Source organism: Meriones unguiculatus, chromosome 10 (assembly GCF_030254825.1).
Source record: "Meriones unguiculatus strain TT.TT164.6M chromosome 10, Bangor_MerUng_6.1, whole genome shotgun sequence".
Classification (NCBI taxonomy): domain Eukaryota; kingdom Metazoa; phylum Chordata; class Mammalia; order Rodentia; family Muridae; genus Meriones; species Meriones unguiculatus.
This window is the reverse complement of record NC_083358.1, coordinates 67,918,515-67,979,462: the sequence shown is the minus strand read 5'-3', so window position 1 is coordinate 67,979,462 and position 60,948 is coordinate 67,918,515. Positions and strand designations below refer to the sequence as shown.

General features: G+C 40.7%; 1 protein-coding gene across 1 annotated transcript; it reads left to right on the top strand.

The window, feature by feature from the left end:
* The first annotated feature begins 425 nt into the window (after positions 1-425).
* Positions 426-33,325, top strand: Eif4e (eukaryotic translation initiation factor 4E). The gene is made up of 7 exons (XM_021648846.2): positions 426-491; positions 19,937-20,043; positions 24,384-24,479; positions 27,285-27,348; positions 27,936-28,049; positions 30,334-30,473; positions 32,248-33,325. The coding sequence occupies exons 1-7, from the start codon at positions 474-476 to the stop codon at positions 32,360-32,362; spliced, it is 654 nt and encodes a 217-aa protein (XP_021504521.1). The 5' UTR covers positions 426-473; the 3' UTR covers positions 32,363-33,325.
* Positions 33,326-60,948: the final 27,623 nt, after the last annotated feature.

Sequence of the window (60,948 nt, the reverse complement as noted above, 5' to 3'; positions counted from 1 at the left end):
TAGGACCTCCGCTAAGCAAATGAAACCTTCTTGCGTGTGCTGAGCCTGCAGTTCCCAACCTTCTAGGAAAGATGGGAGGACCGGGCGACAAAGGGCACGGCAGGAATGCCCCGCAGTGAGGGCGGCCGCAGCTCGGTCCGCTGCACGGCAGAGGCCTAAAACCTACTCTGCTGCAAGCGCCCGCGGCGCCGGCAGCCGCGCTTCCTCGCCAGCGACCACGTGATCAGTCTTTTTTTTTTTTTTTAAGAAAAAAAAAACTTCTTCGCCTTAAGAAAAAAAAAAAAAAAGAGAGAGAGAGACTCCACTTCCCAGAAGCCTCTCGTTCCCCACGCAGCTGCAGTCTTGCGCAGGCGCCGCCAGGGCCAAACGGACACGTCCGTCACGTGGGCAGCGGCCGGCCAATCCGGTTTGAATCTCATTTTTTTCCTCTCGCCCCCCCTTCAGGAGCGGTTGTGCGATCAGATCGATCTAAGATGGCGACTGTGGAACCGGTGAGTGTTGCTTTCGGCCCCCACCCCCGAGGTCCCCGCGCTCCTGCTCCCTCTGCTCAGGGACTCCCCGCGGGACGGCGCTCCCGGCGCGCACGCCGCCTCCGGCCGCGCCCGGCCCCTGTCCCCCGGCCTGACCTTCCGCGGGCAGCCTCGGCGCCGGGAGGCTGGCGGCGGCAGCGTGGAGCGCACACGCCGTGTGGGGGCCCGGGCACCGGGGCGGTGGGGGAGGGGCGTCGCGCGGCCCCGAGGTGCGGCCGGCGGAGAGCGGCTCGGGCCGCGGTCGCGGGGATCGGCCGGGGGGCCCGGGGGCGCGGGGCGGGCTGCTAGCGGGCGGCCATGGTCGGCGGCGCTGGCGGACAGCGAGCCGGCCCGAGAGGAGCCGGAGGGAGCCCGGGGCCGCCGCGCCGCGCCTCGCCGCCGCCCGCCCGCCCGCCGCCGGGGTCCTCGTGCGGGCCGCTCTCGAGCCGGGGAGGAGGAGGGTGGGCTGGCGGAGCCGGTGGGCGCGCGGGCCCGGGCGGGGCGCGGCGCGGCCCGCGGGGAGCCGGGGAGGACGCCCCGGGCTCCGGCCGCGCACCTCGCGGGCCCGGGGGAGGGGGCTGCCGAGAAGGGGACCACATTGTCCGGGCCCCTCCACGCCGGGACTGGGCTGTCATGGAGGAGGGAAGGGGGAGGAGCGAGGCCTACAGACCGCGGCCGCGGGGCGGCCGGCCGGAGACCTGCCTTTCACGCGCGCCGGGCTTCCATTCATTCATCCATCCGTCCGTCCTCCCGGCGTAAGCGCGCACGCCTCCGACGGCTCTGTAAGTCCTCCTGCTCTTCCGCGACGTGATCGCCTGGAAGATAGCCAACCAGCCCTAAGATCGGAGGCAGAAACTTTTCAAGACGATCTTTGCTTAAATTAAGAAAAGGAAAATCGGCACGTAGGCGGCGGCGCGAGCCACGGCTCGGGTGTGGAAATCACAGGATGGCTTTTGTGGTCCAGGGGATCGAAATCTGAGCGCTTTTAATGAACCATCTCTTAGGCCCCCGAGCGTCGCTCTTTTTCCCCCTCCCACACCACACTTCTTTTCCTCTCAATGAAAGCGCTGTTTTAAAATTGAAGCAAGATGCTCACAGAGAAGCACATTGGTAGTTACCCGGTAGGCATGAGGTGGTCTTTTTTTTTTTTTTTTGGTCATGGTTTGGGTTTGCCAGCATCTGGCTCACTGGTCAAACATCCCAGGGTTTTTTTGTTGTTTTGTTTTGTTTTTTAAGGAATGTTGAATCTGTATGATAAAGTCTCAGGTGCAAAAGGCATAGGCTAGCAACCAAAAAACCTTTGGCATAGAAACATTTGCAGACCACCGTTGCCATATGTTTTTATATTTTAAAAACTCACCTATAAACTGAAGAATTTTGATTAGCTTGCAAAACGGCCTTATCCTGTCGGAATTCAAGTCAGTGTGTTTGTTGTTTGTTTTTGTCGTGATCTACTTGTTCTTTATTGGCATCGGTTTTTCTGGCAATTTCTATGTTTGCAGAACTGCCCGATAAGTTGTTAGTGAAATTAACTGACTTACCAAGAGGGGGAAGCATTTAAATTTAACTTAAATCCTTTTGACAACTTCTGGTGTCTATTTCTGATTGAATCTTACATTTTTCCCTACCAGTGCTAGAGGAAAATATTACAACAGGTAATAACGGGCAAAACTAAAAGGACTTAATCAATAAAACAGCAGTTTGTTCTATGACATTTCAGTTACATTTAAGTCTTGGATTGTGTTAAAGCTCCGATTTAGAGTCACTGGATTTTGTTCTGAGTCAGTACTTAGAGGTGCTGATATGTTTGGAGGGGGAACCAAGCGTTTTAGAATGTAGAGCTATGCAAAATGTGGCTGTACTTTGTTACTTGTAAGCTCTTACGGATGCCTTAGTGGTAGCCCAGTTGACGTGGACAGTGTGTCTAAATCTAAGGACAAGAGGAGCCTGGAAACCTAAAATGTGTGAGGGTTAAAACTGGGATTGAAACTAATGGAAGATCGTATGCAAAATGGCACTGAGGTGGTTCTTTTTCCTTTTTACTGTTAGTATACCCTTGTGTCTAAGCTAGTCATAGGTATTCTTTTTAATATTTCTATGATTTATTTTTGGAGCTGGGTGGTGGCTGCAGACACCCTTAATCCCAGCACTCAGAAGGCAGAGGCAGACCTCTGAGTTTGAGGACAGCCTGTTCTACAAAGTGAGTTCCAGGACAGCCAGGGCTACACAGAGAAACCCTGTCTCAAGCAACAAAGATTTGTTTTTGGTGTTTGATTTCGGCTCAGGGCCAGGTGCATACTAAGCTCATTCTAAATTACACTAGCATCTTTTCAAGTTTTAAGTGGCTAATTTATTCTGCTAGTATTGCAGTTGAGGTACCGTGTTGAAGCCTGTAAAAATATTATTTGATCATTGATATTTCAATTGTGAGTTTCTTTGTTTTTGTTTTTCTGGGGTGCTTAACTGTAAGTAAGCAGTAAGGCCAGTGGCCCTCAACCTGTACATTGTGCGACCTTTCTGGGGTGGAATGACTCTTTAATGGGCTGCCTAAGACCATCCAAAAATACAGATATTTACATTATGATTCATAACAGCAAAATTACATTTATGAAGTAGTGATGAAATAACTTTATGATTGGGGGTCAACACAACATGAGAAGCTGTATTAAAAGATTACAGCATTAGGAAGGTGTTTTTTTTTTTCCTCCCCAGATTTGTGGAACTTGTATAAAATCAGTCATTTCCAGTTTGAATACTACATGGTTTTAAGAATTTGAGCTTAGTTATGTAAGTAATGGCTCACAGATATAAATGGAGAAGTTCAAAAGGAAGCATTAAGGGAAGTGTATTGCTTCACAGGACCTGTGGACAAAGGCTACTCTCCTGTTAAGCTTGGAATTGTAGCAAGACAGTGTTTCTAGTGGCTCATGGTTTTTGTGTATTTTTAGATAATTGCTTTTCTCTTTAGAGAATACTTTCATTAGTTTTATAATTTCTTGTCATTTTTCTTTTTGATTTTTGTGTCGTGGCCAGCTTGGAACTTGTTTACATTAGGCTGGTTGACCTAAAACTTCTGGTGGGGGGGTTGAGTTGTTCCTGCCTTCCCAGCGTTGGGATTTACAGGTGTACACCGCCACACCTAGTCCAGATATTTCCTTTCTTTATATTTAGAAACTTGCTTTTAAAATAAGACTTAAAAATACAGAGAAGCCAGCTGTAGTGGTACACACCTGTAATCTGAGCACTGGGAAGTAGAAGCAAGAGAGTTGTGAATTTGAACACAGCCTGGCCTACATGTCAAGACCTTGTCTCAAAGCAGAATAAAATCCAACAAAAGAAGTCCATTGAGATGGCTTTGGAGCGAATGTTTCCTGAAGCTTGCTTCCAGGCTTGAGGGCCTGAGTTGGAGCCCTGGAACCCTCATCGTGCAAAGTTGTTCTCTGACCTATAGGTCCACACTAAGGCAAGCGCACACATAGAAAACTAAGTAAATAACTATGTATTTAAAAAGCTTTAAAGGGAGCTAGAGAGATGGCTTGGCAGTGAACACTGGTTGCTCTTCTAGAGGACCCTGGTTCAATTCCCAGCTCCTGCAGGGCAGCTCTTAACTGTAAGCCCAGTTCCAGGGCATCCATTGTAACAGGAATGCATGTGGTGTTAGCATGCATGCAAACACATAAAAAAATAAAGCTTTAAAACAGGAAAAGAACTAAAAGTTATAGAATGTAAGGTATTTACCAACGTGAAACTACTGATTGGTAAGAAGACATGACATTTTTTTCTTAGTGAGGAGCCCATTTTAAAATGTTGGTTTACCATTAAACCAAATTTTGTCGAGGTGTTTATTCCAAATTTCACTTCACTTTATATTCTATTTGACTTAGAGAAATTAAATATAAAAGTACAGCTTACACATCACAGTTAGATGAAATAATGTCAAATGAGTCAGGTTGGCTTAATCCGTATTGAACAGAAAGTCCTGAGCAAATAACACTTGCATGAAACACTATTTCTAGAACAGGGTGGAACTTTCACAGGGGTCACCTAAGACCATGAGGAACTGTGTTAAAGGGTCGCAGTGTTGGGAAGGCTGAGAGCCATTGTGGAAGGGTAAGAGTGAAGTTGAGCAGTGTCCAGTGTAGCAGGTGCTGTATATATTCATTTCACGTAGTTCTGTTAGATTAGTGGAGGTGTTCTTCCTAACAGATGAGGGAACCCATGGGTCAGAATGACTGACTTGAAGGCAGCCACATCCCAGGGTATGTGCTGGTAAACATCACATCACTGTGTATCTCCTGGGCATACAGGGTGACTTCAGAAAAGGAGCTTGAAGTTGACAGACTTTAAAGGATTTTGCTGAAGCTCTGAACGGAAAGTTGTGTAGACAGTGCTTACATGATCATGTTGAATCAAAGCATAGAATTCTAAGAAAATCGCTGCAGACAGCTAAGACCTCAGGGAGTGCTGTAATTGCACGTCCTGCTGTGTACTTGGAAACTATCCGATACAACACAAACACCACAGAGAGATCTGCCCTGTGTTATTCAGGGAATAATGACAAGAATCATTTATATTTCCAGAATTTTTAAAAAAGAGTTACTTATTATGTATACAATGTTCTGCCTGCACGTGTGCCTGCAGGCCAGAAGAGGGCACCAGGTCTCACTATAGATGGTTATGAGCCACCATGTGGTTTCTGGGAATTGAACCTCGATCCTCTGGGAGAGCAGCCGGCTCTTAACTTCTGAGCCCATCTCTCCAGCTCTTGGAATGGTTTTTTATCTTGAATGTCTTCTGTTTGAAGTTTATTGAATTTGTTGATAACAAAACCACAAAATGGACAGCGCATGGTATAATGGTCATGCTTTAGTACTTGTATTTCAAAGACAGCAAGTGACTGTTTCCCTTCTCATGCCTTTTGTTTGCCTCTTAGGATATTGTGCTAGTGGAAACAGTTTCAGTGAATTAAAAAAAAAAAAGTCCACAAACGCATTTACTTGTTGTGGACTAAGTAATTTTAGTGAGAGGTTTGCCAGGGTGAAGTGGTTGTTTTGGTAAAGCTTTAGCCATAATGACTATTAACATACATTAAAGCTTGTTACTGCAACATACTGTATAGAAATTAGCTGTTATAGTCTTTCTTTGCCTTTTCAGTGACAGACCTTAGTGCCTTGTCTATGTATTATTAGTATTTTCATGTGAATTCTTAAGGATCAGTAGTGGGCCACTGCAATGTTTATTTCAAGTATCACAGAAGGCAAGAGTACCTGATTTCTTAATAGAAAGGTGAAAAGTACATATTTTTCTCATAGTTTAGATTAGGATTTTTGTAGGTAGAGACTTTATAGTTTTGTGAATTTTATTCTGTCTTACCAAGGTTATGTAGTGCTAATTGAGTTAGGAGTCACACCCCAAAGCCAAGTCTCAAGCTTTATTGATATACTGTTAAGGGGGGGAAACTCCACCAAAATTCAACCAAAACTAAAATGTTTACCTCTCTACTTTTCAGCAAAACTTGTACATTAAGGATAAAGTTGATACTTAGGTCATCATTAAACATGAGTAAGTTAATATAAAATCATTCCTCTGCAGGTCTATACCATGTGGTTTAGATGATAGGGTTATGAATTATACATATAATGCATATATTAGATATAGTCAGGTACATACCATGCATATATATTTTTCTTTTGAACTTGTATAGTCTATTTTTATCATTTTGTCTTTTAAACTAATGGTATTTAGCTTTTATATTTTTTAAAAATTACTAATCCATATTCATTGTTCAAAATTCAAATAAATTCCTTTAGCATTCTGATGAACTGTGGTTATATTCTCCAGATTTTTTTTCCTCATTGCATTGCTGTGCATAGAATCCATCTCTGTATTTTTAAATGAATTGTATAAAATGCACATAGTTACAGAAAAAAATACCATTATTGCTGTATAAGATTGCTGTAAAATGTCTAGTACAGGGGAAAAGTCGGTTCTACCCATGTATTATATTGAGTGAATGTGAACCATGTTGAATACACTTGTCACAGGCTAAGTGCTGTCTTTCATGTCATTATTACTTTGGTTTTTATTTTATTTATTACTTGTGTGTGTCTGTGTGAATGTATGTTATGTGTATGTGGGAAATCGGAGGGTGGTGGAATTAGGAGTTAGATGGTTGTGATCCACCCCCTGGGTGCTGGGATTGAACCCCAGTCCTCCACAAGAGCAGCAAGTGCTCTTAACTGCTGAGACATCTCTCCAGCAAGCATCCCCACCCACTTGTTTTCTTTTTTCATGACAGTTTTCTCTTTGTAGCCCTGGCTGCCCTGAAACTCTGCCTCTGATTCCTGAGTGCTGGGATGAAAGTCCTGCCGCACCACTGCCAGGCCTGTTACTTTGACTGAGACAAGGTCTCACTGTATCTCTGACTGACACAGAACTCAGACATCTACCTGCTTGATTCACCCCTTGAGTGCTGAGATAAAGGCATGTGCTGCCCTGCCTGGCCTTTCTTCTATTATTGTGAAAAGTATCTCTTGCCTATCCCCAGACATCTTGTAGAATCTAGACATTTATTTGCTTGTGTTTCTAGTGATATTTTATTACATTTACTTACTTAGGGGAGTACGTGTGTTAAAGAGCTCATGTTAGAGGTTAGAGGACTTGGTTTTCACCACCATGTGTGTTTATGTTTTGTATTTGGCTTAATTTTGAAAGTATAATTGGAAATGTCCAAGGTTGCTTGAAATTAGTATTGTTCGCTGAGCTAATGTTTAAATTAGCAGTTAAAATTCCAGATTTCGTACAGCGTTGTAAAGTGTAATATCAAACTGAGCCAGTTAATCCATTCTTTTATGTAGAGATTTGCATGTTTACAAGCCAGTACAGTGTTTTTGTTTTTAAGATTTATTTATTTATTTATTTATTTATTATATATACAGTGTTCTGCCAGCATGCCAGCAGAGGGCACCAGATCTCATCATAGATGGTTGTGAGCCACCATGTGGTTGCTGGGAATTGAGCTCAGCTCAGCACCTCTGGAAGAGCAACCAGGGCTTTTAACCTCTGAGCCATCTCTTTCAGCCCCCAGTACAGTATTTTTAATAGATGTTAGCTAGCCATGTGCATGTGACATTTTTGCATAGTACTTATTGTGAAAGTTTTATTACATATATTTATTACATACTTATTACATATAGTTTTAAATTATTTCTGTACTGATCAACATTTAGACTATTTCTAACTATTAGTGATTTCAAACATTGCCATGATGAGTAACTTCCTATATATGAGGTTTTATGTAAAGTAGCTGTTTAATATCAAATTGAAAAGTTAAAAATAGTCAAATGGACTGTATTGGTTGTGACCTACAATTACTTAGCTCTCTCTTCTTTAGGAAGTATAACATTTAAAATGGAAATGAAGGGCCAGAGAGATAGGTTGGTGCTCAAGAGCTCTTGCTGTTTTGTAGAGAACTAGGTTTGGTTCCAAGCCTCCACATGGCAGCTCACAACCCCGTTGTGACTCATGCTAGGGGATCCAGCTTCTGGCCGCCACAGGCACCGGATACTCACGCAGTACACAGATGTGTAGGCAAAGCATTTAAGCACATTAAAAAGTGGAAATTGCATATGCGTGTTTGTGTGTATGTATATGCTTATACATAAATATGTACATATATGATTTAGAGTAATAAGCTGGAGCCTACGTACCCATAACTAAGGAAATTAACTATTTTTATTCCATTGTGATACTCTCTTCAAAGAAAAGCCTTTAATGTATTTTATTTTCATTTATGTGTATGTGTGTTGGGGGGGGGGAGTGCCAGAGGAGGCCAGAAAAAGGCACTGGATCCCCGACTTACGGGTAGTTGTGAGCCAAATGTGGTACTGGAGTGAACCCGGGTCCTCTGGAAGAGCAGCCAGTGCTCGTAACTCCTGAACCATCTCTCCAGCCTTATAGTCTTACTCTTTGCCTACCTACTATTCTGACTTGTGACCATTGTTCCCATTTTTTTTTCTTACTGGATTATTATTTTTTAATTAAAATTTTTATGCAATGTTTGATCATGTTTTCTCTACTTCTGCCTCCTCTCAGATTCTTAAAAAACTCCCACTAAAATGAAAATCAAAACAAAGATACCTAAACAAAACAAAAAATTAAAAAACAAAACAAAAATACCACTGTTTTGTGTTGGCCAACTGCTCCTGGGCAGTTGGGCGTGGGGCCTGTGCTGGAGTGTGGTTGAGGTTGTGTTTGTATGTGTGTACTTATATATCCCCAACATTCAGTTGGAGAAAGCCCATTGCCATTGGGTATCAATTGCAGATAGCTTCTTGGTTAGTGGTAGGAGCCAAAGTCCTCTTCTGCTCAGTGCTGGGACCCTGTCTAGCTTGAACCTGTATCTAGTTGCATGCTGCCACATTCTTTGTATGGAATGTCTTCACCTCTGGCTCTTACAGTCTTTCTGCCTCTTCCACATAGATCCCTGAGCCTTTAATGAAGACATCCCATTCAGGGCTCTGCAGATTGTCCATTTCTGAGTCTCTATTAATTGCCATCTACACAAGAAGAAGCTTCTCTGGTGTGGGTTAAGTAAGGTGCTGATAGCACACAGAGAACACATACCTTCCAGTACACTGATGCTAGTCAGTAGGGCTGAGGCTTTTAGCTAGACTTCTTGCAGTACCTTCAGTGTTGTTTTCAGTGATAGAGTCTTACCATCTGGTTGTGGAGTGCAACCCATAGCCTTGGCAGTAGCTTGTGGTGTTTGGGGTTGAGGTGGGGTGACTGTAGGATTCCTTTGGCCAATGGCTCATCAAGATGTCTAGTTTGGACATTGTCTTCCTATTTTATTACCCTTTCCTTTGTAGGGTTTTGAGACAGGGTTTTTCTGTATAACCCTGGCTATACAGGAATTCACTTTGTGGATCAGGCTGGCTTCAAACTCAGAGATCAACTTACTTTTGCCTCCCAGGTGCCAGGATTAAAGATGTACACAACCACTGTCCAGCCTCTTATTTTTAAAAATAGTTTATTATTTATACAGTGTTCTGCCTGCACGTGTGCTTGCATGCCAAAAGAGGGCACCAGATCTCACTACAGATGGTTTTGAGCCACTCTGTGGCTGGGAGTTGAACTCAACCTTTGGAAGAACAGCCAGTGTTCCTCTGAGCCATCTCTCCAGCTCCTCTTACTATTTTTTTTAATGGTAATGTCCGTATTACGTATCTTTCTGCTTTTACTAATACTAATGAAATGAAGATTGAATCTAGGAAACTTGTTGAGTAGGCAAGTGGTCTACCACTAAAGTTCGCTTTTTATTTTGAAACAGGATCTGTGATGCCTCAGGCTGGCCTTGAACTTTCTCTTTAGCCTAGGCAGGCCTTGGATTTGATATAATTTTTCAGCTCTGGAATTATAGGCCTATAACACTAGGCATGACTTATTGTCTAGCTTGGGGGGGGGGCTGGGCTCTTAACCTACATGGTGTCTAAGAAAAGATGCTGCTGCTATTGTTGGGTAGAAGTTGTGGGAAAAAGAATAATTTGAGTATAATTGAGCTTGTAGTTTGACTTCCGCTTCTGGAATTTGTAGCTTAGGTCCTCCTGGAGAAACCAGTAGGTAAAAATGGGAGCATATCCTGAGGAGCTAGGAACCTACTATTTGTCTTATGGGCCAGACAGAGAGTCTTCAGTAATAGAGAGTAGTCTGTAGGAGTGGACCCTCTTACCTTGTTTTAAAATTACATTAGAGCCGTGTTGTTTTAGTCTAAATGTGCAGGCCAGATGGACAGAAAAAAAAGCTTCATTGATGTGGTCAATATGAGTAACGTATAAACTAGGATCTGGGCCAGGGAGACCACAAAGTTTGTGTGTTTGAGTTTTATTTTTATATTTCACCCTGCTGTTACCTGAACCCAGGGCTTTACAGATGCTAAGCAAGTGCTCTGCCATTGAACTGGTAGTTTGTGCTTATTAGATAAGTTTACTGTGTAATGGGCATATTAGGGTTATATCACATTCTTGTCACTTTCACCTAAATCACATGCTTCTTTCTGTTAACTAATGCACTGTGTTCTTCGTTCCCTTCCTTCTGACTGTGAGTTGCACCAGTCTCTCTGCTACGCCCCATTGTAGATCAGCATCTCCATTGTTCTTTTGTTTTGGTTTTTTAAGAAAAAGTACATGAGCTGGGGGAGGTGGGAGTCATTTTCTTCAGTGGTGTAGCCACTGAAATTTCCTGCACTCCAGCAATTAACCCCCGTGCCCATGGTCATGAAAACAATTTAAATTAAACTCGGTGGGTCACAAAACATTACACAAAAAGTGGAGGGAAACTTGGGAAGAACAGTTTGTTCAATGGTAGTGGGAGATAAGAGAGAGCAATGGGGTGAACTGTCAGAGAATATGTGAGTGAATAAGTGGTGGAAATTAAGTGGTTTTTGAGACCTTTGTAACCAAGCAGTATTACACCTGCAGTTTGACATTTCTTGAGAGACTTGAAGCCATTCTGCTGTAGCAGTTCATAAGTCTTCATTCAGTTACTCCAATGGCTTGTTTTCAGCTTGTCCCTAATAGGGTCTTTTCATCCATTGTGCTGATGCCTCCTAAACCTTAAAAAAAAAAAATTATAATTCCATTTGTTTATGGTTGTCAAATGCTCGTTTATTGAAGTAGTTTCCCTCGTAATTTTTAAACTAGTTGACTGTTCTACTATACTACTGTTGGTCTCATGAAGGTAGTAGCCAGCAACATTGCCGTGGCAGACTTTGTAGTGGCTTCAGAAAGTTCTCTGGGGTAACTTTCTTAAGAAGAGTTACTCTTCTACATGGTGCTTTTCTTTCAGACTATGCCCTTTATCTTGGTCAGTGGTGTTCTTAACTCTTTCTTGCCTTGACACCACAAGCTTGTGTTGTTTTGATTTACTTTGGTTTGGATACAGATCCAGGGGGCAGAACAGACCAATTCAGGACTTTGCTTGCTTTAACCTGGATGGCGTGGTAGAGGTGGCTGGAATCTGATAAGCTGAGAGATTTGGGGCAGCTAAAGAAAGTTACACTTTGGCTGCCTCCAAGATGCTGGGGGAAGGCTGGGATTTTCTAATATGACAGTTCAAACCGTCACTTCTGACAAGTCTTATTAGTATTCATACATTATTTTTTTCCCTCTTATTTTCTTTAGAGTTTGGATTGCTTAGGCTAATTTTTTTTTGGGTGGGGGGATTTCATGTATTTTCTCTTAGATTATTTATTTATTATTGTTTTGAGACAGGGTTTTTCTGTGTAGCCTTGGCTGTCCTGGACTCGATTTGTGACCACGGCTGCCTCAAACTCACAGAGTTCTGCCTGCCTGTGTCACCGCACCCAACTTAGATCTTAATTTTAGCTCCTTTTTTTTTTTTTTTTTTTTTTTTTTTTTTGTCTTTTGAATGTTCTTTCCTTTCTTTTTGTTTTTCAAGACAGGGTTTCTCTGTGTAGTACTGACTGCCCTGGAACTTGTTCTGTAGACTTGGCTGGCCTCGAACTCAGAGATCCTCTTGCCTCTCCTTCTGTCCTTCTGGAGTGTTGGGATTAAATGTGTACACTGCCACCACCACCAAACTGAATATTTTTTTTTTTCTTATAGCTTCCTTGTAATTGTTTTATGTGCATGGGAAATAAAAATTTTGTGTGTGTGTGTGGAGAGTGTGACGGGGAGGAGAGAACACACTTTTTTTCCTCTAAGATTATTTTTTGAACTCCGGACAGCAGTTTCAGTAGCTTGAGGTAGCAGAGGGAATTCAGGTATCTAAGCTTCTTTAATCAATTTTCCTTGAGTTTATCCCTCTTTACTGCGGTTCTTAAGGTGTTGCCAGCTTGATGCATTGATCCAGTTTCCACTTGTCCATCTGCATTCTTGTGTCTCTTTCTGCTCTTTTCATACTAGTGTATTCTGATTGCTTTGTGCTATAGTTTTAATAAATAAGTGTGTGTGTGTGTGTGTGTGTCAGTGTGTGTGTGTCAGTGTCAGTCTAGGGATGTGAACATGAGTGCAGAGACCAGAAGAGAGTGTTGGAGTCCCTGAAGCTGGAATTACAGGTTGTTATGAACCACCCCACAGGGGTGCTGGGTACCAAACTTCAGTCCTTTGGAAGATAGCCAAGTGCACTTCATTGCTGAGCCATCTCTTCAACATTGTGAACTTTAAATATATAGGGATAGTGCACACAGAGATGGCACATTGCCTGGTAGTAACTACTTAACACTAATGAGGTAAAATTTTCAGGGTGCTGACCATGTTGACTCATACTTGTAATTCCAGCATTCCAGAGGCTGAGGTGGGTGCGTCGTCACAGTGAGGCCCTGTCTCAAACAAGAAACAACAAGAAGTGAAAACCCATAGTTTTCATGAGAAGTGAAGTTGAAGCTCTCATTGTCAGAATCATAAAGTGTCTTTTCTCTGGTGTTCACCTTATTCTTTGTTTGATATAGGGCCCTCACCATGTTGGAATGTTGACTTTGTGACTTAGCTGTGCAGCTCTGTTTGCTGTAGTAGTGTTTCTTTTTTAATATGGCATTTGAAGCAAGGGGGAATGCAGGGACACTGGAGCCAGGTTACCAGTCATGCTTTGTCCATTAGTTACTGTAGTGGTATTGAACTTGCTCATCTCCTCAGTTTCCTCAGGAAGGGAAGTGTTGGCATTAGAGTCATTTGAGTGTGGTGATTATGTGGGTAGTTATTTCCAAATCAGTCACCAGCCCGAAGTTTTTTTTGTTTTTTGTTTTTATGTATGCACACTTAGCATGTCCGTGTTTGAGCTGGGAAGGGCTGATGCAAGAATTGAGGGTAGACAGAAGCAGAAGCTGTTGGTTGTAATTTAGAGAGCATGGTCTGCACAGGTTCAGCCACTTCTCCTGTGATGTTACTGAAAATGAGTGCTAATAATTCAGCTCTAGTTTAAATTTATTTTTCTTTATGGCAGAATTGAAAGGACTAGCCAGACCACCCCGGAGTTTGGAAATCTTATTGGATATGCCTCATTTACTCTCATCTGCTGGCTTTCCCAAATTCATAGCACCCGAAACTACTGATGATTAATTGTAGTTGTCAGCTGTCCCTCACTTGTTTGACAGACTGTTGGAGTATTACTAAAATCTCTCTTTATTTTGCAATTAAAGAAATTAATACTTATAGGGAGTCTTAGTCACCTAAATCCCTGCTCTAAAGAAGTTTCACCCTCCTAATTAAAATTTGAAGGAGTTGTCAAATAGGAACTGAAACTAGATTCAGTATAGACTCCTACACACACACCACTTTGTAGAAGTTCTTCCTAGTCCATCAGAAATTAGTAGATCTGGGATTGCATTTGTTATCAGAGGGAAAACTAGTAGTTAAGGCAGAGGCTGGGACATGAAGCTGTTCGTTGAATCATTGCTTGAAAGCACAGGTGATAGGTGAGTCAGACCTACAAGTGTATTTCTTTCTCTAGCTCTTTTGAGCTTTAACTTAATGCGTGACTTCATTACCCATTATATTTCCAATTAATAAGTGATCAGCTCCATATTATAATTTATCGAGGCAAACAATACAAAAATGAGGCCAAAAGTATTAAAGCTTCAGGACAGAAAAGAGAGTTGGAGTGTCACAGAAGAGTGACTTCACAATGTTCTGCTGTGTGTGTGGGGTGGGGGGGTGAAGTGATTCCTTGTACTGGCTGGCTACCCAAAATATTAAGTAGATGTGATACAGAGAAGAGAAGCGAGCAGTATTAATTTTTTCCTCTTTTCAAAATCATAACATACCCGGAATACTCTTCATTCATGCAATATGCTTCACATACTTACAGAATGGAAGTATGTGAATGGAAAGCCCTGAAACTGCAGTTAACTTTTTGTTTCTTTTCCCTTCCTTCCTTCCTTCCTTCCTTCCTTCCTTCCTTCCTTCCTTCCTTCCTTCCTTCCTTCCTTCCTTTTTTAATGTAAAAGAAGGGGAGAAGGGGCTAGAAAGATGGGTTTGTGGTTAAGGGCCAGAGTACTTGAGTTCAGTTCCCAGAATCCACATTGGTACCATTTGTAACACCAGTTCTAGGAGGGATCCAGTGTCTTTGACTTTGTTAGGTACCTGCCTTCATGTGCATATAATCCACAAGTGTACATATAATGTAATTTAAAATATAAATTTATGTTTTAAAGGGTTAAAGTTTGTAATTGTGGGAAATGCAAGGTCCATAATAGAAATTCCCATACTTTTACTCCCCGGTAGAACATACATAGTCATTGTGGATTGACATTGAAGGAAGGCTTTTCATCTATTGATTCTTGTACTCACAGCACTGAATCCTCTCAGATAAGTGCTGCAATGCCCATTTCATGATGAGGAAAATGAGGCACAGGAAAAATGTTACAGACCCAAAATTACCCAACATGAATGGCAGAGCTGGGGCTTCAGTGTGGATAACATGGCTATAGATAGGAAATGAGCCCAGTGTATCCCACATAGTAGTGAAAAACTTGTGTAACTGATCGAAGTCAGACTTGGTCCAGCACATGTTAACCTGGCACTTGTATGGTAGAGGCTGGAGGATCAGGAATTGAAGCTCATCTGCGCTCTACTACCTAGTGTTTTTGAGGCCACCTTAGGCTATAAGAGACCTTGCCTCAAAAAAAAAGGTTGTACTTTTAAAAAATGATACATACTATGAAAAATGCATGTAATTGATTTCAATAGATAGATAATTACTCAAGTACTGTGAATGTTCCCAAATGTTTATTTTACATGTCAGTAGCTTAACTCCCCTGTAGACCATCACAAATATATAGACCAGCAGTATAGTGTGTGGGTCATATTTGTTACTGATTCAAATTTGTCTTAGTACCAGGAGAGCCATGTCCTAATCTGAGGGATTTTACGCACTTTAAATGAAGATGAAGAGTTTGGTGATCTTTCCTAAAATGAAAGAGAAAGGATCAGTTATTTGTGGTGTGAAGATAGTAGACACAAACAAGTGGCTTTGAGGGCTAATATTCATTTCCAGAAGAGATTATTTAAATGGATTTTTGCATTGCAATTTGATGGCAGATTTGAATATTTAAAACCTTATGTACCAGGTTGTAAGCATACCAGGATTTGGGGGACTGACATAAAATTGATGTGATCAAAGTCAGAAGAATTTAAAATTGCATCGCATTTTTTAGAGAAAACAGCACAAACATGGGGCAGACTCAGGAAACACTTAGACATATAATATTAGGGCTGTGACACATTGATCATATTAGCTTGTTGATGTGCTAGTTTTTACAGAATATTGAAAGGCTTAGTTTCTCACATTTGTCTTTCTCTTGCTTGGCTCTTCCTTCCTTTTCAACTTTCCACTGTTGCTACTGCAGCTTATTAAGCCTGAGATCCCTAAAGCACAATACTGAACCTTTTATTTGACCCGTAAAAACTCAACTGATCTAAAACTAAGTTTACTCTTTTGCACTTTAATTGACTTGTATTTTTCTCTTCCCTTACTTGCCATGAGTATTTAATCTCTTTGACCTGGTAGTTAATGGCTTCCACTGCTTACACAATGAGGTGTACTTTTACATCTCAGGCCTTTGTAGTCTCTGCCAGCACATGGTCCAAACTCTTCGGTTTCATAAGCCACCCCCACTTTCAGGTACTTTGGTTATGGTCTTCTGGATAAACACAGCACCATCCTATGGTTTTACTCTTTGTTAAAGTCTGCCCTTGGTGAAATGTGTTAGATTATTTTGAGAGAAACCATCTATTAAGTTAGCTTTCACCTTTTTTTGTCCAAATGATTTGTGAATCTAAAAATCCTGGGTAAAACATGGGCATTTAAGATGTGATTGGAAAATACATGGGTGGTGGTATGTGCCTGGTCTCTGGATGTGGAAGCAGGAGTTCAAGATCATCATCTTTTAACACATACATAGTAAGTTGAAGGTTGAAGGTCCGGTCCACCTTGGCTATTTTTTTTTTTTTTCTGGGTTTAAAGGTGTGCTTCACCACCGCCTGGCCAAATGACTTATTGATTCTTATTTTATGTGCATTGGGTGTTTTACCTGCATGTGTCTGTGTGAGGATGTTGGGTCCCCTAGAACTGGAGGTACAGACAGTTGTGAGTCATATGGGTGCTGGGAATTGAGCCCAGGTCTTTGGGAAGAGCAGCCAATGCTCTTAACCATGGAGCCATCTCTTCAGCCCTGTAACATACACTCCACTTAAAAAAAAAAAAAAACCAACTTTTTTTCATGATTAACTTTTTAAATTTTATGTGCATTGTTGTTTTGCCTGTGTGTGTTTCTTTGTGAGGGTGTTGGATCCTCTGGAACTGGAGTTACAGATGGTTGTGAGCTGCCAAGGAGGTGCTGGGACTGAATCCGGACCCTCTGGAAGAACAGCCAGAGCAGTGCTCTTTACTACTGAGCCATCTCTGCAGCCTTGGCTACATTTGTATTTGAGGCAGGGTTTCACAGAATTGCACAGACTGATCTCAGAATGGCTAGGCAGCTTAGGCCAGCTTGAAACAGTGAGTCTTGCTTTAGACTCCCACATCTTTCAATTACAGCTGTGAGCCACCATACCCATTTTAAGAAGTTTGTTTTTAAACATTATAAATGTAATGCAGTTCTACCATCTGCTCTCTGTAGGAAGCAACCTTAAAAATAAGTTTGTATTTAGCTGCATGTTGTGATATATGATTTTAAACCCAACACTCAGGGTGCAGAAGTAGGCAGATCTCCTGCCATCCCAGCCTGGGCTGATAGTAAGACCCTGTCTCAAAAAAATAAAATTAAGAGCTGGAAAGATGGTTCTGTCATTAGCATTGGCTGTTCTTCTGGAATACCTTGCTTTGGTTTAGAGCACCCACACTACCATCTGTAATTCTAGTTCTAGGGGATCTGATGCCTTCTAGTGTCTGTTGCTATTGCACACATAGGCTGCACATACATACGTGTAGGTAAAACACTCATACATATGAAATAAGTCTAAAAACTTTAAATTGGATAACTTTATCTCAGTGCTAATTGTAGTTAAGTCTTTGCTGTTATCTGAATTGTCTTTAGACTTACAATCTCTTGACTATTAGTTACTTAAATTTTTTTTTTACCATGTAATATTTAATTGGTCAGTTGATAGTTGAGCTTAATACAGAGGCTCAAGATTATGTTATCCTGTCTGAAGAGCACAGTTTTATTTTTGGAGGCAGTTAGTCTTATCCAACATTTGTTTTTAGTATTTCTTAACACTAAAACCTTGTTCATAATGCCATGATTTTTATTCCTAGGATACAGGTTTCCTCTGGTTTTATCTAAAAGCTGAAAGACCTCCTGATTGTATGGATTCAGTTTCCCTAACACTGAGTCTCTGATGCTTTGACTGTTCTCTGGTAGCCTGCCCAGAGTCACGCTATGAACATGCCACTCTTAAGAGTTGCTGCAGAACCAAGGATCTGGACATAGCTTTTTGTGGGTCATTTTTCTGCTGCTCGTTTTGTTGTGTACACTGTTATACAAGGTCCATAGGCTACTATTCCCCTTTTCGTAATCCAGTGAAATTCCCAGTGTTTGTCTGAACAGCCTTGTTTATTTAAGCTAGTCTGGGAGGAAATGGCGTTCAGTAATTATGGTCTGTTTGAAGACTTAAGTTGGCTAATGAAAAACTGATAAGAATGATTGGTTTTGTTTGTTAAGGAGTTGAATACATGTAAATTTTAGAGCCTTCATTATTCTGCATAAATACTTAAATTTACTCCGTTACTAAATTCATAATTTGTGGTTAAGTACTGTGGCCACTGGTAGTTCAGTTGTAAGCAAAATTTTACATAGTTGATGCGGAGTGATTTCTCTATGTATTTTTGTTGTTGTTGTTGTTTATTTCTTTGTATATGCGTGCGTGTGGATGTCAAGAAAGCTTGCAGAAGCCAGTTGTGGGTTCTACCATGTGGATACTCAGGTGACAGACTTGGCAGCAAACCCCTTTACCTACCAAGCTATCTGACTGGCCTTTTTACCTATTTTTAAAATGGCGTTTATTTGTTTATTTTGTGTGTGCCCACCCCTGTCTATCTCATACTCAAAGCTAGCTGGCCTCAAGCTTTTGGGTGGTCCTTCTGTCTGTCTCTTGTTTCTCATCTCATAGAAATACTAGACTCAAAGATGCTTGCCACCATATCTGGCTTTTTATGTGGATTCCAATGATAGAACTCAGAGCATCAGGTTTGGGTTAGTAGTATCTGGCCCTGAATAATTTTTATGGACTCAGAGAATAAAGTCTCTGTACACGTTGAAGGCTGATTTAAAAAAAAAAAAAAAGTATCCTTTAAATTTAGTGTTGTTTCTAGTTTGAGGTCTTTTAGAGCATACATGTCTTTTCATAAAGCTGTTAGTTGGTTTGAGAGTATAATGAAAGTGTTTTAAACACACACAATGTCTTGGGTTTGATGACTGACGCTGAAAATATTTAAATTAAATAAAAATATTAGAAATGGAAGCTGAGAGATAGCTGAACAGTTAAAAGCACTGGCTGCTGCTCTTGCAGAGAACCCTGGTTCAGTTCCCAGCACTCACTTGGCTGACAGTAACAGCCTGTTCTGTCCTCTGGTAAGCATTGCACTCATACGTGAAACAATAAATCTTTTTAAAGGTTTTTTAAATCTGTCAACCAAATATTACTTACACAAATATGCATATGTGTTCTAACATTTGTTTTAGCTTCTAATGCCTTTCTTTGGCTGTTTGTTAAGATCAGTTTATAGCAGGCTGAGGAAACAGCAAGGGGCAAAGTGGTAAATACTCTAAAGGATTCCCAGGCTCCTTTTTCATAGTGTAGGTGACAGTGTTAATTATGCCGTGCCTAAAAGAAGAACAAAATTCAAGTCATTGTCCACCCTCTTTCATTATTGACTGTTGGCTATTCCAAAGAGCTGTTTTTTCAGTTAATGATGCTGACATGAAGTTACTAAGGACCTCTGTATTGATGGTTTGATCACTTGGAAAACTGCTTTTTTATTGATTTTCATCATTTCCATGTAGTTGTTATGCTTGCCAGGATAGAGCTTTAAACCTCTCCCCTCTCCCTCAGTAACAGAGTGCTTTATTTTTCTGTGGACCTGGGACTTGAAAACACGGCTACATGCGTGCTATACATATGTTGTACTGTTGACCTATGTCTTCAACCCTTTTAACATATGTTAAGAAAGTTGATCATTAAATTTTATGCATAATCTTTGATGATATAAAAATGTATAGGTGATGTACATTTTATAAAAATCACTTTTAAATTTGAGAAATTCTTGCAGTGAGGAAATGGTTCTCCTAGAGGTTGCTGTAGTCTATCTTACGACATCAACTACTTTCATTTGATCAGATTCATTTGTGGTATTGCCATCATGGTTATGTTCAAAAACTTAAAATCCTACTTTATATTATTTTCCACTAGGAAACCACCCCTACCACTAATCCCCCACCTGCCGAAGAGGAGAAAACAGAATCTAATCAGGAGGTTGCTAACCCAGAGCACTATATTAAACACCCTCTACAGAACAGGTAAAGCTGTCTGAATCCTGTTTTTTCTGACTTAGATAATAAGGATGTGGTGAACAAGATAGGTTTAAAGAGAAAAGTTAGGCATGACTGGTTTTAGGTATGCCCAGATATCAGCCCACAGAGGCCATTTGTTGAGTGCCTCTGAAGGATATAGTTATAAACACAGGACAGAGTGGGGCTGTGGGAACCAGGAGCATGGCTTACTCAGGTTTCACATTCTCCATTGGGTTGGACAATTAAAATAACTGTTGACTTCAGCAAAGGTTTTAGTTTAGTGTAGGTGAAGGAATGAGAGGTTGGAGCATTTGAAAAGAGTATAGGACATATAGAAAGCAAGAATGAGCTGGACAATGAAGTCAGACTGAGATAGAGAAAGGGGTATTTGAAGGCCAGAAGAGGTTGGTTGCATTGAGGCAGATGAGGAGAAGTGAGGAGCTGAGAAGTTAAGTTTTCATATTCAAAAGTGTAATGGGTAGTTCATTATAAGGTTTTCTCTAGCTTCAACCGTATGTCCCAGTCTAGTCTGTTTCTGGCTTTACTATTTTTTCAGAATATGTAATGAAAATTATTTTTACTTCATTGAAAAATGATTGTAGAAAGAAAATGGAAGCTGGAAATATATGTGAACCTGGAGAAAAGTAAACCAGAACTGACTTCTGAGGGTCTAGTTTCTTTTTGGTTTCTATATATATATTCCTGAGTTTTCTTGAAAGCCTGCAGGCCTATTTATAATGTATTGTCATATTTTTGTCCATCGTTATATATTGTAGACACACTAAAATGTTAATAAAAATGTAGCTGATACAGTTGTTTCATAGGAAAGACTGGTTCAGTGTTTCCCTGAGGAACATAATTAAATTCATATGATAGTGAAGATTGTCATACTGTCCCTGAGTGATCTTTCCTTAATAAAGAGTCTTACAAGTGAAATGGAGGGCGGGGTCCTGGAGAGATGGCTCAGTGGTTAAGAACATTGGCTGTTCTTTCAGAGGACTCAATTTCAATTCCCAGCACCTACATGGCAGCCCAAAACTGTCTGTAACTGGTTTCAGGGGCTATGACACTCTCACATGGACATATATCCAGGCAAAACACCAATATAAGGCCTTCCCAGTCTATAAAGCAAGTCCCAGGCCAGGGAGGGCTACGTTGCTGCAGGGGACTCATGAGACTCAAAATCATATTTTACAAATACCCAGGCCATATAGCTAGGCATCCCACCTTCTATTTCCTGCCTCAGACATAGGCCATCAGATTTATTATTGACAGGTAAAGTTTCCATACAGACAACAAGATATTGTCTCAACACTACATAATGAGAAGCTGTTCCAAAAAAAAAAAAACCACATAAACAAATAATTAATATTAAAAAAAACAAAAACAACTGAGTAAAATAGTTGAGGACTGGGTGTGTGGCTCAACAGTGGAGCATTTGCCTCAAGTGCAAGTCCCTGGGGTCGGCCCTCATTTTTATAAAAACAGACCAATAAATAAAAGGGTTCAACATAAGTTTCATATAATTCAAGGTGACAGCATAGCCCCAGAATCCTTAAGTTTGTTTTTGCCCTTTCATGGTATTTCATGAATCCTGATTCTGCGGGTTGGAGCTCAGTGTTTACAAGCACGGGCTGTTGCAGAATACCTGGGTTTGCTCCACAGCACCCACATGGTGGCTCACAACTGCTAGTAACTTCGGTTTCAAGGGATCAAATCCCACCTTCTAGCCTTCATGGTCTAACTCTAACTTTTAGTTGTTTGAACACAATTATTAGTTTTACTGTCATTATAGAGGGAAGTAATCCAGCACACTTTTATTACTCAAAAGAAATGTGAGATTATGGGAAAGTATGAGATCTCTTAAGAGATTTCAGTTTCTCCATAAGTTCTAATCTTTTTGTAAAGTGTACCCCATTTGGGAAAATGCTATAGTAAGTACTATAGTACTTTATAGTTGAGTTTTGGTAATTGAATCATTATTGATCTACCCCTAACAATTACAAGATCTATTGGGGACAGTGTATAAGTCGACATGTTTTGCTTTCTCAAGTACTGTTTTACCTTGTCTCCCCTTGGTTAAAGTTGATGTGTATTGTCCCAGAGCTTTTGTCTGACCATGTGCACATAAATTATTGCTGGCCAGAAAATACCAGTCTGAATTGAAAAATAGATTTTCTTTCTAAGTATGCATTTCTTTTAAGTTGAAAAACATTTTCATATTCTTTTGATCGCTGGCGCTTTTTTTCTGAGGACAGTCCATTTTGTGTTTTACCTCTATCTTTTTCTTTGGGGATTCAAGTTGACGTCCAGCCATTTGGATACTAGTGGTGGTACATCAGTAAATGAAGTTCCAGTTTACTTTTTCAGGCTGTCTGGAATGATACAGGATTGGATTTGAAAGGATTTTAATATTTATGCAGGCAGTTATCACTTTCCCCATGGCTTCTGGATTTCCTGTGAATCTTAGAACAACTTTACCATGTGGTAATTTTTTTAAAAATAAAGTCTTGTAATGATTATATCATTCTGTTTTAATAATTTCTCAAATGTTTGATCTGTGATCCCTTTTTACTTTATGTATACAGTGTGTTGCTGCCAGGTGCACCATGAGCATGGTGGCCATAAGGTTTAAAACCCTTGGGATTGGAGTTAAACACACTGGTGGGCACTGCCAGATGGGTGTTGGGCCCCAACTGTAGTTCTTCCTCTGCAGGGGCTGTTAACTCTGAGCTGTCTAGATCTCCAGCCCCTCCTCTTAAATTCTTTGTTTTTGTTGTTTTCTTGAGACAGGGTTTTTCTGTGTAGCCCTCCCTGGCTGTCCTGGAACTCACTTTGTAGATCAGGCTGGCCTCCAATTCACAGAGAAACACCTGCCTCTGCCTTCCAAGTGCTGGGGGTCAAAGGTATGTGCCACCCAGGTTTTTTAAAACTCCTAAAATAGTACTAAGGATTCATGTGTTGCTTAATTATATTCATATAGTCATGCTAAAACACAGCATTGGAATCCAATAGCCTTTCTTACACTTGGAACAGGCCTTTTTCTTGTATCTGGTTCTTATAGTGTGATTTATTGGTTGCTTTGAGAGTAGTCCAGAGAATTGTGCAGATCTTAGAAATGTTTTTCATTTAGAGCATCAAAAATAACACCTGAAATAATGTTTTGTGCAGGTTGTCAGGTTTACTGCAACAATTGCAAGCTTTAATTATAGTTTTTATCCTGAATACTTAAAATTTTAAGTAATAGGCTTCCCCCTTCCCCAAAATATATGTAGTTTATCAGTTTTTCAAGTGAAACTGGAAAAATGGCTCATTTATATCACCATTCAAATAGTTATCTAAGCTCTGTATTTTGTGAAACAGGGGACATGTTTCATATGTAGAAAAAGTAAAGGACACATAAACAGGAATCTAGTGAGAAAGATGCTTATACTGTAGCCCAACATAACTCACTAGCTTAGCCCAGGCTTCCCTCTCTCCCGCAGCCCAGAGTTTTGGAATCTCAGGTTTGAGCCACCACACCACAGCTGAGATTATAGTTTTGTAGAACTACAACTTCTGAGGATTTGCAAGTCCCTTGAAATGATGCATTTCTGAGTGACCTCTAGACTATACTACTTCACACAGTGTAAACAACGCTCTGAGTGGTTGTATCATACAGGGAAGAATCCTGCTCAGAACAGGTGCAAGTGCTTCCCCAAAATATTTTCTGAGGTTGTAAAATTTGAGGATGCATAAACCTAAGGACACCAAGAGCTGACTATTGCATTTCAGTTAGAAACTGTATATAAAAGTTCTATAAACTGTATATTAGGACTACATCCTTTGTGTAGAAGTGTGTAAATATGTGAAGGCTTTTCTGTGCCACAGCACAAACATCAGGTCACAGGGCAAACCAAAGCTGGCTTTTACATGAGTTCCAGTTGTCCAAACTCAAAGTCACCAGGCTCCCACTGCAAAGTGCTTTTTCCTCCTGCGTTATTTCCTTGGTACTAGTTTCGTCTTTTAAACAAAAAATAGTTTATTAAACAGGTTGTCAGCACTACTTTGTTCAATCGTGGCACCACTTTTGACCTTTCCAAATCTGACTACCTTAGGTACCTCATGTCAGTAGAACCATAGATGGGGGAGGGGAGGGGTCATATAGCCCCGTGTTCTTTCCTAGACTTCGTCCTTGTTATACTGAGGACAGAATTTCTTCTTCAAGTCTGATTTTTCATTGTATGTCAGTACTACGTTTTACATCACTTTCCTGCTCATGAACACAACTACTTTTTGAATGGTAAATAATTCTGCTATGAATATGGCTAAATAGCTATTTTTATATGCTGGCTTTTTATTTTTAGGTGGGCACTCTGGTTTTTTAAAAATGATAAAAGCAAAACTTGGCAAGCAAACCTTCGATTGATCTCTAAGTTTGATACTGTTGAAGACTTTTGGGCGTAAGTAACTTTATTTTAAAATATTTATACATTTTTAATTTGTATATATTTTTCCTCTTCACAAATGTTTGAATTGGTGATTATGCTTTACTTTACATTGCTTAATATATACAAACAGCAAAAAAAGAAACAGGTTTATTATAGTCAGCCTTTAGTTTTGATTATCCTCTATGCCTCATCTTCCTGTGATAATCCTCTTTTATTGTCCTAGAATTTTTGATGACTTTTTTGGAACTCTACCCCTGTGTAGTCACCTAGATAGATTTGTGACATAACTGGGTACTGGAGAGCCTTATTAAAATAAACATTCCCATTTTCTCTCTCTCTCTCTCTCTCTCTCTCTCTCTCTCTCTCTCTTTCTCTTTCTCTCTCTCTCTGTGTGTGTGTGTGTGTGTGTGTGTGTGTGGTACAAAGAGGTTTATTGAGTAGTGAGGGCAGAGAGACAGACAGTGGGAGAGCATAGGAGTGAGAAAGGGGATAGGGTGAGGTGCCCCAGTAGAGAGAAGTCAGAGTATTAAATATTCCCATTTCTGCAAACAGTTTTTAGTACAATCTTTGGAATTCCCCTGCTCAGGATATCAAAAGCTGAAGTGGTTAAAATTCAGAGGAATGTCAGGAGAATGATGGTATCTTTGATGTTAGTTCATTGATTTTATTGTAATTTGTGAAAGTAATTGAAATGTTTTTGTTTTTTTTTGTTTGTTTGTTTTTGTTTTTTTTAGCTTTAGTTTTCAGGTTAAGAAAGTTTACTTAGAATTATAAACTTTTCAATACTTAAAGACTTAAAAATAGACTATAAACTGAGTCTTTTTCGAGAACTGATTATTTGTTTGAGATAGGATGTAGCTGAGTTTCTGAGGATGTCCTAGCATTATGGATCTTGGGATTCCACCACCTTTACCTTACAAGGCAAAGCAGACACCACCCATGCCTAAGATGCTTTGAAATTGAGTACTGTCTTAAAACAGTAGCTTTCGTTTTCTGGGGATCAAATTCAGGACCTTAAACATGATAGGCAAGTGATGTACCATTGGGCTGCATCCCAGCTCCTCCAAAGTTAATTCATCACAATTTTCTTGGAGAACGTACAGGGAAATATTGTTTGAGATTATGAAAGGCAAAAGTTTGAATAGCTTTGAATTGCCTCACAATTATGTAATCTGTATATTTATGTTAGGTCCATACATGCTGAATTTAGTGATTATTGACATTTTATGTAACTCTTGAGTCTTTTACTCACACAGAAGAATGGAGTGTAGTCATAAAACTCATAGCTGTTTATCTTTTTAAGGGCACAGTCAGTACTCTGTTTCCAGTGCTTGGCCTGTAGTAGATAAGTGGTAGATGACATTGCACCATTGAAAAAGGCAAAATACAGAATTCAGTAGTTTTATTTTTCGTTGAATTCACTTTTTTCTACTAAGAACATTCTGATAGTTTTCTTATGATACAGGTATATTTAAGTTCTACTAATTAATAGAGGTAGTTGTCTAGTTAAATTGAAGTTCTTCAAAGGATCAAGTGGTGTTTATACTCTAATTGTGTTTACTCCAAGACTCTTGAATAACTCTGAAGCCTCCTTTACACATCCGAAAAGCAGCTCTCATACTAAGGAAAAAGAAGGGTCTTGAGTTCTACCTTGAATCATATTTGCATTTAGTCTGGATTGTTTGGTTTTTACCAGTTTATATAATTGTTTGTATAACTTGTCCTCTAATAGAACACAGCCCTACACTTTACTTAGTATAAGCAACATCTTTGGGACTGTAACTGAGAGAATGGAAAAAATCCTCCATGCTTCTGTGCAGATTGAACCACTTTATTTCTACTCCTTTCTAGCATTTTATTTAAGCAGTCTCTGTAAAGTCCTTTTTGCTCTACTCTACTTTTTGTAGTCTTAAAATTCTCAAGGTTGTGGTTTGGGAACAGTGAACCATTAGCTACCTTATGTTATCTCTTTCAAGCTGAATTACACTGTGTGGTGTGATTAGAAAGATGTAAGATTCTTTATTAAAGTTGTCGGAAATATTCCTAGACAGAGTTAAAGTCAGCACAGGATGTACCTCATGAACTGTCATTTAAAGTTTGTAGGCATGTAACTAAGATCATCGCTGCCATCTGATTGGAGCTGGGCAAGTGCTGTTATCAATATTTAAGTCACTTTTATTCTGATACTGGAGATGGGCAATTACTGTTACCAATGTTTAAATCCATTTTATTCTACAAGAGACAAGTGATAGAGCCTTCTGCCTTCAGGCAGCAGATATCAAATATCTCAAATGCCATTCCACAGTTTATTAAGTATTTGGGAAATTACCTCAGAAACACAGATTCAACTGTTGGTATACGGCTGTGATCCTGGTATATGCCTGAGCTCCCCACACTTGGGTACTGACTGGATAGGAACCACTTTTGGAGTTGGAGAACCACTGCTGTGTTTACACCTGGACACTTGCAGAGGTGATAATGTTGATTGACTGAACCATGGAGTCCTGATGATTTAATTTTCTTAAATGTACAAATATGCACTAAGTTAACAAATGTATTAAAATGTTTTTGTTAGAACAGTCGTTTGAGATAGATTTTTTAGTGATTTACATTATAAAATTTGAATGTAATCATTACTTACAGACCTGCTTTGTCCATTTCAGAAAGTAATAGTCAAAAAGAAAAACAAATATACGTACTTTTACGTTTTTTTCATGTTTTCAAATGTGTATGTATATGTGTGTGTGTGTTATCTATGTAAGCACCCAAACCCTGCATTACATATTATGTTTTTAATTATTATTTTCTTTTACCTAGTCTATACAACCATATCCAGTTGTCTAGTAATTTAATGCCTGGCTGTGACTACTCACTTTTTAAGGTATGCCTAATCAATGATTATTTATATTTATTACAGGACCAGAGCATTCAGGTATTTGTAAAAACTGGCCACAGATTCAGGCAGTTGTCTTTACCAGGCTTGATTACAGAACTCTGTGGTGTGAGTTAGTTACTCACGGGCAGGCGCATCCTGGGATTGACTTTGAGCCTTGCTAATCCTGTGCAAGCCCTTCCTGGATATACCTGAATAGACTGACTTCATCAGCTAATTTTAAACCCATGAGATATTTATAAACAGACCTTTGTCAGGTGCTAGGATAGGACATTAATTAGCTTATATTACATAACTTTTATTGTAGCTTCTAAAAGGTTTCTGCTTCTTTGGAATTTCAAGAAACTTCAGATGGCATGAAACCTTAAGGATTGATGGCTAAGGGATAAAGTGGTACTCTTCTGTAGTCGCATGCCTTTGGCATATAGTTCTTACGTATTTTTAAAAGCTGTACCAACGGCAAGGGTATAGAGAATAAAGGAAAAGTTGTCAGTGTTGTTGCTTGCTGATTCTAGTATTGACTGTTGCTCAAAATAATTAACAATATTATCTAATATTGTGTTCTTATACTGTAGGATGGTATTGAGCCTATGTGGGAAGATGAGAAAAACAAACGGGGAGGACGATGGCTAATTACATTGAACAAACAGCAGAGACGAAGTGACCTCGATCGCTTTTGGCTAGAGACAGTAAGGCTTTAAATTATAACCAGTTTTAGGATATATTTTTAGTTGGCTTAGTTAGGGTACCTATTCTAGAAAAGTGCTTGCCTGTCATCATAAACACCAAAGTCAGAACAAAATAGAAATTAGTATGCTCCTTGTACAGGATGACATGCAAATTCCTGAAGCATTTTGTTTTTTGGATGTAACTGCAAAGTATTATGTTAAGCAAAATAAGCCAGACTTGGGAAGAAAAAAATATGGCATGTTTTTTCTCATATGTGGAACTTAGGTTTAAAATACATATGTGTGTGTTTGTTTACATAATGTGTATTTTTAGGTCTTGAAACTACTAATATATAGTGAGATGGGAAGTAGGACAGTTAATATGTGTAATAGGAAAGTAGAAGGATGGATCAAATGGGATAAGACAAAGGGAAGCATTGAAAGGGGTGGGGAATGAGAGAGATATGGGGAGGGGAACAAATGTGAGCAAAATACGATGAAAGTGAAGGTGCCATGATGAAACCCACTGCCTTTTATACTAATCTGAAAATACCTATAAAATAAAAATAGTTAGAAAAATGAAGAGAAGTTCTTAGTATGTCTAGGTGTGACCTTTCTTCCTGAATAAAGTCACCAACCCTTGCTCTTTAAAGACATGGTTTTACTACATAGCATAGCTCAGGATCCTGCTGCTTCCAACCTTTTGATTGCTGGGATTATGGGCATGGGCTGTTTGGCAAATAATTATTACCAGTCATGTGACAAGCCAGGCATGGTGACACACACTTTTAATCCCAGCGCTCAGGGAGGCAGAGGCAGTTGAATCTCTGATTTGGAGTCCAGCCTGGGGTACAGAGTAAATTCCCAGCTACACAGAGAAACCCTGCCTCAAAAAATAAAAAGAAAAAAAAAAGAAGTGATAAACATCAACTTCATTTTCTATAATCAATTCTACCCTGTTATTTCATTAATCAAAAAAATGATAGAATCTTACATTTTGTGATTAATGTAAAGTTTTACAACCCACTTATAACATTATTAAAATAAATTATAAAAAATTGAAATTAGTGAAGAAAGCAATAAAGTTGTTGGTTAAATTACCTCATATGTTTTGACATACTTTGGCACTTTATGAACTACTCTAATTATGAAATCATGGGCATTTTCTGTGGTTAGGTTCTAGTTCCTAATTTTTGGCAATGGAGTTTATTATAGTTGATGCTTGCTTTTTTTTTTTTTTTTTTAACCACTTAGGCTCAGTCCCTTAGTGCTAAGTAAGTAAGTTAGCACTTACAAAGTAAATAAGCACTTATGGATCAGTAATATTTTCCAGCAAGATTTAATTATGCTTTTGGAGGAGAGTATAAGTAAATACCATTTTAGAATCCTATAGGACAGTGTTTCTCAACCTTCCTAATATTGCAGTCCTTTAAAACAGTTCCTTGTGTTGTGGTAACCTCCAACTATAAAATTATTTTTGCTGCTAGTTCATAACTGTAATTTTGGTACTGTAACACATTATAATATAAATGTCTTGTGGTTTTCAGTGGTGAAAAGTTTGTTCAATCCGCAAAGGGGTCCCAACTCATTATTTTGAGAGCCACTGCCATAGGCAAAAGGACATCTCAGTTTTGTAGGTTGAAAAAATTGTGGCGATGGATCATAGTAACAGTTGCTCAATGTATCTAATGCTACTGAGCTCTACTTTGAAACTGTTAGAACATGGCAATTAATGGGTTCATAAATTGCGATTTCAGTCATCTCACTAATAATTGTTGGCCAACAAACCAAGGGCTAAGCAAATGGGTATTAATTAGATCACTTTTGTGTGTGCCTAATTTACTGAAAAAGTGAAAACATTTGACTTTTTTTTTTTAAGCCAAGGCAAAAAATAATATATTATATATAAATGAGTAAAATGTAGACATTTTAAAAGTCAGTGCTTTAGGCTGGTCCATAGCTCTGCTGGTAAGGGCGCATGCTGCCACGTGTGACTGCCTGAGTTCCATTCCCAGAACCCACATGGTGTGAGTTGTCCTCCACTTGCCTTGCTTTGCCATGGCATGCCTGTCCTGTCTCCATCCACAGCAAAGGTGATTCACTTTTTTATTCACTTGCTTTGTTTTTTGTTGTTGTCTCTGTAGATTAGGAAGGCTTCAGACTTGGCAGTGATGCCTCTGCCTCACCAACCAGTTTAAGATGTCAACTCTTGATTTAAAGTCTGGTTTAATTTTATAACTGTTCACATAGAAGAGTCCTGTGCTTTCTTCTGAGTTGATGAGATGTTCATTATAATCTTTTTTAGCTGCTGTGCCTTATTGGAGAATCTTTTGATGACTACAGTGATGATGTGTGTGGGGCTGTTGTCAATGTTAGAGCTAAAGGTGACAAGATAGCAATATGGACTACTGAGTGTGAGAACAGAGACGCCGTCACACACATAGGGTACGTTTGCTCTACTTGCCTTCTTCTTTGACAGTTTTGCCTAAACGCAGAAGTCCTATGTACAGCTTCAGAAACTTTGATGTTTATAAACTGTTACTTTCTTTGTAAATGTTTGCACACGTACTTATAAGTTTGGACCCTGTTGGTATTGAATGCGTTTTATCTGCTTTTCATTTCTGTTAAATGGTCTTGCAGTGGGGCCATATGCATTATGAGTTTTTGTATTTTATTCTTTAGAAATCACAGACACATACCAGCTTTGCTTTAAATCTCTTTGATTACATGTAAATGAGTAAAAATAAAAGTCAAAGTTTGCTTCTAAGTGGGACTTATAAGAGATTCATTGTTGACTTGTCATTTTTCATCATTCAGTATCAACATTTACTGTAGGAATATCAGATTAATTTGTTATAGATGCTTTCTTTCAATATTAGATGTTTTGAAATCTCTGAAACATTTTAACCTTAGGTTTTTAAGAAAATATTTTTTAATGCTTCCAATTGGCACATAAAACTACTTGTGTGTGTGTATGTATGAATTCATGTTTAATGATAAAGTGTATTTTAAGAAACTGTTAGAGTGTCAGCTAGTACTAGTTGCCTTAGTTATTTCAAAAAAACAGAAAGAAAGAAAAAGAAAAACCTGTTTAGAGTGAATTAGAGCCTGCTTGGGGAGTAAGCTCAGTGAGAGTGGTTCTTCCTTTAATTTTATTGTTCATTTTTTATTGTTGAGTACTTTTTCCTGAGAATTAAAAATTCAGATTTCTAAGGTTGACAGATGAAGTTCTCTCCTCTCTTTCAAGTGTTTGTTAACCTTACTTTATATTCACTTACAATCTATAGTCAGAGAACTTTCAGTTATTTCTATAGTTTTTTGTTTCTTTTCAGCCTTTAGATGTGCTTCATTCCTTGAAGATTAAACTGTTAACACCTTGACATCCATCTATCTTGAGGCAGGATATCTATATAGCCTTGGCTATCTTGACTCACTATGTAGACCAGGCTATCCTTGAATTCAGAGAGCCACCTGTCTCTGCTTCCCAAGTGCTGTGATTAAAGGCATGCACCATGATGCCATTTTGGCTTTTTTGTTGTTGGTGGTTGGTTTGGGTTTTTTTTTTTGTATGTGTGCATTATTTTGTTTTGTTTTTTGCTTTTTCAAGACAAGATTTCACTGTGTAGTCTTGGCTGCCTGAACTTGCCCTTGAACTTGTAGACCAGGCTGGCCTCAAAGTCAAGGATATCCACCTGCCTCTGCCTTCCTGAGTGCTGGGATTACAGGCACTTTTAAGGAGAGAGATTGGCCTTTTAAGGAGAGATTTATATTAATACTGCAGATGAGATTAGACACTGATTTACATAGTTCATACTCATATACTACCCTATGTATATTTTAGTTTTTAAAGTAAAACATCACATTTTGCTTTTAAAATAGTCACAACTTATTTGAAAATTGGTTTGTGAAGTTAGTACATAAAGCAGAATAGAATTCATATGTAAATATAATTTATGAAAACAAATGCTATGGGCCTACTAACTGCTCCTGTTTTGTTCATTATTAATTTAGTAATAATCGTTATACCTTACACAGATCTGGTGGGATTGCAAATGTGCATAATATGATTTAAGTTTGGTTGTGAAGTAAAGACTAATTTTTAATTTTGCTAGTTATACTGAAAGAAAATGAACACATTGTGTTTTGCTTCCTTGTGTGGGCATTTTTTTATGTAAAAACTAAAGAAATGTTAATGATCCTTGTTTCCTTTGTCTTGTAGGAGGGTATACAAGGAAAGGTTAGGACTTCCTCCGAAGATAGTGATTGGTTATCAGTCCCACGCAGACACAGCTACAAAGAGCGGCTCCACCACTAAAAATAGGTTTGTTGTTTAAGAAGACACCTTCTGAGTATTCTCACAGGAGACTGCGTCACGCAATCGAGATTGGGAGCTGAACCAAAGCCTCATCAGAGCAGAGTGGACTGCATTGAAGCTGATTCCATCTAAATGTTGCTAAGATATAAGAGAAGTCTCATTCGCCTTTGTCTTGTACTTCTGTGTTCATTCTTATCCCCACTCCCACCCCAATTTTTGCTAGTGTGTCCACTATCCCAATCAAAGAATTACAGTATACATCACCCCAGAACCTGCAGGTGTGTTCCTGGCCCGCTCTGTAACAGCCGGTTAGAATTACCATGACACACACACATGCCTTTCCACAGTATTCGAAAAAGAACTTGCATTTCTATTACTTTAGCAGGAAAAGATCTGTTTCTGTTCCACTCCACGCAGGAGCGAATTTAGCTGCTGTGAGTCTGAGTATGGCTTTCTAGCAACCTTCTGTTTCCTTTCACAGCATTGTCCTTGCTGCCCTCTCGCTGATGGCTGCTAGACTTTAATTTATTTGCTTCCCTCCTTGATAACATTAGTGATTCTGATTTCAGTTTTTCATTTGTTTTGCTTTTGGTTTTTCCTCATGTAACATTGGTGAAGGATCCAGGAATATGACAGAAAGGTGGAATAAACATTAAATTTGTGCATTCTTTGGTAATTTTTTTGTTTTTTTGTAACTACAAAGCTTTGCTACAAATTTATGCATTTCATTCAAATCAGTGATCTATGTCTGTGTGATCCCTAAACATAATTGTGGACTATAAAAATGTAACACCATAATTACATTCCTAACTAGAATTAGTATGTCTGCTTTTGTATCTTTATGCTGTACTTTAACACTTTGTATTACTTAGGTTATTTTGCTTTGGTTACAATGGCTCAAGTAGAAAAGCGGTCCCATTCATATTAAGACAGTGTACAAAACTGTAAATAAAATGTGTACAGTGAATTGTCTTTTAGACAACTAGATTTGTCCTTTATTTCTCCATCTCTGTAGAAGGAATCTGTACTTCGTATTGCAAGGCAGTCTCTTGTGTCTTCTTATAGTGTCTTCTCTGCACAGCCTAAGTTTGGAGCACTAGTTAATTATTATGTTTATTACAATTTTTAATAAATTGAATAGGTAGTATCACATATGTAATTAAATTGATGTGGCTATCTTTTTTAATAAAGTTAAGGCACAGTTTTTCAGTCTTAGGTTAAATAATGTACTTTGACTATGTTAAAATTCATGCGAATTGGGATTTTGGTGTATCACCATTTGATAGGAGCAGTGGCTATAAACTGGTTGTTGAGTTTAAGATGTTTTTACTTAAAAGCCAGAAAACTCACATAAGGAAAGTATAGGGGAACATGCATTAGGAATATTAGAGTTACTATCTGGATAAAACTTAATAAACAAGTATTAAGAACTATTTATATTGGTCAATTGTTGCAGTATGGTTCTCTGTAAACTCTTTCCTTGTATCATTTTAAAGCAAACTTAAGGATGTTTTGTCTGCAATACATAATTGTATAGTTTAGATCCTGAGAAATGAGGTGTGGCTCTTGTAGACCAAAAGGTAAGCTGAACTATGGGTAAGAGAACAGAAATCACTAGTTGAGAGAAAAATACTGTCTTTAAGTGGTTATTATTATGAATTCATTCTTTTCAACCTTATAAACTTGATAAAGATCCTTATAAAATATGGAATCAATAGCATTGCTTTTATTACAGACTTCTAAAATATCCCACAGATTGCCAGCTAACTGCTCTTACTGTCACAAACAGTCCCTATTCAGTGTTCTGAAAATAGCAATGTTTATAATCTCAGCATTCTGTATTCTGTGTATAAGTGTGGATCATTTAGGGGTGTTCCATCTTTTGCTATTACAACAGATGTGGTCTGTGTTGGGCTGCACTCATGACTAACTTGTATGAGGTTGGATACCTGAAGCTGACTGATAAAATGTATACAGTCATGAAATTGGCTGGTAGGTAGACTTGTTACCAACAAGTGAGATTCTAGTAGTTTTCTTTATTAGAGATTAATGTCCATGTTCTTTTAATGCTAGATTATAGTTCAGTTTTAAGAAGTATCAACTTATAGAAGTGGAAAAAGAATCATAAAATACAGTTCTGAAGTTAAAAAATTTCAATAGGGTGTATTTTTGTAATAGAAAATTGAAATAATTTGTAATGGGTGAATAATTGTAGTGGATAAATGAACAGTTCCACAGCAGGATTCAGTATATACTATATAGGAGTTAAATAACTTCAACACTTAAATGATGCTAATTAAGTTAGGTAGAGTCCCAGTCACGGCACTTGTTCATTATTAGCCTGCATAATATATGTATGTATTTCTTCTTGTTATAAATGAAGAAACAGAGTATTTAAGATTTAAATAACTATAGCTTTTGTCAGATATGAAGTATGAATTTGAGTCCTAGATTTTGATTCCTGTGACCCTTAGTAACATACTTTCTGGATAAGAAAGCCCTGTATAGTCAGTCAGCTGTAGTAAACTACTGCCAGTTAAATTCAACCAGTAAGCTAGGCATATAACAACCAACCAAGCTAGTCACAAATAACCGTGGTGGCTAACGTACAGGGTTAACATGTAAATGAATATTTCATTAGTGCTCTGAATCACCATTTGAGATCTGTGACAAAGTGTTCAGATTGATAGGGATAGATGTAATGCTGGAACTGCGTTTAGAAGTTTAAATGTAGTAAATGGTCTGGTGTGGTGGGTGCATACCTATAATCACAAGTTTGCAGCCAGCCTGGGTCACATGGACTCTATCCAGAAGACGGGGACCACAAACGCGCCTTGTTAGAGTGCTTGCCAAGCATGTGCTAGGTTCGCTGTGTGAGTGCCAGCACTGTCAGAAGAAAGAAGTAGAGCTGTGGTGCTGGCTCTCTACTGTGTGTATCGAGTTTCTCACAGGCTGTCTTCAGTACTGAGTGTACAGAATAGGGCAACTGGGTATTCTCATTTGGCGGTAATCCTCTATATGAAGTCAAGAGTACAGGTCAGATGGACAGCACAAGATGAGGCCAGGCTAGTCCACAGAGCTAGTTCTAGGACAGCCACCGCTACACACAGAAATAGAATCTAAATGAATCCCACTGTGGGATTCCCAGCTCAAAACACCTCAAATTCTGAATTTCTAAATGTAAGCTGTGGCTGTGCCAGTCACACAGTCACCCCCCCCCCCCCCCATGGGTATGTCTCAGGTAAGCATGTGTACCACCTGTGTGTGGTGTCTGAGGTGGTCCACAGATGGCACCTAGTTCCCTGGAACTGGAGTTAGTTACGAGTCATGTGAATGCTGGGGACCAACTGGATCTTCTGCAAGAATAGTAAGTGCTCTTAGCTGCTGAGCCTCACTCCAGCCCCATAGCTCTTGTTTGATTGTTTGACAGTACTTTCAGGTTTGGTTTGGTTTGGTTTCATGGCAGGGTTTCTCCAGGTAGCTCTGGCTGTTCTGGAACTCACTCTTTAGACCAGGTAGCCACCTGCCTCTGCCTCCTGAGTGCTAGGTTTAAAGGCATGTGCCATCACTGCCTGGCAGTGATTTGATTTGATTCGATTTGGTTTGATTTGATTCCTCCCTGCCCCCTCTGGAACCAGGTGGTTGTGGTGCACACCTTTAATCTCAGTGTTTGGGAAGCAGAGGCAGGCTGCTCTGAGTTTGAGGCCAGCCTGGTCTACAGAGCGTATTCCAGGACAGCTAGGGCTACACACAGTTTTTTATTTTTGTTTGTTTGTTTGAGATAGGATCTTGCTGTCCTTGAATTCACTGTTATAGAACAGGCTGGACTCAAACTCAGATATTTGCCTGCCTGTGCCTCCCAAAGTGCTGAGATTAGAAGCATGTATCAGAACTGCCCAGCTTAAAAATATTTTTTAGTACATTTTCATTATATTGCATTGATGCAGATTTTTAAAGGTAGCAAGTCTTTTTCTAGTCCCTAATTCTAAATATACTAAACTCTTGATTTTTGATATTTGACAGAACTTGCTCACCCTTTTTTCCTTACAGGAGCAGGGGGAATATCCTGTGTTCTTTTAATTCTGCTCACCCCAAGACATTTCTTGACTTTGTTGGCAATACCAGATTTACCTGTATGTGCACATGTATTTTTTTGTTTTGACATGAACCATCTTACTAGAATTGTTTGATAATCCTCGACTCTTGTTTTGTTGTACAGGGAAAGCATTGTTTTTGTTTGCCTTGGTGTTTAAAGTTCTTTTAGTGCTGTGCTTTCCACTTCCCATCTCTGCAGACCTTCACACCTTTGTATTTTTATATAAAGTACTGTGCTCTGCTTCAGCAGTACTGTGACATATACTCTGACACCTGCGTCACAGATGTTTCATGTGTGTTCGTTCGTACATATAAAATTATTTAGTAGGAGTTTTGCAGATACAAAGCTATACCATGATTTCCTTAGGATATTGAACTTTGTATTTTTGTTTTGTTTATTTTTTATTTATTTATTTATTTTTGAGACATGGTTTCTAGAACTCACAGAGATCCTCTAGCCTCTGCCTCCCTGAGTGCTGGGATTACAAGTATGTGCTACCACACCTGGCTCTGAACTTGGTATTCTCACGGTTTTGTTTTTTGTTTTGTTTTTGCTATTTTTGTTTCGTTTTTCAAGACAGTTTTTCTCTGTGTAGCTCTGGCTGTCCTGGAACTTGCTCTGTAAACCAGGCTGGCCTTGAACTCAGTGATCCACGGGTGTTCAAGCCATCAGTGCTCGGCTTTATACTCAAGTTAAGGCTCCCTGGTCCAGATGGCAGTAAATATTTAAATCAGTGGTTCTGCCAAGCAACCCATTTGTAAAATGAAACTTTAAAATGATAGAATTTGCTGTTACCTGTTTTGTTTGTGAGTTTTCTTTCGTTTCCTTTTGAGCTTAGATTCTACATAGCCCAGAATGGCCTTGAACTGATCTTGATCTTGCCTTAGCCTCCCAAATGTTAGGATTACAAGTGTGAACTAGCAGGCCTGTCTTCCCTGCTCTTTTTTGTTTGTTCTTTTTTGATACCTGGTCTCACTTTGTAGCTCTGGCTATCAGGGAACTCAGATCTGCCTCTTCCTGAGTAGTTTTGGGATTAAAGGCATGAACTACCATGCCCAGCCTTACTTGTTTTTGTTTGTTTGTTTAGCTCTGGCAAGTACATAATGGAGTCATCTGGTGATTGGAATTGAATGTAGGCCACTGTGAAATGGCAAAGGCATTTAGAACTTATGCAGTAATCTATCACTTCTCAATTTACATGTAATATTGCTGGAAATTTCAGGGTACAGATTGTCCAGAAAATCTTTGGTATGTGTGTGATCTCCGCACTGAAAAGGCCGAGGCAAGAGGATTTGACATTTCCAGCAATGATCTCTAAACTGGGAGTTCAGGTCTGTATTTCTGAAAAGATATTTGAATGCCATTTGTCTTTTTGCCATTGGATGTTCTGTATGCTTTTCATCTCTAAAAGTTAGCGAATTAGTCTGCTGGTGACTGTTCCAAATATTCTCCTAAGTTCCCCCTAATATAGTAGGACCTAATTGGTAACACTTACTGAAAATAATTCTAATGAGTCTGCCTTTGGGAGCTTACGATGTACACCTATCACCTTGGATGTTTTGCCTGTGATTCTAAGTTGTTGCCAGGTGATTTACGTAGCACTCCTTGGGATCCAGATACTGCTTCTGGAAGCAGTGATAGGAAGTATGCCGTTCGGTGTCAGTGGTGGCCAACTCGGGAGTCGCTAATGACATGAGGTTATTCTGCCACATCTCAAGTGCTTGCTATTTGTGGGTAGCGGCCATCCTGCACCCTTCTGGGAGCGCATTCCACCATCTACAAAGTTCCATTGGACAACTGTTGCCATGTTTCTCAAGTGGGCTTTTAAGGTTTTGAATGGCATTGAGTTTTACTTCCAGACAAGTAGTTGATGAGCAGTTTGAATTAGGGTTGCTGTTCCTTTTGTTAAGTCTGGTAGCGAGATGCATCTAAGGGTTGCCACTGTCTGCAGAGAGATGAAAGCATGAAACATTGTTTGCAAAATCTTTTCTTACTGCAAGTTACAATAAAAAAGTACATTTTATGTATGTATGTGTATATACTAAAAAGTTATTAAATGTGACATGTGCAATGAGTTTTGAGATTTTCTATGCCAGCCTTTCTTCTCCCCTCCTCTTCTCAGTCATCAGCTGCAGTTTGAGAAAATGCCATAAAAGGTATCCCATGTGATAGTGGGGGCTGAGGAAGTTATAGGGAAGTCTGTAATTGTTGGCCCCTGTTTGCTCTGAAAAGATTCCATGTCCATAGCAACTCTTATTTAAACCAAAACCAAAACAAACAAACAAAAGCCCAAAAACTTGAATTGGGCTTGCTAACAGTTTTAGAGGTTTATTGCCATGGCAGGGAGCATGGCTGCAGGAAAGGTGATGCTGGAAAAGGTTTGGGCTTTTGGAGGTCCAAAGACCACCTCAGTGACACACTTTCTCCATCAAGGCCACAACTCCTAATCCCTCTCAAGTAATGCCACTCCCTGATAGCTAAGCATTTAAATATATGAGCCTATGGGGACATTCTTAATCAAACCACCATAACCCCATTGTCAGTTTACACTTTAACTAATAATTTCGGTTGGTTGGTTTGGTTGAGTTTTTTAAGACAGTGTTTCTCTTTGTGGAGCCTTGGCTGTCCTGGACTCTGTAGACCAGGCTGTGCCACCACTTCCCAGTCTGATTGCCCTGTGTGGTTTAACATGCCAACTACAAGATTTGATAATAAGGTTCCCTGCCCAAGACTATGAAGTGGTTGATGGTGAAGGGTCAAATGTTTGATATCATTCTTGGCTACGGAAATGTAAGGCCAGTCTGGGCTGCATGAGACCCTCTCTTAAAGGAGTTGTGTAGATGGCTTAGGGGGTAAGGTGCTTTCCAATCAACTGTGGTGGATTCTAAGCTCCCACCTAAAAGCCAGATAGGGCAACCCACGTGCATGCTTGTAATCCTGGAACTGAGGGTCCCCTCATGTTGGCCAAACTGTAGCTGAAACAAAGACCTTGTATCAAAAAAGAAGACCTGACAAACTAAAGTTGACACTGCAGATACTAAAAGGTGGGAAAGAACCTGCTTCTGGGAGCTGACCTCTGACCCCTACACACAAGCCTGCACTTGTATAAATATAAAATAATTTTTAAAAGGAATGTTTTATAATGGAATTTTGAGGCTACGGTGAAGGAAGAACCTGTCTGCATCAGTTGTGTGGAAAAGGAGGTATCCACCCCTTCCATCTCTGCTTTATGTTGGCTTTCTACCGTTACAAAGCATAGGCCTGGGCAGATGGCTTATCAGTTACAGGCACTTGCTCTTGAAGTGGACATGGATTCTGTTCATCATACAACTCGCAACTATAAGTCCAGTTCCAAGGGATCCATTTCTTCTGTCCATTGCAGCCAAGGCATGCCCTTGGTGCATGTACATACATGCAGGCAAACATTCAGGCACATAAAATAAAAATCCTTATAAAGCATTCCCTTATTTCATTTATCTCAGAACAGGCATGGCTCCTGTTTTGCTTAACATGATAATCTTTAACTGTTACTACTTTGTCCCTGCATTGTCTAGGTTTGGCCAGTGTCAGAGCATTCAATCTGCGTGGCTTCCCTTTTGACATGTCATTCTTTGAGTAGATTTAACTTTAGTGGTCCAAATGGGTTTGCTAGGTTCACCTTGGCTTATCTTGTGCTTTGCCTACTACAGCCCTGAAATTAATCATGTCTTCATAGAGCTCTGGTTCCTTGAGAATACAGGGTGCCGGCCATTGATGTGCTTAAACTACCAAGTAAATTTTCTCAGTAGATGGAACTAGGAACTCTGTGCTAGTTGAAGTGTGTATTTGTACAGGCCCACATACACCACTGCTTCTATAAGCCTTTAGACATAAGTGTCAGCTCCTGCCCTGTCTTCAACTTAAGTGATTAAGGCAAAGTATCATGTGATTCATCTATACCTTGTGTTAAGGTCTATGACCTCATCTTCCTGTCTGTCCTTTGTTCTTTTTCTGCTTCCATTTCTCTGACCTGACCCTGTGTGACCCTATGTGACCAAAGACCTAGCTCAGCACACACACACACTCTCTTCTTTTTTTTTTTCTTTTTTTGCTTGAGATGAGTATCAATTTCAATTGCTAACAGACTAGCTTGATGAAAATGGCCATTTCCATTTTGATTAAAAGTTTTCATACTCTGTTCACCTGTTTTAGTTTTGACTGCTTTTTTATTTTATTTTATTTTATTTTATTTTATTTTTTCTGATAGTCTCTGTGCTTGTTGAAGAAGATCTTTCCATGAGTTGCAGTCCAAGTGTACTTTCCTGGCATTTCTCAACTTTGCTGTTGTTGGCCTTGCTGATCCTGTGTGCAGTATGGCAGGCCTGCCCACCTCCACCTTTCTCTGACGTCTGGGCTGCCTCAGCTCATTCTGTGTATGGTATGAGAGGTTCTGAGTAGTTTAGACCATTCCCAACCCATGCTAGTTCCACTCATGAGTTTCTGACTTTATGTGGGGCAAAGGTGATATGTACTCTATGGGAACTACTTGGAATTCCCATCTTCTGAAATACTAGGCATGGGCCACAGCTCATGTTCAGCTACTGTCTCAGTTGACAGCAGGTGATTCACACTTCTGTGTGGACAGGCTTTTGTTGGTTTTTTTAATGTATTTGGTGTTTTTAAATCCCACCATAGGGCTGGAGAGATGGCTCAGAGGTTAAGAACACTGGCTGATCTTCCAAAGGTCCTGAGTTCAATTCCCAGCAACCACATGGTGGCTCCCAACCATCTATAGTGAGATCTGGTGCCTTCTTCTATGCACAGGCAGAATCCTGTATAAGTAATAAGGAAATCTCAAGGGAAAAAAAGGGGGGTCACTTTTGTTTTGAGCCAGGGTTTCTTTGTTCAGCCTTGGCTGTCCTGGACTCACTTTGTAGACTAGGCTGGCTTCGAACTCAGAGCCTCTGTCTCTGCCTCCAGAGTGCTGTGATTATAGGCATGCACCACCACACCTGGCTTTTTTAATATTTTTAATTTGTTGAGATTACAATTACATTATTTTTCCCTTCATTTTCCTGGCTCCCAACTCTTACATGTACCTCAGCCAGGACAGCCAAGGCTGCACAGAGAAACCCTGACTCAAAAACAAAAATCCCACTATAACTGCAAAACACCACCTGTGTGGGAGAGAGGTCCCACACTTCATTATAAAATAGGCTTGGTGTTAGGTGTTTTTCCCAACCATAGGCTAATATGCTTTGAGCAGGTTTAAGGTAGAGGCAGGTGAGATACAGTGCTTAGTTAGGTTGGCTATATTTAGTGCATTCCAGAGATATATTGTGATAATTATACTGTACATCAAGTTTCTATACTTATCTATGTTTGGAGTCCAGTTAATGTTTTTTTCTAGGTCTTATTAGGAAAGGTAACAGTCCCTCCCAAATGTTCTTGTTATTTTTATCCAGTTTCTGGAGGAGAGAGGGAAATAGTGATTTATTTATTTTGGGTTTTCTGAGCTATCTGAGGGTAGTTTTCAAATCAGAGATCCACCTGCCTTTGCCTTCCATGTGCTGGGATTAAGAACATATACCACATGCATGCCCTTCCCATGGAGGTCAGAAGAGGGCATTGGATCCCCTAGGAATGGAGTTACAAACGGTTGTGAGCTGTCTTGTGGGTGCTGGGACTTGAACCTGAGTTCTCTGTAAAAGGAGCTCTTAACCACTGAACCATCTTTCCAGCCCCTCCAGGCTTTCTTAAAGCTCCCATAAATGCAGGCAGTGATTAATCACCGGGTTAAATGGGATGTGTTATACATATGTGTAACTTTACACACATTCACAAATGCCATTATAAATCCATATATTCCCCCCAGAAGTAGAGATGAGCTCCATTTTATCTTTAGCTTCACTGGTTGTATGTTTGCTCGTTGTCTGTTTATTCAGTCAACAAACACATGCCACATGTATGGGACATATGGTAGAGTGAAACTTGCCCACACTTCGTGGAGTTTAGGGTCTGCTGGGGAAACAGTCTGCAAATGAACATAGTAAGATAAACATTTCCTGAAAGGCAGATGCTGGAAAGGCTGCCAGAGCATGGCAAGCAGCCTGAGCGCATGGAGAGGGGCCTGTCCTCAGCTGGGTAGAGGCAAGTCTAGTTGGAATAACTGTGGGCAAAGATTTGAATCAAACCCTTGCGCTGTAGAAGGAACTGATGAGGTGTTAACTGCTGCTCTTAGTTGCTCAGAGTCAGTGGGAAAAGAGTGATGAGCTGGCTGCAGAGATGGCTCAACTGGTGAGAATGTTGCTTCCCAGAGGACCTGAGTGAGGTCCCAACACCCACATGGGGTGGCTCACAACCTCCTGCAACTCCATCTCCAGGGCCTCTGGTGTCCTTTTTCAGACCCTGTGGGCACCCATGCGTGTGGGTGCACACACACACATAACTAAAGAATAAGTCTTAGAATGATTAGCTGTTGTGACCTAACATGCATATACTAATTTATAGTTAGTTCTTCGTGGGAGTAGGTTTACACTTCTGCCTATTAGTATTTACTTTTCTTGCATATTTATATTCTTGACCCATTTCTCTGACAGGTGGTTTTGTGTATGCATGTGAGTGAGTACATGAACATATATGCAGATGGAGGTCAGAAGTTGCTGTTTTGCTGTTGCATGTCTTCCTGTTGGTCTGACAGAGGTGATGAGGGAATGAAGAAAGGACAGACACACATACAGAAAAGCTGGGATCGGATGGACCATGCACTCTGATGGAGACGCAGCAGGAGAAGCCCAGGGACTCTGTGTCTATTTTAAACATCTCAGTGGAGGAGGCGAGTTTACTGTACAGACCAGGGGGGAACAGGCTGGCTGATCTCAGTAGGGGGTTTCTATAGGGAAGCAGTCTCAGGTTGTAAGCTGAGGAGGCAGCTGCAGTCCACACTTCATGTACACAGTGTCAACATCTACACATGGACTAGGGAAGGCTTTGCTGTTTCCATGGGGCTGAGGCACTGGGAACCTTGACACAGCAGTGCTCATGCCAGACAACATCAGGACTTAATTGGCTCCTTGCTTGGAGCCAACTTTATCCATTCTGCACAAATCTTATGAATGTTGAGGTGGATCTCTCACTGAATCAGAGGCTTACCAGTTCAGCTGGTCTAGCTCGTCAGAGCTCCAGGGTCCGCTTGCTTCCAAGCCTGCATTCCCCAAACTCCCCAGTGCTGACGTTACAGGCGTCCACCACCACTCCTGGCTTTCTCATGAGCGCTGGGGCTCTGAGCTGAGATCCTCACACTTGCAGAGATCACTTCTGCTGATCCCTTTTCTCAGCACTGCACATTACTTCTTTCACATTATCTTTAAGGGCTAACTCATATGTTTACCATTATACTTGTACAGATATATCAATTATAGATTTTAGTCAGGGTGGTTTTTTTTTTTCACCCACAAATTGTATATTGTGTAAGGTCAAATATATTTCCATGTCAGTAGAAAATACAGGATTGATGACCACTATGTCTACATGTTCGATTTTTCTGTGTATAATGTCTCTCGTCTGTTTATGAGTTTTGAATACAATATACACATTGGTTGAGGGCAGCAAAGGCCACTTTAAACTTGAAGAAAAAACAGTTTTGTTTTGTTTTGATTATGAGACTGGGTTTCTTTGTATAGCTCTGGCTGTTCTGGAATCCACTGTGTAGACCAGGCTGGCCTTGAACTCAGATATCCACCTGCCTCTGCCTCCTGAGTGCTACAATTAAAGGCACATGCCAGTACACACAGCTGCAGGAAATGTTTTAACCTTTGCACTTCCACTACTCATCTATAAAATGTGAGTTATTTAAAAAATGCCATGGAATTGTGGTGAAAATATATGCCCGTGGGGGGGGGGGGTTAGTATTCTAAACTGAACATGAGCTGGTGGTGTGGCTGGGGGAAGGTGTTCAGATAGATAGATACCTGGAACATTTTATTATACCAGGGGCTGCAACCAAGCCAAGATAACAGATCTCCTTGCTGAGTAAAAAAAAAAAAAATCAGAAATGAAAATGTTCAGAGGCCATAACAGCCACCAGCACCATCTTAGCAAAATAGAGTACTCAAGGAAGAATTCAAACTTGACTGAATTGATTTTTCCTTGGGTGTTTTTGTTTGTTTGTTTAATACAAGTCTCAGTCCTGGCTGGCCTAGAACACATGACGATCTCCCTCCCTCTGTCTCTCCAGTGCTGGGAGTAAAGGTGTGCACCACCATCCATGGTTCACATGAAGGGTTCTGTTTCATTTTTACTTAAACTGCCCTTAGGTTTGTTTGGGGTTAGTTTTCATCTTTTTCTCATGGTTTTAGATAGGCCTTGGTTTGATCTTTAAATCCAACTCATCGGAATTTAAATGTTGACCATCTCTGCATTTTTTTCCCCTTCATTTTAAAGTTAAAAAAAAAAAAAAAGTTCTTGCTTTTGTGTTTTGCAGTCATGTTCTTAAGCATGCCCTGCTGCTGGTTCAATATGATGTCATCCCTGCGTGTGCATGTTGCTGGGAGTAACTTCTGGACTTCCAGGTGTTCTAGGAGCCCCTCATTCTGCTGGTGTGTGTTTGCATGCAGTGGGCAAGCTGGTTTCCTTTGCTCTGGGCAGAAATCCTGCTGGCCTGGTAGCTCTGGTGTGACCCTGAGGGGCTCTGCACTTTCTGTCTGGGAGCCCACTGGTTTTCAAGCCGGAAGAGTTTGTTCATTATGTAGAGGCTCATATGTGGGGCAGGAGGTATTCAGAAATCTGTCAGTTCCTTATGGCTGGAGATGCCAAAAGGGATGTTGATGACATCCAGGTGGTCTCCTAGAAAACCGCAGAGCTGGGGTGGAGAATGCGCTCCACGTTAGAACTGGCTGCTGTGCCAGAGGATCCCGGTTTGGTCCTCAGCAGCCACATGGCAGTTCACAGCTGCCTGTAGCTCCAGTTCCAGAAGATACAAGACCCTGTTTTAGCCTCTACAGGCACTAAAAGCATGTAGCATGCAGACACATGCAGGCAAGAACAGTTGTACAAATCAAATTAATGAAGTTCAATAATTGAAAAACAAAACAGCCAACCGTGGTGGCACACGCCTTTAACTCCAGCAGTTGGGAGGCAAAGGCAGGTGGATCTTTGAGTTTGAGACCACCCTGGTCTAGAGCACAAGTCAGGACAGCCAAGAACACACAGAGAAACCCTGTCTTGAAAACCAAACAAACAAACAAAAACTTCAAAAAACAATAAATGCTACTTGGTGATTCTTGACATTTAAAGATCACAGTCATGCTAAGGATATGGCTATGTGGTAGAGTCTAGGCTTACTCCCCAGCACAGTACGTAAGTACATACATAAATATATTTTGAGTTTTTCTTTTAATTAGGAAAAATTGCAGTCAGGCCTACCTTTAATGTTTGTAGGGTTCAAGAAAAGTTTAAAAGAAGACCCACATACAATATGTTTAGTTACTATTTAAAACATTCCATTTCCTTACTTTAGTAAAGTAATTTGGTTTTTATATGATGAAGTACAAATGTGAGGGAGCTGAATTTGCTGGTGAACACGTGTGAATTTTACCTGTAGGGTTTGGGTGAGCAAGAGAAACACATGTCTTTGGTTAATGTCTGTTTCTTTAGTTCGGGACTCTCAGGATCCTTGTTTATTTTGATTCTTCTCTGTATATGTTCACCTATTCCATGGTTTTTATAGCTCTTATCTTTAGAAATCTTTATTCTGAAGATTTTTCAAGTATTTCTTATAGAAAAAATATTTCATTCTTAAAATTTTTGTTCTTTTGGTAGTAATATAAAGTATATATGTACATTTAAATAGATTCATCAATGATGACACCCGAGTAGTAAAATTATTTTCATGTTTTCAAAAAGTTGGCTTTTCAAAAAGTTATTCATGTGTTTTGCTTGCATGTATGTCTGCACACCAAAAGAGGGCATTGGGTCCCATGAGACTAGAATTATAGTTGGCTATGAGCCACCCTATGGGTGCTAGGAATTGAACTTGGGTTCTCTGGAAGAGCAGCCAGTGCTCTTAAACACTGAGCCATCTCTCCAGCCCCTTCAAAAAGTTCTCTTAAATTATTTGTTGAAATTAAGATACAGCATGAATGTAATGGAAGTTTTAGTTTTAAGTAAAATTTAAAGTAAAAGTTTAATTTCCTGAAACTCTAATATCTTTAAACTCTAAGTGTTATAATATGATATAAATATATGTTATAATATAAAGAAAACTATGCAATCTGAATGTTCAATGTTTATCTTGCTGCTAGCATAAAGGGGTCAGCAGTACACTTAATACATTCTTTTCTCCTTGCTCCCCTTCCCCCTCTTGGGGTTTTATTGCTGTGAAGAGACACCATGACCACGGCAACTCTTACAAAGGAAAATATTTAGTTAGGGTTGGCTTACAGTTCAGAGGTTTAGTCCATTGTCATCATGGTGGGAAGCATGGTGGCATGCAGCAGACATGGTGCTGGAAAAGTTGCTCAGAATTCTACAGCTGGATCCTAAGGCAGGAGGAAGAGACAGTGAGCCTTTAGGCCTGGTTTGAGCTTCTGAAACTTCAAAGCTGGCCGGCCCCAAGTGACACATTTCTTCCAACAAGGCCACACACCTCCAGTAATGCCACTCCCTATGAGACTTCAGGGCCATTTTTATTCAAACCACCAACATTCCCCCTCTTTACTTTCCATCTCCCTCCCTCCTTTCCTTCCTCCCTTCTTTTTTTCTTTCTTTCCTTCTTTCTTTCTGCTGACAATCAAACTCAGGGCCTTATTCATGGCAAGTAAGTCTTCTAGCACTGAGCTGTATCTTCAACCCATGGCTTTTGTGTGTGTGGTTTTTATTGTTGTTTTGTTGTTGTTGTTTTGTTTTTAAACAGTCCCACAATGTGGCTTAGACCAGACTTGAAATTTATTATTTAACCCTAACTAGACTCAAACTCATGGTCTTCCTGTCTAAAGCTCTTGGCTGCTGGGATTACAGGCATGTGCCACCATGTTTGACCACTCATTTCTTTCAAGAGTAATACTGAATCTTGTAAAGTATCAAACTTTGGTCACCTTGTGCAAATACTATTGGCAGTTCATTCTGCCAATCTCATTTTCTTTGATTTCTTTTTTTGATAATTTTATTTTATGTGCATCAGCGTGAAGGTGTCAGATCTCTTGGAAATGGAGACAGTTGTAAACTGACATTTGGGTGCTGGGAATTGAACCCAGGTCCTTTGGAAGAGCAGACAGTGCTCTTAACCACGGAGCCATCTCTCCAGCCCTCCTTTGGTTTCTTTTTAAGCCATGACTGCTCCACTCTGTCACATAGGATCATTCTAAGTTATTGACTTGTCACTCCATCATCCCCAATTTATTTCCACAGGTGACATATGTAGCCTAAGGCTTGGCAAGGGTCCCATTAAACTTCCTAGTTGATGCTGCCTGTTATATAGCATGCCACCATCAAACTTCTACTGTGGAAAATCTTGTCTGGGACAGTGGAGTTGGATGGACTTCTTTGTGACCTTGTGTTTTTCTCTGCACTAAGGCAGTCTGTGGGGTGGCACTTTGTTATATGTCTATCTTCCCTGATGGTTTTTTACCTTGAGCATTCTTGTTTGAATCCTGTTGTGGATGGAGACTTGCATAAGGGACTGCAATCAAATCATTCCTTCTACATGTCTTAGATGGCATTTTTCTATAACGTCATATAACGTTTTCCTTCATTAATATTACATATGTAAATTTCTTCAAGATCAACATTTAACTATTCTTTCTTAATATGTATGGGTGTTTTGTCTTCATGTATGTCTGTATATCATATGCATGTCTTGTTTTATTGCTGTTGTTATTATTGTGTGTGTACATATGCTTTGGAGCCCATATTGAGGGTAGAGCACAGCTTTGGGGAGTCAGTTCTCTCCTTCTACCAGATCGACCCCAGGAACAAACTCAGGTCATCAGGTTCAGTGGCAAATGGCCTCACAGGCTACACCATCTCACTGGCCCCTTGTTGGATTTTTGCCCAATTTTGCTATGCTTATAGAATGAATTTCTTTGGTTGCTTTTCTTTTTCTGTCATGAGATGCCATGACCAAGAGTTTCTTTGGGGCTTACAGTTTCAGAGAGTTAGAGTCCACTGCCTGCCTCATGTCAGGCAGGCTGGTGTGGTGCTGGAACAGTAGTTGAGAGCTTACATCTTTGTCTGCAAGCAGGAGGAAGAGAAGAGTGGTGTAGTCTTTCAAAGTTTCACATCCAGCTCCACAGTGACACACTTTCTCTAAAAAGGCCATACCTCCTAATCCTTCCCAAACAGCCCTACCAAATGGGGGCTAAGCATTCAAATATTTGAGCCTATGGGTGCCATTCTTATTCAAACCACCACAGAATTGCAACTTTTTCTTTATTTTCTATTCTTTGGAAGAGTTTGGCAGGTTGGGATTATTTTTATCTGAATGTTTGAAACAACTCATTTTGCTACCTCTGAATGCCTTTCCAGATGTGGTAGATTCATAACAATGGACTCTTTTACTCCACTGGTAACAGGACTTTTGTTTTTTTACACATTAAATTTCATTTTTTCTGTTGAAGTTTGCTCATTTAAATCAGATTTTCCAATGTTTTTGCATAAACTTCAAAAACATCTACTTTTTTTAGTGTTTTAGACTATGATATGTGATCATCTGAAATTCTCAATCTTACCATGCTTTCATCTTGATTTGATTCAACAGTTTCATCGATTTAAAATCTTTATGAAGAACCAACATTTGCTTTGTCAGCAGTCTCGTTTGTTTCATCTCATTCATATTCTTATATTTATCATTTCTTTCCTTTTAGTTCTTTTAATTAATTTACTTTTTAATTTATTCACTTTATATCCTAATCTTAGCCTCCCTCTCTCTTTTCCTCCTGGTCCCACCCTCTCTCTTCCTCCCCTCCCCTATTCCTCAGAAAAGAGGAGCCCTCCTCCACTAACCCACCTCAGCATATCAATTCAAATCAGAACTGGGCACATCTTTTTCTCCAGTGGCCTGGTGAGGCAGCCCTACCAGGGGGAAGTGATCAAAATGCAGGCAATAGAGTCCATGTCAGAGACAGCCCCCACTTTCCTCACTAGGGAACCCACAAGAAGCTTGAGCTGTCCATCTGCTACATCTAGGGGGGTTAGGTCCAATCCATGCATTGTCCTTGGTTGGTGCTTCAGTCTCCATAAGCCCCTCTGGGTCCCTGGTTAGTTGGATCTGTTGGCCTCTTGGAGCTCCTAGCACCTCTAGATCCTTTTATTCTTCCTCCTACTTTTCCACAAGACTCCCTGCACTTCATCCAATATTTGGCTGTGGGTCTCTGCATCTGTTTTGATCAGCTGCTGGGTGGAGCCACCCAGAGGACATCCATGCTAGGCTCCTGTCTGCAAGCATAGCAGAATATTAATAGTGTTAGGGGTTGGCTCTCCCATGGGGTGGGTCGCAGGCTGGGCCAGATATTGGTTAGACATTCCTTCAATCTCTGCTCTATCTTTATCCCTGCATATCCTGTAGGCAGGGCAAACATTGGGTTGAAGTTTTTGTGGGTGTTGTCACTCCCCTCCCCTCACCAGGAGTCCTGTCCAGCTAGAAGGTGGCCTCTTCAGTCTCCCCTGCCACTAGTAGTCTCAGCTAGAGTCACCCCATATCCTCCCAAGAGCCTACCCTATTGTGGGTCTCCAGTCTATCACAAAGGTAACCAACACAATTCTTTACAGACTTTGAAAGAGTAATTTTAAACTTCATATGAAAAAAATAAAACAAAACAAAACAAAAAAACCAAACAAGAATAGCTAAAACAATCCTACACAATAAAAGAACTTCTGGAGGTATCTCCATCCCTGACTTCAGGCCAAACTACAGAAGCAAAAGTAATAATAATAATAATAAACTGCATCATGTGGTACAGAAATAGACTAGTTGATCAATGGAATCAAATCAAAGACACAGAAATAAACCCATACACCTATGGACACTTGATTTTTAACAAAGGAGCCAAATTGAAGGAAGAATGCGTTTTCAACAAATGGTGCTGGTCCAATGTGATGTCTACATATAGAAAAATGCAACTAGATCCATATTTTTCACCCTGTACAAAGCTAAAGTCCAAGTGGATCAAAGACCTCAACATAAAACAAGACACTAAATCTATTAGAAGAGAAAGCATGGAAGAGTCTTGAACTCATCGGCACAGGAGACAACTTCCTGAACAGAACACCAGCAGCTTAGGATTTAAGATCAACAATTAACAAATGGGACCTCTTGAAATTGAAAAGCTTCTGTAAGGCAAAGGACATTGTCAATAGAATTAAATGGCAGTCTACAGATTTGGAAAAGATCTTCACTAATCCTACATCTGACAAAGAACTAATATCCAAAATGCATAAAGAATTCAAGAAATTAAACACTAACAAAGAAAATACTCCGATTAAAGAATGGGGTACAGAACTAAACAGAGAATTCTCAACAGAGGAATCTCAAATGGCCAAAGCACTTAAAGAAATGCTCAGTGTCCTTAATCATCTGGGAAATGCAAATCAAAAGACCCTGAGATTCCATTTTACACACATTAAAATGGCTAAGATAAAAAACTCAAATGATAGCACATGCTAGTGAAGATGCGAAGAAAGGAACACTCCTCCATTGCTGTTAGGAGTACAAACTTGAACAACCACTTTGGAAATCAATCTGGTGCTTTCTCAGAATATTGAGAATAGTTCTACCTCAAGACCAAGCTATACTACTCCTGGGCATATTCCCATATACTACTCCTATGCTCTACCATACAGCAAAGGCAATTGCTCAACTATGTTCATAGCAGCTTAATTTGTAATAGCCAGAATCTGTAAACAACTTAATTTCCCTCAACAGAAAAATGGATAAAGAAAATGTACATTACACAATGGAATACTAATCAGCTATTAAAAACAAGGAAATCATAAAATTTGCAGACAAATGGCTAAAACTAGAAAAGGTCATCCTGAGTGAGATAACCCAGAACCAGAAAGACACACATGGTATTGAGATACCAAAGAATTAAAAATTAGTTTTCTGAGGTATTGGTTCAAAGTTTAAAGCACAAGCCTGGATGAAGGCCAGCCAGGTGGAGACATGTCCAGCCACCTGCAGGGAGGAACTAGACTTACCTCGCTGTTCCACAGGGTACTTGGGACCTGGGCTCCAGCTTGTATCCAATAAATTCTCATGTGTTTTGCAGTGGAGTCGATTCCTGGTGGTCTTTGGGGGGTCTCACAAACTGGGCATAACAGTCTGCTCATTTATAATCAGATTTTAGCCATATAGTACAGGATAAACATACTACAATTCGCAGACCCAAAGAGGATAAACAAGAAAGACCCAAGGGAGGATTCTTTTAGTTCTTAACTTCTGTGTATTTGTCTTATCATTAGTCCTTTTTTCTAATATAAAATTCCTTTTTTTTTTTTTTTTTGTCAGAACCTTCAGGGCTATGACACTGAAGTACCGCATAGTGTGCTTAAAAGGCACTGGCTAAATCCCCTCATTTTAAAATACAAAATTCAATGCAACATTAATCAAAATGGTGCTGGAAATTGTGCAAAGTAACAGGGATTTAATTATGTATGGCAATAAAAATTTAAGGATAGACAAGACACTCATGAAAAGAACTTGTTAAGTGAACTTTTTTGGCCAAGCATTGAGATTTAAAAAAAAAAAAACAGGAAGTTTTAAAATGGTGAGTTTTGAGTACAAATCCAGAAAACAAACCAAAGAATAGAATGCAAAGCCCCAAACTAGACTGATGTGTTTATGAACACTTGATTTTTGACAAAAATAACATTGTGTGAGTGGGGGAATGATGGCTTTTTCAGCAAATGGCTTCTGCAAAACGTGATGCTGCATAGAAAAAGTTGAACCCAAACTTATGTTTTTCACAAGCAAAAGGCAATCTCAATGTGATAAGAAGATGAGGGGAGGCCAAACAATGAGGCTTTGAGCAGATAGCATCTTCACAGCTGCTGGCAGTGGGAAAGGTGTTTCTTTTTAAAGAGACAAAAACACTGATATTAAAAAATAACAATTTGAGCTAGGTATGGTGGCACATGCCTGGGATCCCAGCACTCAGGCAGAGGCAGATGGATTTCTGTGATTCTGAAGCCAGCCTGGTCTACAAAGCAATTCCAGGACAACCAAGGGCACACAGAGAAACCCTGTCTCAACCACTGCCACCCCAAAATTTTTGAAAACATTAAAATTAAGATTTTTCATCTTATAAGAGACCACTAAGATAAGTAAAGGATAAAGAAAGGAAAACTATTAATACACATACCCAATCAAGGACGTATAGCCAGGCCCCAGGAAGAACTCTTACAGACTACGCAGAGGTGGTGGTGCACACTTTTAATCCCAGCAGAGAGGCTAGTGGATCTCTGCGAGTTAGAGGACAGCCTGGTCTACAGAGAGAGCCCCAAGACAGCCAAGGCTACACAGAGAAACATGTCTTAAAACAAAACAAAACAGAAGATTTCTGACAGTCAGGTGAGGTAGAACAAGCATTTAACCCAAGCACTCTGAAGGCAGGTGAATCCTAATTCAAATCAAGAACAAAACCCAGAATTTACCAAGTCAATAAGACAGAGGGCCCACCTAGCACGGGAGGAGGAGGTGGAAGAATCAGGAGTTTGAGGTTACCCTAAGCTACAGAGCAAGTTGGAGGTTAGGTTGGGACTCATGGGATCCCATCTCTAAAAGCCAGAAAGGGTTGGAAGAGCTGAGGAGGTGTCTCAGCGGCTAAGTGCTTGCTGTGGAAACATGAGAGCCTAAATTAAAATCCCTGGGAACCCATGTGAAAAGCTGGGTGTGGCAGCCTGTGCCTGTAACACGCCCCCTCCCCCAGCTGTCAGGGGCAGAGACAGGAAGATTACTGGGGCTTGCTCCCAGCGTTTCTCCAGGTCCAGTGAAGTAGAATGAGAGAACAGGACACCAGACATTCTCCTCTAACTTTTGTGCTCATCTGTGGGCATGTGTGCACACACACCACACCAGACACACAGCCACACACACACACAAAATAAAAAAGGAAAGAAAGATGGGCAAAGGGTGTGAGCAGTTTCATAAAGAAGATGCTCATATTAAGTCACAGCTCTATGGAAAAGTGTTGAATCTCATTAGCATTTAGAAAAACAGCACAGCAGTCAGCACCTCACAATCAGTAGAGTGTCTGGAAAATGTGGAAGGGGACAGCTGAGAGCAGTGGTGCACATCTGTAATCCCTTGGCCTGGGAGGCCGGAGCAGAGGGAGCATAAGTTCAAGACCAGAATTATAGAACAAGGCTTTAAAACAAACAGGAAGAGCCAGGCAGTGGTGGCACAAGCCTTTAATCCCAGCACTCAGGGAGGCAGAGGCAGGGCCAGCCTGGTCTACAGAGAGAGAGAGAGTTTCAGGATAGCCAAGGCTACACAGAGAAACCTTGTCTCAAAAAAACAGAAAAGAAAGAAAGAAAGCAAACAAACAACAGAACCAGGGTCTGGAGACGTGGCTGAGTGACTGAGAGTTTGTACTATTTTTCTGTTGCTGTGATAAATACCATGACCTAAAGCAACTTACGAAAAGCTTGTTTTGGTTTCTGGTTCCAGAGAGTCCATGACAGTGGGAAGGCATGGATGGCAGCAGGAGCAGAAAGCTGAGAGGTCACATCTTCAACCACAAAGCAGGGATAGCAGGCCGGAAGCCGGCAAGGCTTCAGGTTCTCCAAGCCTGCGGCCAAAAGATGTCAACCTCCGGCACAGCTGTACCAGCTTCACAAACAGCACCACCAGTTCAGGACCAAGTGTTCAACAGCCCAGGCCTATGCGGACATCCTCATTAAAAAGACCACCGGACCTGTTCTGCTCTTGCAGGAGGATTGGGAGGTTAGTCCCCAGCACACAAAGTGGCTCACTGCTGTAAGCCTGTAATTCCAGCTTCGGGGGATTTCACATCATCTTCTGGCTTCCAGGGATACCTGCACTCATGTACACCCACACACAAATGACAGAGAGAACGAGAGAGCCAGAAGAGAGAGAGAAGAAAATAGTTATTTGGGAAGAGAAAAGGGATTAACAGCTTAAAAATATTAAAAACAAAAAGCAGCATAATTGAGCACTCATGTACACCTACACACAAATGACAGAGAGAATGAGAAAGCAAGAAAAGACAGAGAAGAAAATAGTTATTTGGGAAGAGAAAAGGAATTAACAGTTTAAAATGATTAAAAACAATTAAAAAGTAGCATGCTTGAGAAAGGCACCTGATGTTGACCTTTGGTTTCTACACAGGCACATACAACACACATATGCAAAGAAAATAAAATAAAAGGACGGATTGTATATCCACTAAGCTGAGCTAGGTGTTGTACTGTTCGTTTGAAGCCACTGAACATCCGGTGTCTTGTAAATGCATTGTATTATGTTTGGTACCCTTTAGCAGGTATTTCAGCCCAATGTTGCCTAAGTTATTGCATTTCCTGGGTCAATAAAACACACGTGTAAAACACGGAGGGAGGGTTCCTAACCATTTAACTTTGCTAAATGGAACATATGTGAAAGCAACTACCATTTATTATGATCATAAAATAAAATGTTAATGTTTTAGCATCACACATTTAGGAAAGATCTGAATAAAAGAGGTAGTTCAATTCCACCTCCACAAAAACAAACAAACAAACAAAAAAAAGCCAAACCAAAACAAACAAAAAAACCTGCATTGTTCTTTTCCCCATCAGCTCACATAGATCAAGATGGATATCACAAAATGCCTTTGGTCCAGGAGCCAGCCACTGTTTCAAGGTAGGAGATGGGGGAACCCAGGGCCGTAGGAGGTACCTGACCAACTGGCTCAAGGCAAGGTTTCTTCTGGCTGGTGTTCTTTCAAGTATTGTTATTTATTTTACATTTTATTATTCTTTTGCCACATTACTGGTTCCTTTCCCCTTCATTGATACATAATTTATTCTCTCAAATATCATATCCTAAAGGGAAAACCAGAATCTCCAAATCACATAACACCATAGACAAAGCCAATCAGGGAGGAGCTGGTTTCCCTGGGAAGAAGCGAATGAAGGGGCAAAGGGCAGGTGTTTGTGTGTGTGTGTGTGCTTGTCCTGATCACCTTGTTTGAAATCAGAACATTAAATTTCTTTCACCATCGCCTCAGCCCATCAAGAAAGCACTTTGAGTCAATTATCCTCAGAATGTTCTTTCAGTGCTGCTGTGACTTGGTGACATTTTCCCTGGCTGCCTGTCATGACCTATTTATAGGACCTGTTTTAAAAATATACTCGGTTTGATATTTTAGAGAGACCATTAGAAATATGGGAATCTGGGGTTAGAAAAGGTTATGAAAATTAGTAGAAAGTAAACAATTCCAATGAACTGTAGTGTTTATTATGCAGGAGAACTTAGAAATCTGTACCTCTCTGGTCCTGAGTACTGGATTAGCAGACTTGAGATCGGCTCTTGGAGCTGTATTATAGTTGCCCCATTTGGTCAGTGTCCCCAAGGACAAGAAGTCCATCTGCAGACCCACAGAAGAGCCAGAATAAATCCATTTTGCCTTTTGTTCACGGTCAGAACAGCTGTACGGCCAACCCCGGCATAGAGAGGACACTCCCTGCAGCCGGCAGAAGACATTCTTGTATGACATATGTGTACATTACTCACCATGACTTCTCCCGGAATGTCTTAGAGGCTATTTGCCCCATCTTTAAGAGCTGCAAGTGTTAGGAATGAGTTACACTGATCACATATGAAGTTCCAGATCTTCCTACCAGGCTGCTGGTACACACTCTCTTGATGGGCAAATGAGGCAGGTTGTGCAGAAGGACTAAAAATACCCTAGGGATGTCACTGTCCGTCAAGAAAACCAAGGTTCGATTTTGGGTTTTTAGTCTTGTTAATAAAAGAATTTAAAAACAGACTCAGGAGTGTCATTTTATTAAGACTTTGAGAGGAAAGAAAACAACAGAGAAACAAACAAGCAAACAAACAAACAATCAGGGCAGGCAAGCTGTAAATCTTAGCGGCTGCCCAGCTGAGGGGCCTGAGGAGGTTGGGAGTAGAGGTGGGGAAGCCGAGGCTCAGTGGCATGATGGTGCTGCTTCAGAGAAAAAGTGAAAAACTCTGAGCACCAGGGAAAGCACATTTAGGCTTTTGGCCAGGATCCGAAAAAGACAGAAAATAGAAATAAACACGTTTTTATTGATAATTAGCCCTTCCCTTTCTTAGCGCGTCTTTAAGCGAGTCAGATTTTCTTGAAGTGGGGCGGCCTTGGCTGTAGGTTGGATGATTGACAGGCTCAGCTGGCTTAGCTCCTAAAAGGAGGAGAGAGCGCATTATATAATGTTTTAGGTTGCTTAGAATGCGGTGTCTCAACCCTGGGCCAGACGTTTCTTCCAGGGAGAAGCAGTTTTCTCTTAATGAGCTTCAGCACAGTCTAGACATTTCTGCCTTTCCACGTAGTAACTAAATTCGCAGGACAGGTTCTGTCATGAGGGAGGGGTGGGTCCAATGGCCCCAAAGATGTGAGCTGGGAAGCAGGTGGCAATGAACCCAGGCTTATTTCCCTTGCTCTTTTCTTACAGCTTTCAAATCTCTTCACATGGACAGATTTTTACTTATACCCCCCCCCGACTACGGTTTTGCCTTATAAATTTCCAGTTATCTGGATATGTCAAGTGGGCAACCCCAGACATGAATAAATCATGAGCTTTAAATTATGAGTAGCATTATAAAAGCTTATACCTTCTGTTCTTTTCCCAGAAGAGGCATGACTTGACTTTTGTCCAGCATATTCGTGCATTATATGCTGTGGCCTTCCTGTTAGTCACTTACTGGGCTATGAACAAACATGTAGGTAGCATATATAGGGTTCAGTATTATACACAGCTTGTGGACCATAGAAAATATCTCCCGTGGGCTGCTGTTAATTTAATGATTGTGAGGCTAATAATTGTTATTATTTGCCCTATAATTATTATGGCTGTCTATCTAACCTGCTATCACAGTCAAGAACAGACACAGATACTTGCTAGATTTCAGAATAGCCTTATTTCACCTGGATCGGGGCAGATATTAACCCTCTAAACAATCCTTACCTCCCAGCCCCAACTCAGGCTACCTCCCATCCGTAATTCCATAAATACTTGTTTATTCTTCATCTGGGCCAATTTCCTCCATCCGCAATGGTCATGTGCTTCTCCCAGGCTAACCCATGGCCATGTGCTTCTTCCTTCATCCTCCTCCTGTACTGTCTCTTTCCCAAGATCCTCTCCTGTCCCCAAAGCCCACGAACTTAGTCATGCCTACCCCATTTGCCCTGGCCAGGTGTGTGGTCAAACAGGAATAAGTTTTTGGGCAAGGTTACAAACATCATTTTGGGGTCCGTGAGTGTCTGCTCCTAAAAGACAGCAGGCAGACCCTCAGGGAGCGAATTAACAATCAAATACAAAGCACCTGAGCGCGCTGTGACACCCATGTGTAAGCGGTTGAATTTGAATAGGAAATACAGCTGCCTCATAGTAGGCATAGTGGTCCACACCAAAAACCCTAGCTTCCAAGAGTCAGAAGCATGAAGATACTAAATTCAAGGTTATCCTGGGCTACAAAGAGGGAAGGAAAAAGGTTGAAAGGAATGGAAGAGAAGAGATGATACAGCTTCATGATTCAAGAATTCAAAATGTAAAATGCAAGCTGCTTGATCAGTCACAATTGATACCAAGTTTTTGTTTGTTTGTTTTTTGAGGCAGGGTTTCACTGTGTAGTCCTGGCTATCCTGGAACTCACTCTGTGGACCAGGCTAGCCTTAAATTCACAAAGATCCACTTGCCTCTGCCTCTGAGTGCTGGGATTATTGGTACCCCCATCAGTTCTTAACTCCTGATCTCTGGCTCTGTCTCTCCTGAGTTCAGAATGGAGAGTGATGTGTAACTGATGAGGCTGAGAGAAAAGTTGGTGTGTGGAGCCTGTTCTGTCCTTCCTTTTGGGAGCCAAGATGACTCCATCCCCGTAGCCCTTTGGCTTTTCAATTTTATGAATTGGGGGCTTGCTTATAATTTCAGGTTAGTCCATTATCACGATGGCAGAGGCATGGTAGAGGGATGGTGGGATCATGGTAGCACTCATGGCACTTGCAGAAATAGCTAGAAGCTACATCTTGACCCTGGGGTGGGAGGAGAGAGAGAGAGACAGAGACAGAGAGGTAGGTAGGCAGGCAGACAGACAGACAGGGTCTGGCTTGGGCTTTTGAAACCTCAAAGCCCACCCCCAAAGACACATTGCCTCCAACAAGGTCCCGCCTCCTAATCCTTCTAATCTTATCAAAAAGTTCCACTCCCTAGTGACTAAGCATCAAATATATGATCCTATGAACCCAGAGGGGTTACACTTTTATTTAAACCACCATAGTCACTGTCTCACTTGGAAGGATGGCAGAATATAATCAGAGAGAGTGAGACAAGTGGGGAAGATGGAGACAGAGACAGAAAGATGAGGGAACAGAATAAAGCAGCCAAGACTGCCACACCTGGAGGCCCTCTGCTTTGTGAACAGAGTTGAAGGCAACGCCTCCAGCAGGGTGTGTGGCCTCTGCAGTCCTTTCAACTGCTCAGAGAGATGCTCAGGATGCACCCAGAAAGTGTTGTCAGAGGCTGAGGCTATCTCAGCATGGAGTCTGCCTTTCTAGTTCTCCTAGAGTGGGAAACTCTAGGATAAACTCCTCTTATCCTTCGTGATAAGAGTCCTGGTGACTGAGAGGGGTGAGTGAGAAACTGGGGTTCTGCTCTACCACAGAGCACAGTTAGAAACCCAAACTAAACCGGCCTTGTTTGGAAATGACAAGTGCGCAGCCTTACACACACGCAGTCCCAACCCTCCCCGCTCTCGCTTACTTACATACTTCTTTTTCCCAGCAATCACTAGGTGTGGCTTCATCTCTGCCTTTTGCACCTTCTACATTTTAAAAGCTTACGCGGTGCATGACCTCGCAGGGAAGCTTGGCTGCCGGCAGCTTTCTCCTCCAAGCTTCTGGTTTGGGGGTGTGGGTAAAGCTTAGCAGAGATGGATGGGGAAGGACGGCTAGACCACCCAGCAGGTGTTAGTGGGGACCTTGTGTTCTCTGTTCACGAGCGGCCCCCTTTGAAAACGAACCATCAGATTTTATTTCTAAAGCGGCTAGGGTGACATTTACTTTAATTTCACGTGTTTGTTTGCTTAAGACAGGGTCTAAATGTAGCTCCAGCTGCCCTCTAACTCACTAAGTAGCTGAGGATGACCTTGAATTCCTGATCCTCCTGTCTCCGCCTCCCAAGTGCTGGGCTCATGGACTTAGACAGGCTGGAAGGTGAAACTCTCATGGAGGTATAAAGGGAATTTCCTCTCTACCACTGTATCATAACTGATACTAAAACATCAGTTTAGAAATAACCTGACAGCTGATTCGCCTTTTATTGACCAAAGTTAATATTATAATCCCTTTCATTTGACAATACAAAGGAAGATTCAAAGGTAGATGGCGACTTTGAAAAGTGCATGAGGACCAAAGCCTGATTCGGGGTGCGTATGTGTAACTAATGTCATCATTCTTAGCAAAGACTATTTCAGTTCACCTCCCAGGTCGATAAGCTCTTCCACTTCTCAGAGAAAGAAACTAGAACTAGTTTGGCTTAAAAAGACAAATAAACAAGAAAGATCTGTGATATAGGCCTGTGTCACAGAAACATCTTATGGTTGGTTTTAATGTTAACTTGACACAATCAGAATCACGTGAGTCGGGAGCCTCAGGAGACCTGTCCTTATTGCCTTGACTGGTTCGGGCGGCACCTTTGGCGGCAGCACAGATGGAAAGAGTGCAGAAGAAGGGAGATCACTGCCCTGTGCTCGCGTGGCCTTCCTTGGCCTCCCGTCCCTCTTCTTCTGATGACTTACCTACCCAGTTACTGCAGCAGCCGATTCCTTCGCTGCTGCCAGAGCCAGCATTTCCAGGCTGGTAATGCGCAGCCGCTCTCCAGGAACCTTCCAGGTTCCCTGCGGCAGACTAGGACTAAGGAGGCACCCAGCCTTGTGGACTGACTGACCCTGGGTTGTCGGCCTCTCCAAGGAGAGACAGCCACCACTCGGACTGCTGAGGCCCTCAGCCTCAAAGACGGAGCAAGTACTGGAGTCTCAGCTTCGCAGGTGTGCTTCAGAGGCCGTTACCTAGACGGATGCACGCGGTCATGTATGTAACATATATAATTATCCCATCGCCTCCGTTCCTCAGAGATCTTTGACTGATACCCATGGACAGCAGGTGGCTGAGTTCAGATTGCCTCTGGAGCAGGTGGAGGACAGGCGGCCCTGCTCTCTCTCCGCCTTACACGCCTTTGTACCTGCCTCTACAGCTGTTGCAGATGAGCTTGATCTAGTCAGGCTCCCGAGAGCGCCCGTGTTCTTGCTGCAGCTGATCCCAGAGGGGTCCTGTGGGCTAAGC

Bases quoted from the DNA above. Each gene is read 5' to 3' on its own strand.
- Eif4e (XM_021648846.2), top strand. The intron at 20,044-24,383 runs GTAAAGCTGTCT...TTTTATTTTTAG, and splicing joins AAACACCCTCTACAGAACAG to GTGGGCACTCTGGTTTTTTA. The intron at 24,480-27,284 runs GTAAGTAACTTT...TCTTTTACCTAG, and splicing joins ACTGTTGAAGACTTTTGGGC to TCTATACAACCATATCCAGT.